The sequence below is a fragment of the Grammomys surdaster genome, unplaced genomic scaffold (assembly GCF_004785775.1).
Source record: "Grammomys surdaster isolate TR1022 unplaced genomic scaffold, NIH_TR_1.0 125276, whole genome shotgun sequence".
NCBI classification, from domain to species: Eukaryota; Metazoa; Chordata; class Mammalia; order Rodentia; family Muridae; genus Grammomys; species Grammomys surdaster.
The window spans coordinates 660,344-718,952 of NW_021620156.1; the positions used below are offsets into that span (position 1 = coordinate 660,344).

At 36.8% G+C, this 58,609-nt stretch overlaps 2 protein-coding genes and 2 pseudogenes across 2 annotated transcripts; 2 read left to right on the top strand and 2 right to left on the bottom strand.

Moving 5' to 3' along the window:
• Window positions 1-6,014: 6,014 nt before the first annotated feature.
• Window positions 6,015-7,012, bottom strand: LOC114637321 (annotated as a pseudogene).
• A 14,857-nt stretch (window positions 7,013-21,869) lies between these two features.
• On the top strand, window positions 21,870-27,002 carry LOC114637329 (annotated as a pseudogene).
• A 12,749-nt stretch (window positions 27,003-39,751) lies between these two features.
• LOC114637343 (vomeronasal type-1 receptor 2-like) lies at window positions 39,752-40,648 on the bottom strand. The gene has a single exon (XM_028785574.1). The coding sequence runs from the start codon at window positions 40,646-40,648 to the stop codon at window positions 39,752-39,754; it is 897 nt and encodes a 298-aa protein (XP_028641407.1).
• A 16,060-nt stretch (window positions 40,649-56,708) lies between these two features.
• On the top strand, window positions 56,709-57,744 carry LOC114637345 (vomeronasal type-1 receptor 4-like). Its single transcript, XM_028785576.1, has one exon. It carries the CDS (start codon window positions 56,809-56,811, stop codon window positions 57,742-57,744), a length of 936 nt encoding a protein of 311 aa, XP_028641409.1. The 5' UTR covers window positions 56,709-56,808.
• Window positions 57,745-58,609: the final 865 nt, after the last annotated feature.

Sequence of the window (58,609 nt, forward strand, 5' to 3'; positions counted from 1 at the left end):
GAAGAAGAAGAAGAAGAAGAAGAAGAAGAAGAAGAAGAAGAAGAAGAAGAAGAAGAAAGTGGATGTCAATAGACATGTGATAGTACACATAATGATATTAGGGCATGCTCAAAATAAACTGATTAAACTTCTTAAAAAAATCAATAAAATATTTTTAAGGAAATTCAGTGGGATGTTATGGATGCTACAACCAACAGAAAAGAAAAGTGTAATCCCTCTGCCAAAACTGTAAAAGTATCTGCATGTGGTGTTGCATGGGTAAATCCCAGAACCTACTTTGCTCATCCAACACATGGTCTTTTCTTATGAGCTCATGCAATAGCTTTTGAAACTCAGCTGTGTATATTATGCATTGTACTAAAATGGACTTGCTATGTTAAGTTGGCTTCACAATATCTGATTGGAACTCAACAATACTAATCTTACCTTTTTCAACCTTGAATAAGTAGGTGAACTGCTCCACCAGTAATAACCCAAAGCCATCATGTATCAGAGTCTCTGAAGCTTCAGGGTTTACTAAAACTCTCATCATGAGTATAAATCAGAGAATATATTACCCTATTATAAAGTCTTTAATGTATTTGATAGAGAAAATGGCATGTTTACTTTAAATAAAAAGGAAATACTTGTATTCAGAGTTATTTTGAGATATATGAGAAGACTTTATTATATCTCAATGCAACTCTTCAGACTCCTTCAACTCACTCTTATCTGCTCCTAATAGCTAATTACATCATTAGCTATCCATGAATTGCTGATTGGCATTACATGGATGAGGTCTTTAAAATGAGACAATGATAGAATCTGAAACTTAAGAATTTTGTGTAGTAGAATGTAAAGAAGTTGGGATTCCAAGGAGACATACAGGCTTCTTTGTAAGAGTCTCTCATATCAAATTCTGATGTTCCCAGCAACTTTCCTCCCTGTGAGTCTTCAGTGATCATGAAATCCTAGAAGATTCTCCAAGTACTTTGTCTTTTGAGACACTTACAAGAAACAGGAAATGAACTCTGGTGATTATGAACAGGAAAAACTCTCTGAAAAGTCATGGATCCCAAAGCAGGTGCTTTCATTTTAATATCATTTGAGATGAAATTTACAGTAAACTTACAGAATCAAATAAACTAGCTGTAAATGGTCTCAGAGAGATTGAAATGGCAAAAATCATTATGGATTGGACAGACCTAGGCCCTCTGCATACATGTAACAGTTGTGAAGTTGGGCCTTCATGTGAGACTCCTAATTGCAGAACGAACTGCCTCTGACTACATTGTCTGCCTTTACAACTCTTTCCCTTAACTGGGATGCCTTGTCTAGCCCCAATAGAACAAGCCACATCTGTTCTTAATAAAGCTTGATATGACAAGTCTGATTGACATCAATGAGATTCCTCCTTTTTACTGAGGAGAAAGGGAGGAAAGGGGATGAGAATGGGGAGGGGAGAGAGAAGAACTGGGAAGAGACAGGAGAGTGGAGTCTAAAATCAGGATGTAAAGTAAAAAAAAAAAATTAATAAGAACTTTCCTAAACACACAAAAAAGAATAAGTTCAAGATGCAGTTACAGATGCAATCATTTGTAAGTACAAACCAAAAGCACACTTACTTTTTATTTTTAAGATGAACTTTTAACTACAATTCATATTGAAGATAAAATGACTTTACAAATCACTTATAGTATAAAAGATACATGAATTTCTCATTTGAAATTTAAACATCAATACAAAAGTATTTATCCTAACATTGTGGGTATTTCTGTTCTTACATAGTAGACTGTTTATAACATAGTGAAAATATACTAAATATAAAGCTCTAGTGGCACTATAGAAATTATGCAATGAGCTAGACTCATTAAATTTCACAGACATAAACACAGACATATTTACTTTTCATACAGATAAAGAACTCAGGAATAGAGACACACACAGAAGTCTTTGCATGGCAGACTTTTACAGAATGGACTTATGGTTCATGAGTCATTTGAACAAAGTCAGGAAGAAAATTGGCACTCTAGATAAGGAATAAGCAGATTAAGGAGGCCCAGTATTCTTATGTGCTACAATATTTACTGATATTTTTCTGTTAACAGATATATAAAGTTAAAACCATAGGACATAATAGATCTTCATATGGTTAGTGATACACTATTTGTCTCTTATACAAAATATGGTAATTACATTGAAGTTAAAATTTTGGAATCTAAGACATTGTCTACAACGGACAGTACATAAAACTATATTTGAATCATACTATCTGTATGGTCTTTCTGTCAAAGTAAAAATTCATATGTAGGTTATAGGTTCTAAATTTAGACTTAACCAAAATTTAGTCTAAATTTAGACTTAAGCTCAAAATCTCTGCTGATACTCAAATGATGCTGTACTCTAAATCACATTAAAAGAAAGACAAAAATTAAAACAAACAAATTGAACGAAAAGTAAGAGTTTATATATATTATGCCCTCAGGAAATGCACAATATAGAACAGTGTTCCTATCTTTTATAAGTTACTACAGATATAGTTGCATGTTTCCATAACAGAAAATGCAAGAACAAGACAATAGGATACTATTAACAATGAAATGATATAGATTTGTAACAAAGCTTATTGAAATGTTCTTATTTCTATTTCCTTGGTAAAGAATGTCACAAAAGATCTGACTGTGAATCATTGACTGGATTGTAACATTCTATAATTGTTTTGCCTCAGACTCTGGATCGATTCCATGTTGTGAGGATTTATTTGAGGGTCTTTGATCCAATTATGTTGAACAATCCATCTGTTTCTATGACAGTACCATGCAGGAAAAACTCTATGGTGTCCAGAAAGGATTGCTAAATAAAGGAGAAAAATAGAAGAATCACACACACACACACACACACACAAACACACACACACACACACACACTGACAGGATGGCTGAAACAAACTTCACTAAGCTCCAGTGAGCAAAATCCAACCACTTTACATGCATACATACATACATACATACATACATGCATACAGATTTAATGGGTGGAGCAAAGTTCCAACATTTTCATACATACACTTGCATACATATGTACGTACATACATACATACATACTTACAGACAGACAGACAGACACTTTCACATTGAGTGGATGAAGCAAAGCTCAAAGTATGTTACATATATACATGTACACATATTTTGGGTGGATAGAGCAAACTCCAATGAGCAGACTCCAACAAATTTAATTTTTCTCCCATAGCTTATATATTCTAGCAAATCCTTTCAACTAGTATAAAAGTTCCAATGTGAGTACATTCTACTTTTTATAGAGTGAATGATTACCCAAAACAATATGTTTCCACATAACTTTACATAAAAATTATGTAGCATACATAAAGAAAACAAATCACTCACAAGAATCCACATGTATTTATAACTAACAAACTTGTTATAGATTAAAAAGAAAACCCACATATATTTATAATTAACTAAGTTGTTATAGATTAACAAAGTGAGAACAAGCAAGGTAATTTTCTCAGCCAGTTTTTGCTTTATTTGTTTTATTTTTTTTTTAATGGCAGGTAGCAATTTGTGGTTATAAATAAATAATTAATTATGATTTTTAAAAGTAATTATGTAAAATTTTAAAGAATCACAATTCAATGCTCTTACATAAAAACAATCAATCATTTTTACTTTAAATCTTCAGGGTGCACGTCTACTCATTAACAATTTTTTATGAAATCCTATCAAGAAGGTAAGGGAAAAAATGAGAACAAAAAATTAATCATGAACATAACTGTCCTCTGAGAAGCTCTACATAGCAGCTGACTAAAACAGATGCGAATAAACAGAACCAAACAATGGTCAGATTTCAGGACATCTTATGGAAGAGTTGAGGGAAGTACTAAAGGGCTTGAGGAGAAGGGTAGGAACTCCAAAAGATGATCAACAAAGACAACTAACATGCACATTTATGGGTGCTCAGGGATTCAACCACCAATCAAAAGAGCATACATGGGCTGGAGCTAGGTGTACCCACACTTGTACAAGGGATGTGCTCCTCGTCTTCATGTGCATCCCTCAATATCTAGAGCAGGTTCAGTCCTTAAGGATGCTTCCTATCTGTGCAATCTGTTCCCCAATAGGTCTGCCTTGACTGGCCTCAGTGGGAGATTATGTGCCCAAACCTGCAGAGACTTGATGACAATTGGTTGGAGGATACTCAAAGCAACCACCAACCTCTCAGAGGAGAAGGCTTTGACCTAACCCATTTATACCCTTAAAAAAAAAAGGAAAAAAAATTACTGAAGATTTCTGCCAACGAGCCATTTCTTGAATATGAAGAGTAGAAATCAATTGCATTTACCACTGCTTTGCTCCTATGGAAACAAGAGGAAACCTCAAAAACCTATTAGAGGTAACTTTTAATATAAGTGAACTTTTAACAATTTTTATCAATTCATTAAAAATTTCATACATTGTATCATAATCATAGTGAACATTGCTCCAAAATTCCTTTAGATACGCCATGTTCTTCAATTTCTTTCATTTTAAATCACATATAATTTACCTTGCATTTCTCAACAACTCTTAGGTGTGCTGCCTGCATTGAATGTGCTCAACTTAACAGGTAGTCACACTTATACAGTAAAGTACAGGCTTCAATCTTTCTAAACCTTTTTAAATAAGTGTACTTAAAATCTTTAACCTCCCTTGAAGCCCACCACCCAGCAGAGGTAGTGGAAAAGAAAATATAATATGGCGAAGGATGATGTAGGCCCATTTAGAAATAATTCTTTGAAGTGAATCTATTCTGCATTGCCAGGATATCGCCAGTTCAGTTCATATGAATCATCAGCAGTAGCTTGAACACCCTTGCAAACACCATGCACGAATCAGCAATGACAGATCTATACAAAATATAACACAAGGATCTGCAAATCAACCCATGTCTGCGGAAGTGACAAACAGCTGCCAAAACACCACCAGAAGTTCTTTGGTGCATTTCTATGAAGTCATGCCAAATGATAACCAGTAAAAAGTGGAGATGCGATCCAATAGCACACAGCATCATCAGCAAAGATCAGAGTCAGCAAGGTACACTGATGATCAGTAAAGAATGGCAAGGCATACCTATACCACACAGTGTCATCCACAGTCTATTGGGTTGTATTTATACTCTTCCAAACATCATGTGTTCTGCCACGCATCTGCTCTAGGAAAACAACACATGCACTTTTTAAAGGCTTGTTCCATGAATAGAGCATGTGTCTATTCTCACAAAAACTTCATCCCACTTGACTGCTTCAGCAACAACATCTTCTCGTAAGACAGTTTCCAGAAGAAAAAAAAAAAAGAATAACAAAGCACACTGAGTCTCCTAGGAAACCAGAAACTTCCACTTCAGTAAATTGAACCTCTCTCTTTACCACCACCTATGCAATACTACTAAGATTTCAAACATTGTGGGAAATTTAAGCCTAACTTCCTCTTCTCTCAATAATGGGATATTTTAGCATGCATGGGTCTTATGTATGCTTTCACATAATCATTGTGCAGACATATATAGAACTTCAAAATACTGGACTCATGAATCAATAAGAAATCAAGCAGTTACATTTATTCATATTTGCTGGCATTCATAGTGTTGGTATTTGTTATGTCCTCTACAGGAGGTAGAGAAAACCCAGTCATGACCATTTTGTACAAAAACAACAAAGAGCTCCTTGACAATGTGCCAACATGAGCAAGTGTGGGAATAATATAGCAAAAGAAACCAACCACATTATAATAAGATCAAAGGCTCAGTCAATGAAATGTAGTCTATACATAGCACAGTTTATTGAGCTAAAAACGTGTGGTTATCGAGACCATAAACTATAAGGGAGAATATGATAAAATAATAATTAAATGGATGTGATTTATTAATATATTTCACTGTTACACAGAAATTTGAATGACAAAAGTGACCAAAGATTAGATCTTCATCATTACAAAGCCACAACGTTCAGTTTTTTTTTTTTTAACAAGATTATGGCATGTTTATATTCTTTTGATCCAGGTAAAGCGAAATCTAGAAAGAGTAAAATCGTGACTCATCAAAAATGGGCTTAAAGTAGGAAAACATAAAGCTATGATAGCTGTGATATTCGTTGCCCACCAATTGGGATCACGTGAAAGAGCAACATAGCCATATAAAATGGAAGAAAATGTATACAACACTAAAAAGGTAAAAGCCACTGCCAGAATGGACTGAGTGGCTCTATTTTCAGCAGAGATTCTACGAGAAGCATGACTGTGAAGGAGGTGTTGAACCCTTTTCTTGTGTCTGTAAAGTATGATAATCATGAAGGTGCTGGAAACTACAATGAGTAGAGAAAATAAGACTTCTGGAAACACACAAAATGCTGCATACAATAAATCTATTATTATGTCACGGCCTTGAGAGTGGCAGAATTCATAATCCCTCTTTTGTGTCTTATTTTCTCTATTACTCCTGGTAGATGTATATAAAGGGAAGAGCATATTTAGTAACAAGAACATGATCCAGCAGAAGGAAATGGACAGGCCCACACACTTTCTAGGTTTGACTTTAAATTCTTTCCAGCAGGAGTTCCTGGGGCTGATGGTGACTGCCTGAAAGACACTCAAGAGACAGGTAGTGCAGATGGACATACACCTGGCAATTCTTTGAACATAAAAAATGAGTTTGCACCCAACATCATTGAATAACTGCCTTAACCCAAAAGTTCTCATTACCTTAGGTGGTCCTTCAGAGAGAAGGATCAAGGAGTTAGATGTGAACACATGTATAAGAATCATATCTATGATCTTTAATGTGTGTTCTCTGTAGTAAAGAATTGGATAGTAGAAAAGAAGGGAGAAGTTTCCCAGAATACCAAGTAGAATCTCAAGTGAGAGCACTATTCCTACTGCCATGTCCCTAAAGTACATTCTGTCATTCAGCATTTTTTTTGAATAATGGCAACAGTCATGACTCTGAGCCAAAACATGGACTGAAGTTAGCTCGGTTGAGCCATATGTGTTCAAGCATTACAGGAGCATGTTCAGAATCATGGCATACATCATAGCAACATTCTGTTTCAAAGCAACTATTTTATCATCATTAATAATTTTCCATGAAATTTTTGAAGTCTGAATGCACATGTTTCTGAACAGAATGCCCACTACATTCTGGAGAAATTTGAGCATTAATAAATATGGTACTCCATTCAGTGAGAAGCAATTGCTAATGAGTTTGGATGGAATGAATACTCACTTCTGCAATCCAGTCATATTGGAAGAAAATAGACTTTAGTCAACATTTTGAACATGAAAAAATTCTTATGGCCCTGATGTGACACTGAAGCTATAAAATCACATGTGCTATATAGCTCAGTGAATATATCATCTTAGGAAAATCTTTGTAATGAAGGATAGAATACTAAGCACAAATCAATTTTAAAAATTAGAACATGTACAGTGAGAAAGAGCTTTTATCAAATTTCACATAAACTCACACATGCTGCCATATGTGTGCTTGATACAGGCTGTGGGAGGGAGTCAGAGCAATATTTCCTTGTGTGGTGAACTCTTACCACATGACAATACAATGAAAATAGATTATTCTATGTACAGAACATTGTATATAAGAAACAAAACACAAAATGATGAGTAAACAAGGAAAGAATGTGTAGTGTTCTTATTAGATTCACTGTTCGATATCATTATACAGTAGCATAGCTGTAATGGAAAAACGTTGGTGATATCAGCTCTTATTAAGGATCAGGATAATGTAGGTATCTCAGGAACTGTTGGTAACTTTCCCATGAATTAAAATATTTATCAAGAATAGATATGAACACATCTGTCAAAAATCTCACTTTTGAGATGATTTCTTCAACGACAAAGTTTACAAAGTATAAACAAGCAGTCATTGCTAATAAGATATTTCCCCACTTGTCCATTGTAAGTGCACTGACTCAGATGATACACAGTGAGATTCTCTGTAAAAATATAAATGGAAGAGCAAACCATTAAAAAAAGTAAAATGCATCAAAAAATTCCCAGGAAAATAGGAGTTCTTATATTTTAAGTTAATTTATATAAAGCATAGGTCCACATTGATTAAATCTTCTAAAGGTTGAAATAGAATATGAACCTCTTTCCTCATAATCACACACAAACTCAAACACCTGAGGAAAAAATATTGATTTAATGAAAAGCAGTGTTAATAAATACAGTTGTCGATATCTTTTTTATATATTGTGAGGTGGAGTAGTTCAGGTAGTATCTCACTCTAAAAATTATTCAGATCTAGCATAGATGTTTCTAACATCATACTACTACCACATATGGATTTTTGTAATTCCCACCCACAGGCAATCTTTTATTTATTGATGGGAGTGCTGTAGAAAAACATGAGTTTCAGTTTTCATTACAGTGAAATATTTTTAATTTCCTATCACAGAATCAGAATGCAAATTGTTGGATGGGTTGCTTAAAAGTGATGCATAAGATGTTAGTCTTTTTAAAATGAACAGCATGGAGGCACAGAATGAGATCATGTAATGAATAAAAAACAAAAAACAAGACTTACAAATGTTACTGATTGGCATAATATGAATTCATTATGATGCTACTGAATTTTTGTTATACTTGGGTGTAACTTTGTGTGTTCCTTCAAATAATTAAGTCTTGCAAAGAACAATTGACAGAATGTAAAGTATCTTACAGAAAAGACTTACAAACAAAGCATTCATGGGAGCTCCATAAGTTCAACCCACCTGGAATACTTCTCTTGCTGAGGCAGCTGGAAACACTCCAAAAATTGTACCCAAAGTTGCATCTTCCATGGCAAATCTGTGAAGACAAAACTAGTAATCATAATTACTGATAGATATTTCAACCTAAGAACTGCTATGAAATTGGAAACACCTTAAAATCATTAATTTGAAAGTAGAATTCAAGCAATATTTAATAACAATAATAACCCAGAGTAAATAAAGAGAAAGATGAAATAATTAGTGAAGAGAATACCTATGAATTAATTTTTATCCTTAGTCCCTATGTCATTCTGCCATTATAATTCCTAAATATTTTAAAAGCCACAGGATAATTTTAAAGGAACACAAAGTGTGGTTATATTTACCAAATTAACTTAAACCAAGAATTCTCAATGTAGAGTACTTGTTAGCAGGTTATTTTGTTAAAAGTCTCCCTAAATATATTTGAAACCTTCAAAGAAATGTAACAATAATCACTCTATTGGTAATGTTATTCCATACCATCTGAAAAGTCTAAGAGAACACATGTAGATGTTTACTTAAATACAAAAGGTAGTTTGGGAAATCCAGGATCTATACTCTACTCCCTGAGGGCATGGCTCTTTGGGGACCAAAAACAACCCAGGACAACTAGATGAAATACCAAGGCCCCAATTCCCATCTTCCTGGCCCCCGTGAAATCCCAAAAGTCATGAAGTTTGCACTGTCCACTCTGCCTCCATCACCTGAAACACATCTCTACCAGCAATCCAGCATCACTCTACTTCTCAACTTTCTGTGCCACAACTCTGCTTGACTCCCTGAAGATCTGTTGCAAGCCAGGACAACCAGAGGCCTCTTGCCATTAGAAACTATCAGCACTACTTCTAGTTCAGGAGGACTGCTACAACCAGGGGCTACCAGGCCAGCCAACATCTGAGACAGCCATATGCCTAAACATAATCAAAATTAAAAATCATTGTCCTACTTCAGAAAATTCTAGATATGCTAACACACTTGAAGAGTGACACATGGACATTAAGTCTCATCTTATGAAGACAATACAGGCTTTTAAAGAAGAAATAAGTAAATCCCTTCAAGAAAAACAGGAAAATACAATGAAACAGGTGAAAGTCTTCAAAAAGGAAATAAACAAATATAAAAAGTATAGGAAACATATAATCAAATAGGTAAAAGATCTAAAGAAAGCTGTTCAATACATAAAGCTGGAAATATAAGATTAAAGAAAACACAAACTGAACCAGTTCAATGAGATGGAAAATCTAGAAAAAGGAAGAAGAATGACAGACACAAGTATCACTAACAGAAAACAAGAGATGGAATAGAGAATCTCAGGAATAGTAAATACAATGGAAGAAATTCATACATCAGTCAAAGAAAATGTGAAAGCTAAAATGTTGCTAACATAAAATGTTTAGGAAATTTAGGACACTATGAAAAGACCTAACAAAGAACAATAGGAATAGAAGCAGAAGACTCCCAACTCAAATACCGGAAAATATCTTCAACAAAATTATAGTAAAAAAAAAAATCACTAACCTAAAAAACGAAGTGTCTACAAATGTACAAGAAGCTAACAGAACACACTTGAAAAGCTTTAGAATAAAAAGAAGTAATCACAAGTAAGAAGAGTAGATGGCAGAAATAATCAAACTCAGAGACTGACTTATTGGTTATATGTTTGTAAAAGAATATAAATAGATCCATATTTATCATATTGAACAAAACTCAAGTCCACAGACCTGAACATTAAACCAGATATAGTAAATATAGTAGAAGAGAAAGTAGGAAATAACGTTGAACAAATTGGTACAGGAGACAACTTCTTGAGCAGAACACCAAAGACTCAGGCTCCAAAATAAACAATTGTTAACTGACTTTTTGGAACTGAAAATCTTCTGTGAAGTAAAGGACACTGTCAGTAATACAAAATGGAAGCATAGAGATTGATAAAATTTCTTCACCAATCCTACATTTGGACTCAGCACAAATATGCAAAATATACAATATACTCAGAAAGTTAGACAGCAAACTAAATAAGCCAGTTAAAAAATAGTCTACAGTGCTAAACAGAGAATTGTCAACAGAAGAATCTTGAATGGCCTAGAAGCATTTTAAAGAAATTTTAAATGTCCTTATTCAGCAAAGAAATGCAAAGAAAATTCTGAAGTTCCATCTTAAAGCCATTAAAAAAGCTGTGATAATTAATAAATGAAAGGAAAAAATCAAGTAACATCACATACTGGCTAAGAGTATCAACATGGAGAACAATCTTCCATTGCTGGTGGGAATGAAAACTTGTAAACCACTTTGGAAATCAATCTGGTGGTTTCTCCGAAAATTGAAAATAGTTCTACTTTGAGGCCAAGCTATACCACTTTTGGGCATATAACCAAAAGATGACCCACTACATAAAATAAAATAAATACATACATGCATCATATGTACTGACTTATGAGTAAATATAAGCCATAAAGTACAGGATTAACAAGTTACACTCCATGAGAAAAAAAAAAGATAAACAAGAACGAATGGCCAAGCTAAGATGTTTTAATCTCACTTATAAGATGGACCAAAACAGTCATGGGTGGCAGAAGGAGGGAGGGAAATGGATGAGAAGAGGATAGGAAGTTTCAGGATCAGGTGTGGGGAGTGGCAGGAGAGCTGGCCAGAGCACTGAGAAAAATTAATGGATGTTGCCAGCTGACATGTTAGAGGTGTGGGGGACATCTCAACATTTTGCCAGATACATGGAATAAGGGAGGCTCCAGAGACTTTATGGAAGTGATATTACATGAGACCCCTAGCAGTGGATACATGGAACTGGAAGTGATAAATTCCCATAGTCAGGAAGAACCCCCAATAGAGTGATAAGTATACCAACCCACCCACAAAATTTTCAACACAAAAATGTTCCTATGTACAAGAAATACAGGGACAAAGATCAAGGCAGTGACCAAATTTGTGACTCAACCAATGGGCAAGAAACAATTCCTGGCACTATTAATTGTAGTCCGGAGCTGAGAATAGCTGTCCTCTAAGACATCCCCCCCCCCCGCCAGCAGCTGACTGAAACAGTACACAACACAGAATCCAACATGGCACAAAACTCAGGGATCTTATTGGAGAGTGAGGGGGAGGACTGAGGGATGCAGAGGGCAAAAGAATTCCATAGGACCCTAAGGTTTTCTGAGAATGAAGCACCAACCAAATAATGAACACAAGATTGATCTATAGCCCTAGCACATTTGTAGCAAAATGTGTAGCTTGGTCTTCATGTGTGTTCCCCAGGAAGTAGAGTGGGATCTGTCCCTACATCTGTTGGCTGCCTGTGGATATTTTTCTCCTGACTGTGCTGCCTTGCCTGGCCTTAGTGGGAGAGGAGGTGCTTGCTATGCAGAAACTTGGTGTGACAGAATCTTGATGTAGGAGGATACTTATGGGGCTTCATCCTTTCAGAGGAGAAGAGGACGGAGGGAGGAGGTTGGTTCTGGGTGAGAGGATACCTGGAGGAGGAAGGCAGTGACTAGAATGTACTGTGAACAAATGAATTAATTAATGATTATAAAAGGTAGTTCGGTGCAGTTTGGTGACTTGAGAAATGAGAACATACACTGGCTAGTTGCACAGAAAATCACATAATTTTCTGCTGAATAATTATGTCAGCTACATTTTGAAATGCTGACCTGATATTCAGTATCTTTCTATACTATCCTAAAATGGTGTACATCATATAAAAATGAAGATTTCTTATACAGTGTCAATCAAAAGAACATATCTATACTTCATTTGAATTTGATAGGTTAAGATACATCCAATATTTTTACATCAAAATACTTTTATGATTTCATTATAAAATCAGGATGATGTCTCTAAAATGAAGATTAGGATAATATTGACATTTTTCTTTTTACAATGGATACATTATTTATTTAAAATTCAGATATTATCCCCTTTCACCATTCCTCCCACCCCAGAAACCCAGTATCCCATCCCTCCTCCTATTTTTTGCTTTTATACCATTTTAATTACATGCAAGTATTAATGTTAGTTCTAGGTTGAGGAACTAGCAATACAATAGATGCAAATAGTCAAGGAACAATCGAGACAATAAATACAAATAGTCAAAGAACAAGCAAGGCATTAAACAAAGTCCTGCGATCACTCCCATGAGCTGTTTTGTAAGGGCTTATCAGGATGACTTAAATATCCTGACCTACTTCCCTGTCCTAGCCCAAAGTCATTTTCATGCCTACTTCCTTCTTCTAATCTAAAATTTAGATTCCTGCCTGAAATTACTTCTTTGTTCTAGCCTAATGTCAGATTCCTGCTAAGCAGCCCATTTCCTTGTCCTTGGCCAATTTCAGATTCCTGCCAAGCAGCCACAAAACAATATTGATTTTTTGAACCTTTTCACAACTAATAATCAGGTATGAAACAAGAAAACTAATCTGTGAATTAACACTGTAGCATAGATTATTAATGAGATGAACAGGAAGCTTAATTGCTAAACTGTTGCATCACAGTTAAAAAATGTATATTCAATCTCTAGAACTCACATAAAATAAACAATTAGTGTGTTATCATGTGATCTTTCAAACTTACTTTTAAATTTAGTTTAATTATAAAATAATTATATAATTTTCCCCTTCTCCATTCTTTCTCCATAGCCTCTCATTTACTCTTCCTTGCTCAAAGTTATATCACGACCCTCTTTTTCAATAATTGATTTTATATAAATAAATATATACACACATATATTTAATATATATTTATATACAAATACATATAGTCATACATTCAGATATATATAGGCATATATGTGTGTCCATATTTCCTTATATGTAAATGCAATCTATATGGTGCTACCTGTACCATGTTATCAGCATTGACCAGTTGGTACAGAAAACCACATCAAATTGTAATGCAGATTTTGGAGCCAAGTCCTTACTAAGATAGCTACACATCAATGCTTGCACAAAAGGCTCACAAACCATGGAGAAAAGAAAGAGGTATGATTGTAAAATCCAGAGAAAACGATAATTTGCTTTGAGGCTGTTGCTCCTAGGAATATTAGAAGGTATACCATACAGCATTGCCAATAAGACTGTGCAAACATGAACAAAATAGGAATGACAATAGACATGCTCTTGTCATTCACTTTTGTCACAACACTAAATGGAGAGTCAGACACAAAAAATCACTTGAACAGCCCATATAGTGTAATTAGAGAAACAGGCAATTGGGAGATCATGTCCCAAAAATGAAACAAATGAATTTTGTCTAAAGAAGATCAACTGAGTTTGTCCTCTGAATAAATCATCACAGTCAATGGAGAATATATCTAAACTTACAGAAAAACTACCCATAAATACAGACACACAAACAGCACATATTATTATATTAGCAATTTCAAATTAAAGGGTTCTATTTATGAATCCACAGGTTTAGTCAAACTTTTTACTAATAAAGTCTGTAAAGGTCATTTAACTATAAGACATGTATAAACAGAATCTGGAAACATGAAAAATATATTAATTGTATAAATTTAAACAAAGTAAAGATATGTCCTGTGAACAGAGTGTAATGATCAACATTTGCCTGCCATAACCAAAACTATAGGTACAAACAACACCAACCATGAAAGCTTTAAAACCTAATCTTAATGATATAGTGACAGCCGAATCTCTGTTAACAAGGAGCAATGACATAATGAACATCATACTCATTCTAGATGGAAATTAGATGAACATTGTACAAAACTGCCCATGACAATGTCCTCTTCAAACTTCAAACAGGAAAACAGCCTCTGAATTTAGAACAGCACAGATTCCTAGATCCTTTCCCATTCATACATGTTAGTGTGCATACAAACAGGTTTCTACTATAGAAGCTGATTTAGGTTCTAGATTTTTGTCCTAGAATTTAATTATTATAATTTCATTTTAATTTTTACCTAACACTAGAAGCTTTTCTTCCAGAATCTATGACAGCTATAGTTAAAAATTCATGCAAGATTCATGTTAAATATGGAAACATGACTAAAATAATTACGATCATTTCTAAACAACTTTGAAGTCAGATTCAATATATCACTGGGATGTTTCACCAACAGTTGACATCAGACAAGTATTTATCACACACTATTAGGAACTTCATGGATTAGCACCAGGTCAGGAACATTCTCCACTTTAGCAAATCTGCTTATAATCCTGAAAATTTTCTTTTTCCTTAGCTGACACTTTTCTGCAAATTTTTCTACACCAGAAAACCTTTTCAATATTTTCACACTTTTTAGACCTCTCTTATTTCTCTGCTTACCAAATTCAGTACAAATTGCACACCTCACTCTTTTCTTCAGCAGAATCTGCAGCTCAGTGTCCAAATCATGCCATGGCTGTCAGCACTATAGGAGAGAAAGGGAGAGAAACTCAAAGATAAAGTTTCATATCTCTATCATGTCAGCTCCCTCAGAATAGTAAACTTCATCTCACTTAAACTGACAATGAAAGCACTTGCTTTGGAAGCGAGTAACTTTTCTGAGCTTTCTTATAGCTTTTAATTACCAAAGCTGAATTCTCTCTGGGTATTTGTGTGTGTGTGTGTGTGTGTGTGTGTGTGTGTGTGTGTGTGTCTCAAAAGAAACAAAGTCTTTGGAGGGTCTCTTGATATTCCAGTATCACTTAAAGATTCTACAGGGAGAAAGATCTGTGAATATCAGATTTGGATACGTGAGAGTCTTGTAAGCAAGTTAGTGTGGCTAATTGGACCCTAACCTTGTTTGGGTTCATCAGATCACACAGCTGTTTTATTTTAGAGCACTAATATGGATCAAAGAAGAGTCAGGGAGGAATTCAGAAATAGCTAATGAAGTATTAGTAAGAGGAAGACGTGACATCATAATCTACTGGAAACTAATGCCCTCTTTGTACAACATGTTGCAAGTTAACTAGAATTGTAGGTACTTAAACATGCTAGGAAACGTTACAAATACCACCCCAAAAGTTACAAAAAGTCTAAATACATTTTTATTCCTACAAAATGTACATATATTGCCAGGGTATGCCCAGCAGGGGACCCCCACCCACTTAGAGGAGAAACATAGGGGTATGGGAGAAAGGATTGTGGGAGGGGGTGAATGGGAGGGGTAAGTAAACAGGATTTAAATTTAATAAAAAAATAAAATAAATTTACATACACACAGGCACACAGACACACACACACACACACACACACATTATCAGTATTCACTAAATGACACATGGCCCATTGTTTCTTTCTTAATCTAAACATGGAATAAATACTTGAGAAAATTTTTCTTTTGGAGAAACAAGTTTGCTTATGAAGAAAATACTGAGTATTCATAATTCAGCAGTTAGTGAATAAATTTAAAATCTAAAAGTTTGTAGGATACAGCTTCTACACATTAAGCACCCTGATGTTGAAAAGTTGAAGCTAATAGAAAATGAGTGATGGAGGGTCTGAAAAACAATGAATTCTTTCATACTTTCAGCCCTGGGCACTCAAATCTCCCAGAGGTTTCACAATTCGCTAGAGTAACTTGCAAATAGAAAGCTTTATGTATAGTTCCAGCTTGTTACAGGAAAGTTATCTCTATTAACATAAGCCAAAGAACAAAGATGAAGCATAATTCTTAAAATTTGTTTTGTATTTTGTCAAAGATTGTTGGCCTGATAGAGTTTTCCTGCCAATGAACTAACTCTTAGAAAAGAATGTGTTCCACATTTTGTCTCCATATTCACTCCTATGCGTATTTTGTTACTCCTGAGAAGGACCTAAGCATCCATAGGTCTTCCTTCTTCTTGAGTTTCATGTGGTCTGTGAGTTGTATCTTGGGTATCTTGTGAGTTGTATCTTGTGAGCTTTTGGGCTAATATACACTTATCAGTGAGTGCATACCACGTATGTTCTTTAATGAACTGGTTACCTCACTCAGGATGATATTTTCTAGTTCCATCATTTGCATAAGAATTTCTTGAATTCATTGTTTTTAATAGCTGAGTAGTACTCCACTGTGTAAATGTACCACATTTTCTGTATCCATTCCTCTGTTGAAGGACATCTGGGTTTTTTCCAGCTTCTGGCTATTATAAATAAGGCTGCTATGAACGTAGTGGAGCATATATCCTTGTTACATGGTGGGGTATTTTCTGGGTATATGTCCAGGAGGGGTAGAGCTGGGTCCTCAGGTAATTCAATGTCCAATTTTCTAAGGAACAGCCAGACTGATTTCCAGACCGTCCTGCCAACAATGGAGGAGTGTTCTTTCTCCACATCCTTACCAGTATCTCCTATCACCTGAGTTTTTTATCTTAGCCATTCTGACTGATGAGAGGTGGAATCTCAGGATTGTTTTGATTTGCATTTCCATGATGACTAAAGATGTTGAACATTTCTATAGGTGCTTCTCAGCCATTCAAGCTTCCTCAGTTGAGAATTTTTTATTTTGCTCTGTACTCCATTTTTAATAGGGTTACTTGGTTGTCTGGAGTCTAATTTCTTGAACTCTTTGTATATATTGGATATTAGCTCTCTGTTGGATGTAGAATTGGTAAAGATCTTTTCCCAAACTGTTGGTTGCCATTTTGTCCTATTGACAGTGTCCTTTGCTTTATAGAAACTTTGTAATTTTATTAGGTTGTATTTGTCAATTCTTGCTCTTAGAGCATAAGCCATTGTTGTTCTGTTCAGAAACATTTCCACTGTGCTCAAATATTCGATACTCTTCCCTACCTTCTCTTGTGTTGGGCAGAAACTTAAAGAAGGGCCATCCAGAGACTGCTCTGCATGGGTATGCATCCCAAGTGCAGTCACCAAAGGCAGATGCTGATGTGGATGCCAGGAAGTTCATGATGACAGGAGTCTTATATAGCTGTCTCCTTAGAGGTATGCCAGAGCCTGACATTTACAGTGTCAGATGCTCACAGGTAACCACTGAACTCATCATAAGATTCCCAATGGAGAAGTTAGAGAGAAGACTGAAGGAGCTGAAGGGGTTTGTAGCCCTATGGGGAGAGCAACAATACCAACCAACCAAAGGGTCTAAACCATCAGCTGCTTAGGAGCACATAGGTAGGGACCCATGGCTCCATCTGTATATGTACTGGAGGATTGTCCAGTATAAGTGGGAGAGGAAGTCTTTGGTCTCATGAAGGCTGGATGTCCCAGTGTGGGGAAATTTGAGGGCAGGGTGGCTGTAGTGAGTGGGTGGGTGGGGGCACATCCTCATAGAACCAGGGGATGTGGGATGGGGGATGGGATAGGGAGCTGCTGGGAGGAGGAGAAAATGGGGAAAGGGGATAACATCTGAAATGTAAATAAAATATCCAATAAAAAATTGCTTCATGAAAATAAAAAGTTTAACAAGATAAAAAAAGAAAAGAACGTGTTTAGAAATACACAGCAGAGAAGTATATTGGTAGAATGAAGAACTCTTCAACACTTACAATTACAAGAACAGTAGTTATTAGTGGTGTCTGTCCCAGTGTCACTATCAGCACCACTACAGGAAAGAAAAAATGACACTCTCTTTTCCAACAACTATCATTTTCATTTGTCTTTGTTAAATTATAACAATTGATGTAATTAATTTGTGCATATGTCCAGTTATGTTTATAGTATACTATTTCCTGGATGTTATCAGCTACCTATGACTTATTATCTTTCCAGTCACACTTCAACGAACATCAATGAGCCTCAATTCATGTGTTTAATATGTATGTACCATATATGTCTCAGTAATCTGTAGTCCTGTATTTTCTATAATAATTATGACATTGTGGGGGTTCCTGTATTAATTACCATCTACCTAAAGAAACACATCAAAAAAAATTAAGAGATACTGTCAACTATGGGTTTTGTACTAAGTTAGTAGGAGTCTCTGTAGAAATAATATTTTCAATTAGCAAATTGTTAATAATAGGTTATCACTATGTCCTATGTGATATCTTGTCACATTATATGGTGGGATGTACTGATGAAAATGTATTTGAATATATTTTCCTTATGAGTAATAATTTTTCATATAATCTCAATAAAAATCCTTGCTTCAATCCCTATGCGGGGCAGTCTCTAGATGACTTTTCCTTCAGTCTCTCCTTCACTCTTTGTCCCTGCATTTCTTTAAACAGGAGCAAATAAGAGTTAATATATTTGAGACAGGTGGGTAGCCTCATTCCTCAACGGGGGCCATGCGTAACCTCTGGATATGGTCTCTACAGGTTCTCTCTCCCCTTGGTTGGATGTTTCAGCTATTGTCATTCCTGTTGGGTCCTGGAAGCCTCTTGTTTTTCTGGGCATCTGGAACTTTCTGGTGGCTACCTCCAGTTCCCCATCCCCCATTGATACACTCCTCTGTTCAATTTCTTCAACCTCTATACTTCTCTCCCATCTCTTCCCTCAACTGCACCAGTCCTCCTTTTTCCCTTCCATTCTCAGAGTGAAAAGCTAGACAAAACATTTTCTAAGCATATGGTCCCAAGAAAGAAGCCAGAGTTGCCATTCTAATATACAATAAAATAGACTTTCAAAAGTTATCAAACACCATTGGGAAGGATACTTCGTACTCAAAGGAAAAGTTCACCAAGAGAAAGTCTCAATTCTGAACATCAATGTACCAAAAACAAAGGTACCAATATTCATAAAAGAAACATTACTAAAGCTCAAAACACACACTGAACCTTAATCAGTAATAGAGGGAATCTTCAGAATGATATTACCACCAATGAACAGGTCATTGAACAGGTCATTGAAACATAAGACAGAGTGAAACTAACAAAAGTTACAAACCAAATGGATTTAATAGATGTCTACAGAACATTTCACCCCAAAACAAGAAAATACACCTTCTTTTCAGTACCTCATAGGTCCTTCTCCAAAACTGACCATGCAATCAAACATAAAACAATCTTTAGAGATACAAAAAGATAGAAATAACTCCATTCATGTTATCAGATCATCATGGACAAAAACTAGACTTCAATAAAAACAAAAAACAGAAGACCCATGTACTCATGGAAACTAAACAACTCTTTTCTCAATAATAACTTTGTCAGAGAAGAAATAAGGAAAGAAATAAAGGATGATATAGAATTAAATGAAAATGAAGACAAAACAACCCAAAATTTATGGAATACAGTGCAAGCAGTGTTAAGAGGAAAATTCAGAGGATTAAATACCTTCATAAAAAAATTGGACAAAAAAAAAAAAAAAAAAGCCGGGCGATGGTGGCACATGCCTTTAATCCCAGCACTTGGGAGATTTCTGAGTTTGAGGCCAGCCTGGTCTACAGAGTGAGTTCCAGGACAGCCAGGGCTACACAGAGAAATCCTGTCTTGAAACCCCCTCCCCCCAAAAAAAGAAATTGGAAAGATCCCATATAAACAAATTAACAGCACACATGAAAGCTCTAGAATAAAAAAAAGCAAACACCTTCAAGACAAGCAAATGGCAGGAAATAGTCAAACTCACAGCTGAAATCAAGCATGTAGAAACAAAGAGAACTGTACAAAGAATCAGCAAAACCAAGAGCTAGTCCTTTGAAAAAAAAATCAACAAGATACACAGACATTTAACCAAAGTATGTAAGGGACACAGAGACAGTATCCAAATTAACAAAATCAAAAATGAAAAAAGAAATATAACAATAGAAAATGAGGAAATAAAAAAACTCATCCAAACTTACTATAAAAGCCTGGAAAATCTACATGACAACAGTGTTTTCTACACAGATACCTTGTACCAAAATTAAATCAAGATCAGGAAAACTATCAAAACAGTCCAATAATCTCTAAAGAACTAGTGAAGAATTCTATCAGACCTTCAAAGAAGAGTTAATACAAATACTCCTCCAACTATTTCATGAACTAGAAATATATACAGTTCATTCTATGAGGCCACAGTTACTCTAATACCCAAACCACACAAAGACCCAAGAAAGAACTTCAGACCAATTTTGCATATGAATATTGGTGCAAAAATATTCAATGAAATTCTCAGTCTGAACCAAGAATATATTAAAACCGTTATAGAATGAAAATTATGAAGATCATTTTATAAAAGGTATATAGAATCTTCTTTAGGTTTTCTTTAAAAGGACATGGAAAATTTTTGTAAAGCAAGCCATGACTCAAGCTAGGAATGTGGAAAGGCCAGTCATTCTTACTGGAACTGGCCAACTGCAAAGAGGAAGAAAGAATGCAACTCAGTTAGGTGGAACCAAGAAGCTGGTGGCCACAATGATGGGGCAAGGCTGCAATAACAGGGCAGGACCACATTCTTGAGAAAGAATAGTATACAGAGTGTTTTCACATGATCCTGACTCACGCAGGTTGAGTTCCTCTGGAATTTTCCACTATTTTTATGTTATGTTTCCTTAGCAACCCCTTCATCCCCTCCTCATTCCCTGGTGTGTGGTTTTTCCTTTAAAAACCCTTCTCAGACCAGCTGTCGGGGTCAATTCAGCTCCTGCATTAGCAGATGAATTGACCAACAGCTAGCTGTTCATATCCTAATTAAACCTCTGCTATTGCTCCAGTTTTCAGTGTCTTGTCTTGCGAGAGTTATTGAGTGGTCATGTCATCCCGATACTTGAATGAGGGTCTCCCCTGAGCGGGGGTCTTCAGTTGGAGGCTCATCCCGGATTTGCGACCACCCTGGTCTCCAAGACCCTCACTGGGAGGTAAGGGTACCACAGCTCTTTGTCTTGTGTGTCTGTCCCTCTCGTTCTGGCATCTGATTCTGATTCTTGAGAAGTGCACTTGAGGTTTGGTTTGGGAGTTATTTCTGTCTCATGAGAGGCAGTAAACCATTTCCGTCTCGGCAGGAGGTGAATGGGTGACCAGCAGACATGCTAGGAGGGTCTCCGCTGCCACAACCTCGAAGATGTCCCAGGTGAAGAGGGATCCCAGGGATGCCTGGTGGGTGCCTGTCTGGAGGCTGGGGAGGATGCAGTGGTCCTCTTGCTGAAGGAGGTGTGAGAGACCTCCTGGCCATCTGTTTTCTGAAGTGATGCTGGCTTTCTCGGTTGAGACGGATCTTTGTTAGTCTTTTTATATGTCTGTTCTGTCTGTGTTTCGTGTTACTTCTAACAATGGAGCAGACTCAGTCTGTGGTAACTCCCCTAAGCCTGACTTTAGATCATTGGTCAGAGGTCAGAGACAGAGGCCATGAGTTATCAGTTAACATCAGGAAAGAATGGTGGCAGACCTTCTGCACCTCAGAATGGCCAAACTTTGATGTAGGATGGCCACCTGAGGGGACTTTTGACTCGACTATTATTTCTGCAGTGAAGGCTATTATTTTTCAGGAAGGACCAGGGTCACAACCCAATCAACAGCCATACATCATGGTCTGACAGAACCTGGTCCAGAGCCCCCCTCTTTGGGTAAGACTGTGGATAAAGAAGAAGTCAGGCTTCTGAGCCCTGGCTCTCTGTAGTTCAGGGCCTAAACTCCCCAAACTGAAACCAAAATCGGTCTCGGAAACTAAACCCTTGGCTCCGCCTAAGATCTATCCTGAGATCAAGGAGCCACCTGAGTGACCAAACCCGCTGCCACACCCCATCACCAACCACCACCACAGGCTCCCCCAGCACCAGCTCTGAGTCCAGAGCCACAGGGAGCAGGAGAAAGGGGACTGGAGACTGGCACTTAGAGTCGGAGAGGCTTTAGTCCTGAAGGACCAGATTCCACTGTTTCTATGCCTCTCCAAGCTGTAGGCCTGGCTCCCACCGGGCTGAATGAAGTTCAGTTCCTACAATACTGGCCTTTTCCCTCATCTGATTTATATAACTGGAAAGTTAACCACCCTCCTTTTTCAGAGAATCCCGCATCCCTGACTGGACTGGTGGAGTCCCTGATGTACTCACACCAGCCCACCTGGGATGATTGCCAACAGCTTCTCCAGACTCTCTCCACGACTGAAGAGAAAGAGACGATTCTTCTGTAGGCCCAGAAAAACATTCAGAATTCTGCGGGCCAACTTTTGCAGAATCCAACTCCAGCAGAGATTGATGAAGCCTTTCCCCTCAACCGACACCAATGGGACCATAACACAGCTACAGGTAGGGAGCGGCTGTCCATCTACTGTCGGGCTCTGGTGGAAGGTCTCCAGGGGGCAGCAAGGCGCCCCACCAATTTGGCCAAGGTAAGAGGGGTCATACAGGGACCAACGGAGCCCCCCTCGGTTTTTTTTGGAGCGCCTCATGGAGGCATAGCACAGGTACAGTCCCTTCGATCCCACCTCAGAGGGACAGAGGGCTTCTATTATTATGGCCTTTATTGGGCAAGCTGCTTCAGACATTAGGAGGAAACTGCAGTGTATTGAAGGATTACAGGACTATACAATCAGAGATGTGGTTAAGAAGGCTGAGAAAGTCTATCATAAGAGAGAGACTGAGGAAGAAAAGGTAGAGAGCGAGAAGAAAGAAAGAAGTAAAGAAGAAGATGACAGACAGAGAAGACAGGAAAATAATCTGACTAAGATTTTGGCTGCAGTTGTAGATGAGGGAAGACACCAGGGAACTAGAGGAGCTAGACAGACAGGGAACCTGGATGAATACCAGAGGCAGGAGCCAAGGAGACCTGGAAGAGCCAGCCAAACACTAGAAAAAGACCAATGTGCCTATTGCAAGGGGAAAGGCCATTGGGCCAGAGAGTGTCCTGCAAGAAAGGGACCTAAGATTCTGGCCCTGGATGATAAAGAAGATTAGGGGGGTCAGGGCTTGGCCCCCCTCCCCAAGCCTAGGGTAACCCTGAGAGTGGAAGGGACCCCCATGGACTTTCTTGTTGACATGGGAGCAGAATACTCAGTGCTCAAGAAACCCCTGGGGAGGTTGAAAGATAAGCGAACCATAGTTATTGGAGCAACTGGACAGAACTCATATCCCTGGACCACCTCGAGAACAGTGGACCTAGGAAAAGGACAGGTGTCTCATTCCTTCCTGGTGATACCTGAATGCCCAACCCCTTTGTTGGGCAGGGATCTCCTAACCAAATTAAAGGCACAAATAAGCTTTACCCCTTAGGGGCCGAAGTTGACCTGGGACACAACCAAATCCCCAGTGTTAACACTCTCCCTGGGAACAGAAGATGAATATAGACTGTTTTAATCTGGCACTCAGAAACACCCCCCATCAGAATTAGAGACAGGACCCTGGTCCCTGTTCACTGAGGCCTGGGCAGAGACTGGGGGAATGGGGATAGCCAAGAACATACCCCTGATAGTCACTGAGCTCAAGTCTGGAGCCACTACCCCAACCAGGGTCAAACAATATCCAATGAGCAAAGAAGCCAGAATGAGAATACGTCCCCATATTGAGAGACCACTACAACAAGAGATTCTAGTCCCCTGCAAATCCCCCTGGAATACAACTCTGTTGCCTGTAAAGAAACCAGGCACTGGTGACTATCAGCCCATTCAAGATCTCCGGGAAGTTAATAAACGGGTACTAGATATCCACCCCACAGTGCCCAATCCCTACAACCTACTCAGTTCTCTGCCCCCGGACAGAACCTGGTATTCAGCTTTAGACCTCAAAGATGCATTCTTTTGTTTGAGACTTCATCCCCAGAGTCAGTCTATGTTCTCCTTTGAGTGGAAAGACCCAGAGAACAGAAAAGCAGGACAACTGACCTGGATGAGACTGCCCCAGGGATTCAAGAACTCTCCCACTCTATTTGATGAGGCACTCCACCGAGACCTTGCCCCTTTTAGGGCTTATAATCCTCAAGTAACTCTGTTACAGTACGTAGATGACCTTTTACTGGCCACCGAGAGTGCCCAAGAATGTGAAAAAGGGACAGAACACCTCCTGATGGAATTGGGTAATTTGGGGTATCGGGAATCTATAAAGAAGGCCCAGCTGTGTAGGACTGAGGTGACTTACCTGGGCTACACTTTGAAAGGTGGACAACGCTGGCTAACAGAGGCCAGAAAACAGACAGTCATGCAAATTCAGACTCCACCTACCCCTTGTCAAGTGAGAGAATTTCTTGGGATGGCTGGGTTCTGCAGAATGTGGATCCCAGGGTTTGCCACCTTGGCAGCACCATTATACCCCCTGACTAAAGAGCAAGGAGAGTTTGCCTGGACAGGGGAACATCAGAAGGCCTTTGATGCTTTGAAAAAGGCTTTGCTTGAGGCCCCAGCCTTAGCCTTACCAGACTTAACTAAGCCTTTCACTCTCTATGTAGACGAGAGGAAGGAGGTCACTAGAGGAGTTTTGACTCAGACCTTGGGACCATGGAAGCGCCCAGTGGCATATCTCTCAAAGAAGCTAGACCCTGTGGCCAGCGGTTGGCCTGTCTGTCTGTGGGCTATAGCAGCTACGGCCCTACTAGTAAGGGATGCTGATAAACTGACACTGGGGCAGAAGCTATCAATAGTGGCCCCCCATTCCCTGGAAAGCATTGTCAGACAGCCTCCCAACTGCTGGATGACAAATGCCAGAATGACTCACTACCAGAACCTCCTCTTGACTGAGCGAATAACCTTTGCCCCACTGGCTGTCTTGAACCCCACCACCCTGCTGCCCGAGGCTGATAGCTCGGTGATCCACCAGTGTGAAGAAATACTGGCCGAAGACACGTCCAGCAGACCGGATCTGACTGATAAGCCCTGGCCAGGGGTAAAGACCTAGTTTACCGATGGGAGCAGTTTCATGGTTGAGGGTAAGCAAAAGGTGGTAGTGGCGGTGGTAGATGGAAAAAAGACTGTGTGGGCCTCGGCCCTACCAGAGGGAACTTCAGCACAAAAAGCTGAACTGGTAGCCCTGACCCAGGCCTTAAAGATGGCAGAAAGACAGGGGGTGAATATCTACACCTACAGCAGGTATGTGTTTGCTACTGCTCATGTACATGGTGCCATCTACCAATGGAGAGGGCTATTGACTTCGGCAGGAAAAGAAACTAAGAACAAAGAAGAGATTTTGATCCTCTTAGAGGCAATCCACCTTCTGAAGAAGGTGGCTATAGTTCATTGTCCCTGCCATCAAAAAGAAAAAGACTTTGTTACTAAGGGAAATCAGATGGCTGATCTTGAAGCAAAAAAGGCTGCCCAGGGACCCATAATTTTAGCCATCAAACTCAAATTAAAGGCCCCTGATCCCACTGAGGAACCAGGGACCAAGCCAGTCCTGTCGGAAGAAGAAAGCCTACACTACCTATCTGGGATTCATCAGTGGACCCACATGGGGCCCGAAAAGATGATGGAAATAGTGGCCTGGTCCCAATACAAGATTCCAAGGTTGAAAAAACTAGTGCACAAGCTGGTACGGGAGTGCAAAGCTTGTGCTTTTACTAATGGTGGCCACCATCATGAGGTAAAAGGAACCAGGCTGCGGGGAGACCGACCTGGTTCTTATTGGGAGGTTGATTTCACTGAAGTGAAACCTGCCAGATATGGTAACAAATATCTTTTAGTATTTATAGATACTTTCTCAGGATGGGTTGAGGCATTCCCCACAAGGAAAGAGACTGCTACTGTGTAAGAAGATCTTAGAAGAAATTCTACCCAGGTTTGGAGTACCAATGGTAATTGGGTCAGACAGTGGGATGGCCTTTGTTACCCAGGTGAGTCAAGGATTGGCCAAACAACTGGGGTTTAATTGGAAATTACGTTGCTCATACTGACCCCAGAGTTCAGGACAGGTAGAGAGAATGAACAGAACTATAAAAGAGACTTAACAAAATTGACCATAGAGACCAGCGGGAGTGATTGGACAGCTTTGCTCCCTCTTGCCCTGTTCCAGGTTCAAAACACACCTGGAGTCCTGGGACTTAACCCCTTTGAGATCCTATATGGTTCCCCACCTCCCATCTATGAGACCTTTGAGAGTGCAGCACATCCTGATGATGGTTATATTCCCCCTTTGCCTATCCTAGCCTGACTAAAGGCCTTAGAGACTGTGAAAAAAGAGATCTGGAGAACCTTAAAGAACTCCTACGCTCCTAAAGAAGACCCGGTACCACATCAATTAGAGTTTGGAGACACTGTCCTGGTGAGGAGGCATCAGACAGGCAACCTTGAGCCACGGTGGAAGGGCCCATATTTGGTCTACCTTTACCCCACAGCAGTAAAGGTAGACAGCATCGCCGTGTGGATCCACGCTTCACATGTGAAACAAGCACCCCCGAACTTTCAGCAAGATGGATGGACTTTGGAGCGGACTGATAGTCCTCTTAAGCTGAGCCCACACCATAGGCCCTCACCAGATGGGGAATAATCCCTACATTCCCCAAAAGCTGACTTGGCAGGTTACATCATTGACTGGAGAGGTAGTATGGTCCACTTCTAAGGTGGCCCCACCATATACCTGGTGGCTCACCCTCACTCCCGATTTCTGTCAATTATCTGCTGGGTTAGATACCTGGGATATCCCTGATTTAGATCCCCAGAAATTGCCCCTGAATGCTGGATGGAGATTTTCCCCTGGAGGAAAATTTGGATGCGGAGACCCAGAATGCAGATGTGAGTTGAGAAAACGGGGATTTTGTGTCTGCCCACTAGATGGTAGGGATTGAGCAACAGCTCGACGTTGTGGAGACATAGGGAACCTGTGTTGCTCCACTTGTGTTTGTGAAACTAAAGGGGATGCTTACTGGAACCCCAGCTCCTCATGGGACTGGATTGTAGTGCGTAAAAATTACACCTCTCCAGCAAAATGCTCTAAGAGAAGTGAGGGAATTTGCAGTTCAAACTCTACCTGCATATCTCTAAACATAACCATCACTGGACAGGGGTGAATGGGGGATACAACACAGTGGTTAAGAGGGAGAACATGGGGTCTTCGGTGTTATTTGCCAGACAGACTAGGAAAGTCCAGTTTGGGTGTAGCCTTCACCATTCAATTAAAGATAGAGAGTCCACCTGCTCAACCTATAGGCCCTAACAAAGTGTTATCTGAACAGAAACCCCTTGCAGTTGTCCTGGTGACACCTTTAAGACCCCCAGAAGATAGCCATCATACTGAACACCCTCCGGGTTCCCCTTTGACCACGACTCCTCCTTTCCTGAGCACTGGACAGAGGTTATTAAATTTAATCCAAGGAGCCTTTACTGTGTTAAATGGATCCCAACCCAACATGACTAAGTCCTGCTGGCTCTGCCTCTCTTCAGGACCCCCTTATTATGAAGATACTTAGTGCCTGGAATTGATAAATGGTGGGCTTGTGGTACTGGATTAACTCCGTGCATCTCCACCTCTGTTTTTCATGAGACAAAAGACTATTGTGTGCTTGTTCAGCTAGTCCCCTGAGTCTATTATCACCCTGCAGATACTCTTGACCGTGAGTTTGAACCCTAGACGCTTCCGCAGAGAGCCTATTTCCTTGACTTTAGCTGTCATACTAGGACTTGGAGTGGCCACAGGCGTAGGAACAGGTACTGCTGTATTAACAGATTTACGAGCCCTAGAACAATCAGTTTCAAAGCTGGAAGAATCATTAACTTTCCTCTCAGACGTTGTTCTGCAGAATAGGAGAGGACTAGACTTGTTGTTTCTTAGAGAAGGAGGGTTGTGCACTGTGCTGAAAGAAGAATGCTGTTTTTATGTAGACCATTCAGGAATAATTAGAGATTCCAAGAGTAAACTCAGAGAGAGACTAGATGAGAGACAGAAAGATAGAGAAGCACAACAGAACTGGTTTGAGAGTTGGTTTGATAGGTACCCCTAGATGACAATTCTGGTGTCCCCACTTGTGGGACCCCTTGTGATTTTGCTTTTGCTTCTGACCATAGGACCTTGTATTTTAAATAGATTAGTAACCTTTGTTAGAGAAAGAGTGAGTGCTGTTCAGATCTTACTGTTACGCCAACAATATCAAACTGTAAGACAAGAAAATGGAAATTATGATGATACTGAGGTTTAAGACTTATAATCAAATTTACATTAGAAGAAGTGTGGTTAAGTTTTTATGATTAAAACCCATCATTAGAAGAAGTGGGGAATGTAGAATGAAAATTATGAAGATCATTTTATAAAAGGTATATAGAATCTTCTTTAGGTTTTCTTTAAAAGGGCATGGGAAAGTTTTATAAAGCAAGCCATGAAGCAAGCTAAGAATGTGGAAAGGCCAGTCACACTTACTGGAACTGGCCAACAGCAAAGAGGAAGAAAGAATGCAACTCAGTTAGGTGGAACCAAGAAGCTGGTGACCACAATGATGGGGCAAGGCTGCAATAACAGGGCAGGACCACATTCTTGAGAAAGAATAGTATACAGAGTGTTTTCACATGATCCTGACTCACACAAGTTGAGTTCCTCCAGAACTTTCCGCTATTTTTATGTTATGTTTCCTTAGCAACCCCTTCATCCCCTCCTCATTCCCTGGTTTGTGGTTTTATCTTTAAAAACCATTCTCAGACCGGCTGTCGGGGTCAATTCAGCTCCTGCGTTAGCAGACGAATTGACCAACATCTGGCTGTTCATATCCCGATTAAACCTCTGCTGTTGCTCCAGTTTTCGGTGTCTTGCGAGAGTTATTGAGTGGTCATATCATCCCAAGACTTGAGTGAGGGTCTCCCCTGAGTGGGGGTCTTCACCATCATTCATCATGATCAAGTAGGCTTCATCCTAGCAAGTCAAGGATGGTCGGTCCAACGTGCAAAACTCCATCCAAAAACCTGACACACTATATAAAGAAACTCAAGGAAAAAAGGCACATAATCATCTTATTAGATGCTTAAAAAGCCTTTGACAAAATGCAGCATTACTTCATATTAAAAGTCTTGGAGACATTGGTAAATCATGTCATGACCAAGCCTGCCTCAGTCAGTCAACAGGTTTTCCAGCACAGGAGTGAAGATTAAAAGAAAAGAGATGATTAGACAATATTGCAGCATGACCCCAGCCAGTTCTGAGGTTGAAGGCAGGTTTATTTCCCCCCACTTTTCTTTTAAACCATTTTAATTACATGCAAGTATTTAGGTCAGTTCTAGGTTGAGGAAGCAGCAATATAATAGATACAAACAGTCAAGGAACAAACAAAGCAATAGACAAAGTCCCATGATCACTCCTTGATCACTCTCATGATCACTGTTTCTAAGGGCTCATCAGGATAACAAAAATATCTGAGCCTACTTCCCAGACCTAACCCACAGTCATATTCATGCCTGAAGTCTACTTCTTTGTTCTAGCCTAAAACTTGGATTCCTGACTGAAATTACTTCTCTGATTTAGCCTAAAATTAGATTCCTGCCTGAATTTACTTCCTTGTCATGGACCAATGTCAGATTCCTGCCTAAAGCCCATTTCCTTGTCCTTGGCCAATGTCGGATTCCTGCCAAGCAGCCCCAAAAGCTCTCCACAATGGCACATACCTAAACATAATAAAAGCAATATACAGCAAGCCAATAGCCAACATCAAACTAAACAGAGAGCAATTGCAAACAATCCCACTAAAATATGGGACTAGACAAAGCTTCCCACTCACTCCCTATCTTCAAAATAGTATTCAAAGTTCTAGCCAGAGCAACGAGACAACAAAAGGAGATCACAAAAATACAAATTGGATAGGAAGAACTCAAGATATCACTATTTGTTGATGATATGATAATATATATAACAGACTCTAAAAATTTTATCAGATAATTCCTACAGCTGATAAACAAGTTTACCAAATTGGCTGGATATAAAATTAACTGGAACGAATCTGTATTCTTCCTCTACTGGAAGGATAAATGGTCTGAGAAAGAAATTAGGGAAATTTTACCTCAGACTCTGGATTCCTGAAATTGATTCCTGTTGCCGGCCAGTGGCCACAGTCAACCGGGTTCACCTGAAAGAGAGGCTGAGAATGGAAGAAGGGACAGGAGGGCGGGTGAGGGGAATCCATCCTTAATTGCAGGCCTAAGGTGTCTCAAGGCAAGCTCAGCAGGGAGTCTATTCTTCTCAGCTAGTGTACCAAGCTCCCAAGGAGGAGCCAACTGTGTTGGCAATGCCTCCAGAATCCTATTGTTTGGTCTATTGTGGTAAACAAGGTCTCTCAGGCCTGCTCAAGGCTGGGGAAACAGCACAGATTCCTTTTTTGTGAGGATTTCTTTGAGGGTCTTTGATTCAATTACATTGAACTACCCATCTCTTTCTATTACAATACCATTCAGTTTTTAGACCTATAGTTTTGAAATACAGCTTGAAGTCAGGGATGGTGATACCTCCAGAAGCTCTTTTATTGTTTAGGTGTAATTTTACTATCCTGGGTTTTTTTTTCTTTTTCCATATGAAGTTGAGAATTATTCCTTCAAGTCACTCAAGAAGAGTGTTGAAATTTTGATGGGAATTGCAATAAATCTGTAGACTGCTTTTAGTAAAGTTGGTATTTTTATTTTATTAGTCCTAATGATCCATGAGCATGGAAGATCTTTCCATTGTCAAATATCTTCATCAATTTTTTCTTCAAAGACCCAAAGTCCTTTTTAGACAGGATTTTCATTTGCTTGTTTAGAGTTACACCAAGATATTTTATATTAATGTTAACGTCTGTAAAAGGTATGTCTCCAAAACTTCTTTCTCAGTCCACTTATCATATGTATAAAGGAGGGCTTCTGATTTCTTTGAGTTAATTTTGTATCCAGCTACATTGCTAAAATCAGCTGTAGCAATATTGTGTGTTCTTCCTTTTGAATTTGTATTCCCTTCATCTCCTTTTCTTTTCTTATTACTCTAGCCAAAATCCCTGATCTCTCCAAGACTATTAACATAAAACAGTGTGAGATTTTGTCAAAGGCTTTTGCAGCATTTAATGAGATGATCATTTGATTTTCTTCTTTATGTTTGCTTATATGGTGGATTGTATTGATACATTTTTGTATATTGAACTACTCCTGCATCCCTGTGATGCAGTCCATTTAATCATGGTAAATGATTTTTTGTTGTTTTATTGGATACAATTTGCAAGTGTTTTATTGATTATTTTTGTGTCAAACTTTCAAGAGGGAGATTTTTCTGAAATTCTCTTTCTCTTTTGAGTCTGTGTGCTTTAGATATCAGGATACTTGTGGCTTCATAAAATGAGTTTACTTATGTTTATTCAGTTTCAACTTTGTAAAAAAATTTGAGGAATATTGGTATTATCTCTTCTTTGAATGTCTGATAGAATGCTGCAGTTAAACCATATGGCCTAGGCTTTTATAGTTGGGAGACTTTAATGACTGCTGCTATTATTTTAGGTGATATAGGATTCTTTAGATATCTTACTTGATCTTGATAAAGCTTTAGCAATTTGTTTCTGTCTAGAAAATTTTCCATTTCATTTATATTTTTCAGTTTTGTGGAGAATAGACTTTGGAAATATGACATAATGATTCTTTGAACTTCCTCTGTGTCTGTTATCTTCATTTTCATTTTTTAATTAATCAAATAATTTATAATTTTATATCCCAAACATTGACCCCTCCCTGTTCCCCATTGCAGAGTTCTTCCTGCCAGGCCCCCATGTCCCCTATCCTTATCTGTCTGGGGATCTCCCACATAATGTCTCCATAGGATTAGGCACATCCTCTCTAACTGAGGCCAGACAAGGAATCCCTCTACTATATAAGTATTAGGGGCCTCAAACCAGCCAATGTATGCTCTTTAATTATTGGCTTGGTCTTTTGGAGTTCTGAGGGATCCAGGTTAGTTGAAACTTTTGGGCTTCCTATGGTGTTACCTTCCACTTCACTTCTTTCAATCCTTGTCCTAACTCTTTCATAGGGATCCCTGACCTCTATCCAATGCTTGGCTGTGATTATTTGCATCTGTCTCAGTAGCTGCTGGTAAAAGTTCTTGGTTGACAGCCATACTAGGCTCCTATCTGCAAGCACAATGTAATATCAGTAGTAGTGTCGGGGATTAGTGCCCTCCCATGGCACATGTGCTTTGTTCCTTTTCATTTCTAATTTTGTTACTCAGGAAACTGTCTCTCTGTCTTTTAGTTAGGTTAACTAAGGGTGTGACTCCCTTGTTGACTTTTTCAAACAACTGCCTCTTGGTTTTGTTGATTCTTTGTATCATTATATTGGTTTCTGGTTGATTTCAGGCCTGAGTGTGATTACTATCTGTCATCTACTCCTCTTGGGTGTGTTTGTTTCTTTACTTTGTATGAGCATTCTCCAATTTCTTTATAAAGGCACTTAGTGTAATGAAATTTCCTCTTAGCATTTCTCTCAATTTGGGTATGTTGGTATGTTGTGCCATCATTTTCACTAGATTATGAAAAATTCAAAGAATTTTTAGAAATTAAAAATTCAAAGTCTTGAATTCTTTTCTGCATTTCGTTCCTGACCAAGAATTATCAATGAGTAAGGAGATGTTCAGTTTCCATGAGTATGTAGGCCTTCCATTGTTACTGTTGTGGTTGAACACTGGGTATAAACCATGGTGATCAGATAGGATGCAAAATGTTGCTTCAGTCTTCGAGTATCTGTTGAGACTGGATTTATGACCAATTATATTGTCAATTTTGGAGAAAATTACATGAGGTGCTGAGAAAACGGTATATATTTTGTATTTATATAATGTTCTATAGATATTAGTTTGTTTTATTTGAGATATAACCTCTGTTAGTTTCATTTTTTTTTTTAGTTCTCTCTCAATGACATGTCCATTGGTGAGAGTGTGGTTACTAATGTATGTAGTTGGATATGTAATTTATGCTGAAGTAATGCTTCTTTTATAAATGTAGGTACCTTTATATTTAGTTCATGAATGTTCAAAATTGAGATGATCTATTGGTTGATTTTTCCTTTGTTGAGTATGAAGTGACCTTCACAATCTTTTTTGATTACTTTGGTTGAAAGCCTATTTTAGTAGATATTAGAGAGGCTCCTCTAGCTTGTCTCTTGGTTCATTTTACTTGAAAAATCGTTTTCCCACCTGTACTCTGAGGTAATGTCTTTCTTTGTTGGTGAGATATGTTTCTTGAGTACAGCATAATGAAGGATTTTGTTTCCCCATTCATTTTGTTAGCCTATGTCCTTTTACTGGGAAATTGAGTCAATTGCTATTGAGAGATATTAATCACCAATGACTGTCAGTTCATACTATTTTAATATTGGTGGTAGTAATGTGTTTGTGTATGTTTATCTTCTGGTGGCTTTAATTATGTGGTACTAAGTATTTCTTGTGTTTTCTTGAGTGTAGTAAGCTCACTGGGTTGGAGTTTTCCTTCTAGTATCCTAGAACATCTTTAACTTTTCTTTTTTATTTCTCTCCTGACCGAGTGATCAATGAGTAGAAAGATGATCAGTTTTCATGAGTATGTAAGCCTTCTATTGTTATTGTTTTTGTTGAACTCTGGGAGTATGTAGGGCTTTGTTAGTGGAGAGATGTTGTTTAAGACTTTATTATGGAACATCTTGATTTCCCCGTCTAGAATGATTGAATATTTTGCTTGATATTGTACTATAGACTGGCATCTGTGATCTTTTAGGGTTTGCAAGACATCTGCCCCAGCTCTTCTGACCTTTGTAGTGTCTGTTAAGAAGTTGGATGTAATTCTGGTTCATCTACATGTATACATTACTTGAACTTTTTCCTTTGCAGCTTTTAATATTCTTTATTCTGAAATTTTATTGGTTCGATTTATATTGTGGTGGGAGAATTTTCCATCCCAATCTGTTTGATGCTCTGTAAGCTTCTTGTACATGTACAGGCATTTCTTTCTTTAGATTAGGGAAATTTTATTCATTTATTTTGTTGAATTTATTTTCTGAGTCTTTGAGCTGCAAATCTTCCCTTTAGTCTCTTATTATTATTCTTAGATTTGGTTGTTTCATAGTGTCTCAAATTTCCTAGATGTTTGTGACATGAACCTTTTAGATTTTTGCATTTTCTTTGATTCATGTATCAATTTATTCTTTCATATTTTCTATAGCTTAGATTCTCTCTTTCATCTACTGCATTATGTTCATAATGCTTGTGTCTGTAGTTCCTGTTCTCTTTCCTGTGTTTACCATCTCTGGGATTACCACCTCAGTTGCTGTTTTCATTATTGCTTCTATTTTCACTTTCAGAAACCCCACAAATATTAATTTTAGCAGTGCTCATATATTCCTCCAATTTTTTTAGAAAGAGATGAATCTCTGAATTCAGTTTCTACATCTTCTGTGTATTTATTATACACATGGTATGAGTGTGGTCTATTGTCAAAGACCACTTTTGACATCCAGGGTAAACTGAGATGGGCCATATAATGGAAGACTAGCTGGAGTGATCAAGGATGCTCTCAGGTGGAGGGACTGAAAAATATTTCTTTGTGGGGCTACAAGAGACCAGTGAAAAAACTTTTTGGGGCCAGTAAAATCCAGGAAAAACTCTTTGTTGGCCAACAAAGACTGGTTAAAAAAAAAGAAGGAGAAAAATGGAAGAATCATGAACACACACACACACACACACACACACACACACACACACACATACACAGAGAAGATGGATGAAACAAACTTCAACAAGTTCCAATGAGCAAAGTCCAACCACTTTACATGTGTACATACATACATACATACATACATATTTTATGGGTGGAACATAGTTCCAATATTTTCATACATACACATACACACATACATCCTTACTTATAGACAGACATATATGTTCACATTGAGTGGATGAAGCATACCTCCAAGTACATTACATAAATACATGTATACATATTTTTGGTGGATAGGACAAACTCTAATAAGTAGACTCCAACAACTTTAATTTTTCCCCCTTAGCTTATATATTCTAACAAATCCTTTCAACCACTATAAAAGTTCCAATATGAGTACATTCCATTTTTTAAGAGTGAATGATTATCAAAAAACCATATGTTCCCCCATATCTTTATGTAAAAAAATATAAAAGATATGTAGCACAGGTAAAGAAAACAGATTATTCAGAAGAACTCACATATATTTATAACTAACAAACTTGTTATAGATTAACAAGAAAACAAATTATTCACAAAACTCACATATATTTATAACTCACAAAGTTGTTATAAATTAACAAAATGAGAGCAAGCAAGGTAATTTTCTCAGTCAGTTTTTTGTTTTATTTGTTTTGTTTTTTTACTGGCAAGTAGCAATTTCTGGTTACAAATAAAGAATTAATTACTGATTTGTTAAAAGTAATTATATAAAACCTTAAAGAATCACAAATCTATGCTTTTATATAAAAACAATCAATCATTTCTGCTTTAAATCTTCAGGATGCACATCTACTCATTAACATTATTTTATGAAATCCTATCAGGAAGATAAGGGTAAATATGGGTATAAGAAATTAATCACCAACATAACTGTCCTCTGAGAAGCTCCACATAGCAGCTAACTAAAACAGATGCATATAAACAGAGTCAAACATAGGACAGATTTCAGGAAATCTTATGGAAGGTTTGAAGGAAATATTAAAGGCCTTGAGGTAGGTAAAAACTCCACAAAATGGTAAACAAAGACAATTAACTTGGACATTTATGGGTGCTCAGGGATTCAACTACCAACCAAAAGAACATACATGGTGCCCCTATGCTTGGACAACAGATGTGCTCCTCAGTCTTCATTTGGGTCCCCCAATATCTGGAGCAGGTTCTGTCCTTAAGGATGCTTCCTGTCTGTGGAATTTGTTCACTAACAAGTCTGCCTTGTTTGGCCTCAGTGGGAGATAATGTGCCGAAACCTGCAGAGACTTGATGACAAGAGGTTGGAGGATACAGAAAATAGCCACCAACCTCTCAGAGGAGAAGGGGAAAGAGGTAGGGGAGGGACGCTGTGAGTGGGGGACAGGTAGAAAGAAGTGATTAGAATATAAAAAAATTTAAAAATAAACAAAATAATTAAACCTCACAAGCCCAGCCTCAGTAAGAATCAAATCAGTCAATACTAGTTAGACAACAATTTTTCTTGTTCCATTAAATAAACAAAATATTTAAACCTAACAAGTCCAGTCTCAGTAGGAATCACATCAGTCAATGCTATTAAGACAACCATTTTTCTTGTTCCATCACCTTGGCTCAACATTTAAGGATATGTTTTTCTGAACTTCAAATTTCTCCCTCATATTTTCTACATTGAAGCCACTAGAAAAATCATCTAAACCTTATTTCACTCACAACTTATTTTTCCAAGTGCTTTCTAAGGGTGTTGGTCATTGCAGACAATCTACACCTTTAGGTTCTGGTAAAGGATGCTGGTTGAATCATTATTCTGCATCAGCAGTAGTGCTTGAGAATGTGAGAGCCAGTGATACTGCTCAGTGAGTGACTGAAGTCCTTTTAGAGTTTACATTAAATTCTTAGATTAAGATGGATATGAAGGCAATAAGCAGAACAAAATGCCACAACAGCATGAAGTCCTTAGAACACATAGTCCTTGTGTACCTACCTTTCTGAGCCCATTCATCCTAGTTGTACTAACCAGTGGACTGCATCTTATGAGTCCTAAAGTTGTTTGCTGTTCCTATCAAACAGGTCTGAATACATTGTCTCCATATTTACTGTGCATTCTGCATTTACTATATCTACAGACTTCAATAATGTCTTCCTTATACAGTGTTCCTTTGTCAATTTAGCTGTGACCTAACGCATTTTTTTCCTTTTGTGAAATAGGTTTGTTTTTAAGATTTATTTATGTATGTATGAGAATAATGTTGCTGTCTTAAGACACACCAGAAGAGGGCATCAGATCCCATTACAGATGGATGTGAGCCACCATGTGGTTTCTGCCAATTTACTCAGGACCACTGGAAGAGCAGTCAGTGCTCTTAAACATTGAGCCATCTCTCTAGCCCATTTTTTACATTTTTAAATATTGGTTATTTCATCTATTTACATTTTAAATGTTATCCCACTTCCACTAACCTCCTACCCTATCCCCTCCCCCCTGCTTTTACCCCCCTCCCCTACCTCCCTAACCACTCCTGCCTCACAGTCCTAACATTCCCCTATGCTGTGGCATAAAGCCTCCATAAGATCAAGGGACTCCTTCCCACTGATGACAGATAAGGCAGTCCTCTGGTACATGAGCATCTGGATCCTGGAACTTCCATGTATACTTTTTGATTGGTAGGTAGTTTAGTCCTTGGGAGCTCTGGTATATCTGGTTGGTTGATATTTCTGTTCTTCCTAAGGGGTTTTAAACCCCTTTAGCTTCTTCAGTCCTTCCTCTGACTCTTATATTGGGGTACCCATACTCAGTCTAGTGGTTGGCTGTGAGCATCTGCATCTATATTGGTAAGACTCTAACCCATTTTTCCCTCAAGAAAAATTACTTAAGATTTCTGTCAACAAGCCATTTCTTGAATATGAAGAGTAGAATTCCCATTGCATTGAGCACTGCTTTGCTCCTATGGATACAAGATGAAATCTCAAACACCTGTGAGAGTTTACTTTTAAGATAAGTGAATTTTTAACAATTTTTTAACAATTCATTAAAGTTTCATACAATGTATCATAATCATAGTCAACCTTGCTCCCAAATTCCTTTAGATAGTCCCTGTTCTTCAATTTTCTTTATTTTAAATCACATGAACTTTACTTTGCATTGTTCAACAACTCTTAGGTGTACTGCCTGCATTGAATGTGCTCAGCTTAACAGGTAGTCACACTTATACAGTAAAGTATAAGCTTCTATCTTTTTAAACCTTTTTAAATAAGTGTACTTAAATGCTTTAACCTCCCTTAAAGCCCACCACACAGCACAGTTAGTGGTAAGGAAAAGCTAATATACAAAGTATGATGTGGGCCTATTTACAAATAGTTCTTTGAAGTGAATCCAGTCGGCATTGCCAGGATATCAGCAGTTCAGTTCAAATAAATCATCATCAGTAGCTTGAATACCCTTGCATACACCATGCATGAATCAGAAATGACAGATCTATACAGAATAAAACACAAGGATCTGCAAATCAACCCATGTCTGTGGAAGTGACAAGGAGTTGCCAAAACACCACCAAAAGTTCTTAGATGCATTTAACTCTATGAAGTCATGCAAAATTGTGACCAGTAAAAAGTGGGAATTCAATCCAGTACCACACAGCATCATCAGCAAAGATCAGAGTCAGCAAGGTACACCAATGATCAGTAAAGAATGGCAAGTCATACCTATACCACACAGTGTCATCCACTGTTTGTTGGATTATATTTATACCCTTGCTAAACATCATATGTTTTGCCAAGCATCTGCTCTAGGAAAACACCACATGCACTTTGTAAAGTCTTGTTCCATAAAAAGAGCATGTGTCTATTCTCACAAAAACTTCATCCAACATGACTGCTTCAGCAAGAACATCCTTTCATAAGACAGTTTCCAGAAAAAAAAAAACCACACTGAGTCTCCTAAGAAACCTGATATATACAGTTCAGTAAAATGAACCCCTCTCTTTACCAGCACCTATGCAATGCTACTAAGATTTCAAATATTGTTGGAAATTTAAACCTATCTTTTCTTCTCTCAGTGATGGGATATTGTCTGATTTCAGCATGCTTGAGTCTTATGCATGCTGTCACACAATCATTGTGCAGACATATATAGAACTTCAAAATACTAGACTCCTGAAACAAGAAGAAATCAAGCAGTTACATTTACCCATATGTGCTAGCATCCATAGGGTTGGTCTTTGTTATATCGTCTACAGGAGGTAGAGAGAACTTAGTCATGAACATTTTTAACAACAACAACAACAAGTTCCTTGACATAAGAAAGTGTGGAAATAATAAATATAGCAAAAGAAACCAACCACATAATAATAAGATCACAGGCTCAGTCAATGAAATGAAATCTATATGTACCACAATTTATTGACCAAAGAACCTGTGGTTATCCAGACTATAAACTATAAAGGAGAATATGATAAAAATGATAATGAAATCAATGTGATCTCTTCATATGCTATTTCACTATTACATGGATATTTGAATGACAAAAGTGACCCAAGATTAGATCATCATCATTAAAAACCCACAATGTTCAGGGTTTAATTTTTTACAAGATTATCATATGTTTATTTTTTTTAATCTAAGTAAAGCAAAATCTAGAAAGAGTAAAATCATGACTCATCAAAAATGGGCTTAAAGTAGGAAAACATAAAGATATGATAGTTGTGATATTCATTACCCACCAATTGGGATCATGTGAAAGAGCAATATAGCCATGTAAAATGGAAGAAAGTGTATACAACACTAGAAAGGTAAAAACCAGGACCAGAATGGTCTGTGTAGCTCTGTTTTCAGCAGAGATACTAAAAGAAGCATGATTGTGAAAGATGTGTTGAACCCTTTTCTTGTGTCTGTAAAGTATGACAATCATGAAGGTGCTGGAAACTACAATGAGTAGAGAAAATAAGACTTCCGGAAACACACAAAATGCTGCATACAATAAATCTACTATTCTGTCACGGCCTTCAGAGAGGCAGAATTCAGAATCACTCTTTTGTGTCTTATTTTCTCTATTACTCTTGGTAGATGTATATAAAGGGAAAATCATATTTAGTAACATGAACATGATCCAGCAAAGGGAAATGGACAGGCCCATAAACATTGTAGTTTTGACTTCAAATTCCCTCCAGCAGGAGTTCCTGGGGCTGATGGTGACTGCCTGAAAGACACTCAAGAGACAGGTGGTACAGATGGACATACACCTGGCAATTCTCTGAACATATAAAATAAGTTTGCATTCAACATCATTGAATAACTGCTTTGACCCAAAAGCTCCCATTACCTCAGGGGGTCCTTTGGAGAGAAGGATCAAGGAGTTAGATGTGAACACATGTATAAGAATCATATCTATGGTCTTTAATGTGTGTTCTCTGTAGTAAAGGTTTAGATAGTAGAAAAGAAGGGAGAAGTTTCCCAGAATACCAAGTAGAATCTCAAGTGAGAGCACTATTCCTACTGCCGTGTCCCTAAAGTCCATTCTTTCATTCAGCATTTTTTTCTTTGAATAATGGCAGCAATCATGTCTCTGAGCCAAAGCATGGACTGAAGTTAGCTAGGTTGAGCCATATGTGTTCAAGCATTACAAGAGCATGTTCAAAGTCATGGTGTACATCATAGCAACGTTTTGCTTCAAAGCAACTGTTTTATCATCATTAGTAATTTTTCATGTAATTTTTGAAGTCTGAATACACATGTTTCTTCACAGAATGTCCACTACATTCTGGAGAATTTTTTTCCATTTTTTTAATTTTATTTTTTTAAATCTAGTCATAATTTTTACTTATTCACACGGGGGTTATAAACACAAGAAGTCAGGATTTGGAGAAGGGGAATGTGGTACTCCATTCAGTGAGAAACAATTGCTAGTGTGTTCAGATGGAATGAAAACTCATTTCTGCAATCCAGTTATATTGGAAGAAAATTGACTTTAGTCAACATTTTGAACATGCAAAAATTCTTATGGCCCTGATGTGACACTGAATCTATAAAGTTGTATGTAACATATACTGTAGTGAATATATAATCTTAGAAAAATGTCTGTAATGAAGGATAGAATACAAAGTAAAAATCGATTTTAGAAATTAGAACATGTATAGTGAGAAAGAACTTTTATCAAATTTCACAAAAACTCATACATGATGCAATATGTATGCTTGAGTCAGATTGTGGGAGGGAGTCACAGCAAAATTGCTTTGTGTGGTGAACACTTATCAAATGACAATACAATGAAAAAGATTATTCTATATACAGGACATTGTATATAAGAAACAAAACACAAAATGATATTCAAATGATGAGTAAACAGGGAAAGAATGTCTACTGTTCTTATTAGATTCACTGTTTGTCATCACTATACAGTAGCATAGATGCAATGGAAAAACATTAGAGATATCAGCTCTTATTAAGGATGAGAATAATGTAGGTATCTCAGAAACTGTTGATAGCTTTCCCGTAAATGAAAATATTTATCAAGAATAGGTATGGACACATCTGTCAAAAATCTTACTTTTGTGATGATTTTCTTCAAAGACAAAATTCACAAGGTATAAACAAGCAGTCATTGCTAATGAGAGATATACCCACTTGTTCATTTCTACTGCACTGACTCAGATGATACACAGTGAGATTCTTAGTAACAATACAAATGGAATAGCAAACCATTCGCAAAACTAAAATGCATCGAAAACATCCCAGGAAAATTTAAGTTTTTACATTATAATTTAATTTATATAAAACAGAGCCCATGATAATTGAATCTCCTAAAGAATGAAATAGAAAATGAACCTATGTCCTCATAATCACACACAAATGCATAACACGTAAGAAAAAACTATTGATTTAATGACAAACAATGTTAATAAATACAGTTGTCAACATCTTATTTATATATTGGGATGTAGAGTAGTACAGGTAATATCTCACACTAAGAATTATCCAGATCAAGCCTAGCTGTTTCTAACCTCATACTACTACCACATATGAATTCCTATAATTCCTACCCACAGGCAATCTTTTATTTATTGATGGGAGTGCTGTAGAAAAACATGAGTTCCATTTTTAATTATAGTGAACTTTTTAAAATTTCCTATCACTGAATCAGAATGCAAATCGTTTGATGGGTTGCTTAAAAGTGATGCACAAGAAGTAGTTAGTCTTTTTAAAGTGAACAGTATGGAGGCACCAAATGAAATCATGCAGCTAATAAAAACAAATAACAAGACTTACAAATATTAATGATCTGCATAATATGAATTTATTATGATGCTCCTGAATTTTTGTTACACTTGGGTAAGAAACTTTGTGTGTTCCTTCAAATAATTAAGTCTTGCAAAGAACAATTGACAGAATGTAAAGTGTCTTACAGAAAGGACTTGCAAACAAAGCATCCATGGGAGCTCCTTAAATTCAACCCACCTGGAATAATTCTCTTGCTGAGGCAGCTGGAAATACTCAGGGAATTGTATCCAAAGTTTTATCTTCGTTAGCAAATCTGTGAAAATAGAAAGACTAATTGTGCTGGACAGTGGTGACACATGCCTTTAACCCCAGCACTTGGGAGGCAAAGGCAGGTGGATTTCTGAGTTTGAGGCCAGCCTTGTCTACAGAGTAAGTTCCAGGTCAACCAGGACTACACAGAGAAATCCTGTCTTGAAAAACCAAAAAAAAAAAAAAAGGAGTAATTTTAATTACTGAAAGATACTTCAATCTAAAAACTGCTATGAGATTGGAAACACCTTAAAATCAATAATTTGTAAGTAGAATTCAAGCAATATTGAATAATAATAATAATAATAATGACCCTCATTCAATAAAGAGAAAGACTAAATGATTAGTGAAGACAATATATATGATTTAATTTTTATTCTGAATTCTTAAGTCATTCTGCCATTATGTAATGACTGGCTTTTTTTAAAAGCCAAAGAATAATTTTAAAGGAACACAAAGTGTGGTTATATTTACATTAACTTAAACAAAGAGTTCACAATGTAGAGTACTTGCTAGCAGGTTATTTTGTTAAAAGTCTCCCTAAATTTAATTGAAAACTTCAAAGAGAAGTATCAATAATCGATGTATAGGTAAGGTTATTCTATACCATCTGAAAAATCTAAGAGAACACATGCAAATGTTCATTTAAATACAAAACATAGTCTGGGGAATCCAGGATCTGTACTCTACTCCACTGGGGCGTGGGTCTTTGGGGACCTGAAACAACCCAGGACAACCAGATAAAATACCAAGGCCTTAATTTCCAGCTTCGTGGCTCCATGAAAGCCTAGACATTATGAAGTCTGCCCTGTCCACTCTGCCTCCATCATCTCATACACATCTCTACCAGCAATCCAGTATCACTCTACTTCTCAACTTTCTGTCCCACAGCTCTGCTTGACTCCCTGGAGATGCCTGCAAGCCAGGACAACTGGAGGCCTGCTTCCTTTAGGCACTATCAGCATTAATTTTAGTCCCAGAGGACTGCTATAACAAGGGACTACCAGGTCAGCCAACATCTGAGAAAACCACATGGGTAAACGTAAGCAAAATTAAAAATCATTGTCCTACTTCAGCAAGTTCTGGATATACTAACACACCTGATGAGAGACACATGGACATTAAGTCTCATCTTATGAAGATGATACATGCTTTTAAACAGGAAATAAATAAATCCCTTCTAGAAGTACAAGAAAATACAACGAAACAGGTGAAAGTCTTTAAAAAGGAAATAAACAAATATAAAAAATTACAGGAAACATATAATCAAATGGTGACAGATATAAAGAAAGCTGTTCAATACATAAAGATGGAAATAGAAGTTTAAAGGTAATACAAACTGAGCCAGTCCTGTGAGATGGAAAACCTAGAAAGGGGAACAAAAATGAGAGACATAATATCACTAACAGAAAACAAAAGATGGAATAGAGAATCTCAAGGATAGAAAATACACTGGAAGAAATTTATACATTAGTCAAAGAAAATATGAAAGTTAAACTGTTGCTAACATTAAATGTGCAGAAAATTTAGAACACTATGAAAATACCTAAACAAAGAACAATAGGAATAGAAGAAGAAGACTCCCAACTCAAAAACAAGAAAATATCTTCAACAAAAATCATAGAGAAAAAATTTTACTAACCTAAAGAAAGAGGTGTCTATAAATGTACAAGAAGCTAATAGAACACACCTGAAAAGCTTCAGATTAAAAAGAAGCAATCACACCCAAGATTAGATGGCAAAAATAATCAAACTCAGAGCTTGACTTATTGGTTGTATGTTTGTAAAAGAATATAAATAGATCTGTAATTATCATCTTGCACAAAATACAAGTTCGCAGACCTGAACATAAAACCAGATACAGTAAATATAGTAGAAGAGAAAGTGGGAAATAATGTTGAACACATTAGTACAGGAGACAAATTTCCGAGAACACCAAAGGCTCAGGTTTCAAAATAAACAATTGTTAAATGAGACTTCTTGAAAATGAACATCTTATGTACAGTAAAGGACGCTGTCAGAAGTACAAAATGGTAGCGTAGAGATTCAGAAAATTTCTTTAACAATCCTAGATTGGACTCAGTGCAAATATGCTGAATTTATAATCTACTCAAAAAGTTAGACAACAACAAACCAAATAAGCCAATTAAAAAATGGCATACAATGATAAACAGAGAATTGTCAACAGATGAATCTTGAATGGCTGAGAAGCATTTAAAAAAATGTTAAATGTCATTAGTCAGCAAGGAAATGCTAAGAAAACCCTGAAGTTCTATCTTAAACCCATTATAAATGCTGAGATAATTAATAATAAAATAATAATAATAATAGTAATAATAATAATAATACTCAAGCAACAGAACATGCTGGCTAGGAATTGCAGCATGGCAAACACTCTTCCATTGCTGGTGGGAGTGATAACTTATAAACCACTTTGGAAAGCAATCCAGTGGTTTCTCAGAAAATTGAAAATAGTTCTACCTTGAGGCCAAGCTATAGCACCTTTGGGCATATAACCAAAAGATGACCCACTACAATAAAATAAAATAAATACATATATGCATTGTATGTACTGACTTAGAAGTATATGTAAGCCATAAAGTACAGGATTAACAAGCATCACTCCATGAGAACAAAAGATAATCAAGAAGAAAGGGCCAAGAAAAATGTTTCAAGCTCACTTAGAAGAGGGAGTAAAACAATCATGGGTGGCAGAAAGAGGGAGGGAAATGGGTGAGAAAAGGATAGGAAGTTCCAGGATCAGGTGTTGGGAGAAGCAGGAGAACTGGCCAGAGCACTGAGAAAATGCATGGAAAAAGATGGCTGATGAGTGGCAATGTGGAGGACATCTCAATGATGTGCCAGATGCACAGAATGAGAGAGGACCCAGAGAATCTATAGAAGTGATATTAGGTGAGACCACTAACAGTGGATATATGGAACTGGAAGTGGCCAATTCCCATAGCCAGGAAGAACTCCGAATAGAGTGATAAGAACACCAACGCACCCACAAAATTTTAGACACAAAACTGTTCCTATCTACAAGAAATTCAGGGACAAAGATCCAGGGGAGAACCAGACAGTGACCAAATTTGAGACTCAACCGATGTGCAAGAAACAATCCCTGACACTATGAATTGTAGTCAGGAGCTGAGAATAACTGTCCTCTAAGACATTTCCCCCAGCAGCTGACTGAAACAGATACAGTACACAACACACAACCCAACATGGTACATAACTCATGGATCTCCTTGGAGAGTGAAGGGGAGGAGTGAGGGATGCAAAGAGCAAAAGAATTCCACAAGACCCTGGAGGCTTTCAGAGAATGAAGCACCAACCAAATAGCAAACACAGATTTGACCTATAGCCTTAGCACACATGTAGCAAAATGTGCAGCTCGGTCTTCATGTGTGACCACAAGCAAGTGGAGTGTGGTCTGTCTCAAAATCTGTTGCCTGTCTGTGGATCTTTTTTTGCTAACTGAACTGCCTTGCCTGGCCTCAGTGGGAGAAGAGGTGCTTGCCCTGCAGAAACTTGATGTGACAGAAACTTGATGTAGGGGGACACTTAAGGGGCTTCTTCCTCTCAGAGGGGAAGGAGGGAGGGAGGAGGTTGGTTCTGGGTGAGGGGAAACCTGGAGGAGGGGAGCATTGATTGGAATATACAGTGAACAAATGAATTAATAAATAAGTATAAAAGGTAATTCGGTGCAGTTTGGTGACTTGAGACATGAAAACATATACTGGGTACTTGCAAAGAAAATCAAATAATTTTATGCTGAATAACTATTTTAGCTACATTTTGAAATATTGACTTCACATTCACTATAATTCCATACTATCCTAAAATGGTGTGCATCATGTAAAAATAAAGATTTCTTATACAATGTCAATCAACAAAACATACCTATGCCTCATTTGAATTTGATAGGTTAAGATAAACCCAATATTTTTTACATCAAAATACTTTTATGATTTCATGATAAAATCAGGATGATGTATCTATAATAAAGAATAGTATAATATTGACTTTTTTCTTTTTTATTGGATATTTTATTTATTTACAGTTCAGATGTTATCCCTTTTCCCTACTTCCCTTCATTAGAAACCTCCTATCCCATCTCCCCTCCTCCTTTTCGGTTTTATAACAATTTAATTACATGGAAGTATTAAGGTCAGATCTAGGTGGAGGAACTAGCAATAAAATAGATGCAAATAGTCAAGAAACAAGCAAGGCTTTAAACAAAGTCCTGTATCACTTCCATGATCACTGTTTCTAAGGGCTTATCAGGATGACTTAAATATCTCAGGCTACTTACCTGTCCTAGGCCAAAGTCAGTTTCATACCTGAAGCCTACTTCTTTCTTCCAACCTAAAATTTAGATTCCTGCCTGAAATTACTTCTTTTTTCTAGCCTAATCTCAGATTCCTGCCTAAAGCCCATTTCTTTGACCTTGGCCAATTTCAGATTCCTATCAAGCAGCCTCCAAACAATACTGATTTTATGAACCTTGTTCACAACAAATAATCAGGTATGAAACAAGAAAACTAATCTGTGAATTAACACTGTGGCATAGATCATTATTGAGATGAACAGGAGCTTAATTGCTAAAGTGTTGTATCACAGTTGAAAAATCTATATTCGATCTCTAGAACTCACATAAAATAAGTAACTAGTGTGTTATCATGTGATCTTTCAAACTTACTTTTAAATTTAGTTTAATTATAAAATAATTATATAATTTTCCTCTTCATTCTTTCTCCACAGCCTCTCATTTACTCTTCCTTACTCAATGTTACATCATGACCCTCTTTTTCAGTAATTGATTTTACATAAATAAATATATGCACACATACATTTAATATATATTTATATACAAATATATGTAGTCACACAGTCAGATATATATAGGCATATATGTGTGGGTGCATATTTCCTAATATGTAAATGTAATATATATAGTGCTACCTGTACCATGTTATCAGCATTGACTAATTAGTGCAGAAATCCACATCAAATTGTAATGCAGATTTTGGAGCCCAGTTCTTACTAAAATGGCTACACATCAATGTTTGCACATAAGGCTCACTGACCACAGAGAAAAGAAAGAGGTATGATTATAAGCACAAGTGTAAATGATAATTTCCTATGAGGCTGTTGCTTTTAGGAATGTTAGAAGGTATATTATGGGAATTTGGTTAAACTTAAAAATTAACTGCCCAAGGATACATCCTGGGAGAGACACATTCCTTAGCCAGAGGACACTTTCCAGATTAACACTCAGAGGAGGAAGGGAGAAGCTGATTAACATTCATCAGACCACAGTGGAAGGAACCCACCTGCAGGTGAGAAAGGCCCAGAGCATGTAGACACATTCCACAGAACAGACAATGCTTGCCACTTACAGACAAGGGAGGTCCTTGCCACCTCATTCCCGAAAGACCACATTGTTCTGCCAATAATATTGTGCCTAGTCACTGTTTCTCTAGTCCACCCCTTAAACTATATAAAAACTGCTCTTAGCTTCAACTTGGGGTTCTTCTTGCAGACCTGTGAGAGAACCCCAGTGCACTGGTTATTATTATCATTAAACCTCATGTTTTTGCAGCGAATCCTCTGTCTGTGTGTGTTTCTGTGAGAGCATGTCCCCTGGTTTGGATCTTAGAGTCCAACAATACCATACAGCATTGCCAATATGACTGTGTAAACATGAACAGAATAGGAATGACAATAGATATGCTATTGTCATTCACTTTTGTCACAACACTAAATGGAGAGTCAGACACAAAAAATTACTTGTGATTACTGAAAAGCCCACATAGGATAATTAAAGTAACAGGTAATTGGGAGATCATGCCCCAAAAAACAAAACAGATGAATTTTGTCGGAAGAAGACCAACTGAATAAGCCTCTGAATAAGCCATCACAGTCAAAGGAGAATATATCTAAACTTACAGAAAATCTACCCATAAATACAGACACACAAACAAAACATATTATTATATTAGCAATTTCAAATTAAAGGGTTCTATTTATAAATCTATAGGTTTAGTCAAACTTTTTACTAATAAAGTTTGCAAGGGTCATTTAACTACAAGACATAAACAGAATCTGAAACCATGAAAAAATATATTAACTGTATAGATTTAAACAAAGTAAAAATGTGTGCTGTGAACAGAGTGTAATGATCAACCTTTACCTGCAATGACCAAAACTATAGGTACAAACAACGCCAACCATGAAAGCTTGAAAACCTAATCTTAATGATATAGGGACAGACGAATGTCACTTAACAAGTGGCAATGACATAATGAACATCATGTTCATTCTAGATGAAAATTAGATGAACATTGTACAAAACTGCCCATGACAATGTCCTCTTCAAACTTCAAACAGGAAAACAGCCTCTGAATTTAGAACAGCACTGATTCCTAGATCCTTTCCCATTCATACATGTTAGTGTGCATACAAACAGGTTTCTACTATAGAAGCTGATTTAGGTTCTAGATTTTTGTTCAAGAATTTAATTATTATAATTTCATTTTAATTTTTCTTAAGCACTAGAAGCTTTTCTACCAGAGTCTATGATATCCATAGTTAAAAATTCATGCAAGATTCAGGTTAAATATAGAAACATGACTGAAATAATTACTATCATTTCTGAACAACTTTGAAGTCAGACTCAATATACCACTGGGATGATTCACCAATAGTCAACATCAGACAAGATTTTATCACACACTATTAGAAACTTCATGGATTAGCACCAGGTCAGAGACATTTTCCCCTTTAGCAAATCTTCTTATAATCCTAAAAATTTTCTGTTTCCTTAGCTGACACTTTTCTGCACCAGAAAATCTTTTCCATATTTCCACACTTCGTAGACCTCTCTTATTTTTCTGCTTACCAAATTCCGTGCCAATTGCACACCTCACTCTTTTCTTCAGCAGAACCTTCAGCTCAGTGTCCAAATCATGCCATGACTGTCAGCAGTGTAGGTGAGAAAGGGAGAGAAACTCAGAGATAAAGGCTCATAGCTCTCTCGTGTCAGCTCCCTCGGAATAGTAAACTTCATCTCACTTGAACTGACAATGACAACACTTACTTTGGAAGCCAGTAACTTTTCTGAGACTTTCTTATAGCTTCTAATTATGAAACCTGAATTACGTGTGTGTGAGTGTCTCAAAAGAGACAAAGCCTTTGGAGAGTCTCTTTGGATTCCATTGTCACTTAAGGATTCCACAGAGAGAAAGCTCTGTGAACATCAGGTTTGGATGTGTTAAAAGACTTGTAAGTAAGCTGGTGTGTCTAATTGGACCCTAACCTTGTTTGGGTTCATCAGATCCCACACCTGTTGTATTTTAGAGCACTAATATGGATCAAAGAAGAGTCAGGAAGGAATTCAGAAATAGCTAATGAAGTATTAGTAAAATATTCTGTCATACTCTACTGGAAACTATTGCCTACTTCATACAACATATTGAAAGTTAACTAGAATTGCAGATACTTAAACATGCTAGGAAAAGTTACAAATATCACCCCAAAAGTTACAAAATGTCTAAAAACATTTCTATTCCTCTAAACTTTACATATATTGCCAGGGGATACCCAGCAGGGGACCCCTACCCACTCAAAGGAGAAACATAGGAATATGAGAGGAAGGATTGTGGGAGGGGGTGACTGGGAGGGGGAAGTAAGCAGAATTTAAAGTCAATAAATAACAAATAAAATAAAACAAATTTACACACACACATGCACACAGACACACATACACACACACATAATCAGTATTCACTAAATGTCACATGACCCATTGTTTCTTTCTTAATCTAAACATGGAATAAATACTTGAGAAAACTTTTCTTTTGAAGAAAGAAGTTTCCTTATGAAGAAAACAATGAATATTCATAGTTCAGCAATTAGTGAATAAATTTAAAATCTAAAAGTTTGTTGGATACAGCCTCTACACATTAAGCACCCTGATGTTGAAAGGTTGAAGCTAATAGATAATCAGTGATGTAGGATCTGAAAAACAATGACTTCTTCATTCTTTCAGCCCTGGGTTCTCAGATCTCGCAGAGATTTCACAATTTACTAGAGTAACTTGCAAATAGAAAATGTTATGTATAGTTCCAGCTCATTATAGGAAAGTTATCTTAATTAACATGAGCCAAAGAACAAAGATGATGAGGCATAATTCTGAAAAATTATTATGTATATTGTCAAAGATTGTTGTCCTAGTAAAATTGTCCTGTCAATAAATTATCTCTTAGAAAAGAATGTGTTGCACACTTTGTCTCCATATTCACTCCCATGATTATTTTGTTACTCCTGAGAAGGACCAAATCATCCATACTTTGGTCTTCCGTCTTCTTGAGCTTCATGTGGTCTGTGAGTAGTATCTTGGGTATTGTAAGCTTTTGGGCTAATATCCACTTATCAGTGAGTGCATATAATGTGTATTCTTTAGTATTGGGTTGCCTCATTCAGGATGATATTTTCTAGTTCTATTCATTTGTCTTAGAATTTTATGAATTTATTGTTTTTAATAGTTGAGTAATATTCCATTGTGTAAATGTACCACATTTTCTGTATCCATTTCTCTGTTGAAGGACATCTGGGTTCTTTCCAGCTTCTGGGTATTACAAACGAGTCTGCTTTGAACATAGTGGAGAATTTGTCCTTGTTATATGTTGCAGCATCAAACCAACAAAACCAATTGCTGGCCCTTTGTAAAAAAATCAACAACAAAAATAGACTTTTAGCCAAAGTATGTAAGGGACACAGAGACAGTATGCAAATTAACATAATCAAAAATTAAAAAAAGAAAGATAACAACAGAAAATGAGGAAATTTTTTAAAAATCATCCCAACCTACTATAAATGCCTGGAAAATCTACATGACAACAGTGTTTTCTACAAAGATACCAGATATCAAAATTAAATCAAGATCAGGATAACTATCTAAGCAGTCAAATAATCCCAAAGGAAATAGTGCAGAATTCTATCAGACCTTTAAAGAAGAGTTAGTATCAATACTCCACCAAATATTCCATGAACTAGAAACAGAAGTAACAATACCTAACTCATTCTATGAAGCCACAGTTACTCTAATACCCAAAAAACACAAAGACACAAGGAGAACTTCAGACCAATTTTGCATATGAATATTGATGCAAAAATATTCAATGAAATTTTCACTATCTGAACCAAGAATACATCAAAACCGTTGTTCATCATGATCAAGTAGGCTTCATCCTAGCAATTCAGGGATGATCCAATATGCAAAATTCCATTAACCTAATTCCAACAACATGATACACTATGTAAAGAAACTCAAGGAAAAAAATGCCACATAATCATCTCATTGGATGCTGAAAAAGGCTTAGACAAAATACAGCATTACTTGATACTAAAAGTCTTGGTGACATTGGTAAATCATGAAGTGACCAAGCCCGCTCAGTCAGTCAACAGGTTACCCAGCACAGAAATAAGGATTAAAAGAAAAGAGATGATTAGACAATATTGCAGCATGACCCCAGCCAGTTCTGAGGTTGGAGGCAGATTTATTCCCCCCTCCCTCCCACCCTCCCACCCCCCTCCGCTTTTCTTTTAAACCATTTTAATTACATACAAGTATTTAGGTCAGTTCTAGGTTGAGAACAAGCATTACAATAGATACAAATAGTCAAGGAACAAACAAGGCAATAGACAAAGTCTCATGATCAGTGTTTCAAAGGGCTCATCAGGATGACAAAAACATCTGAGCCTACTTCCCTGTCCTAGTACAAAGTCATATTCATGCCTGAAGCCTACTTCTTTGTTCTAGCCTAAGTCTTGGATTCCAGACTGAAATTACATCTCTGTTTTAGCCTAAAATTAGATTCCTGCCTGAACTTACTTTCTTGTCATGGACCAATGTCAGATTCCTGCCTAAAGCCCATTTCCTTGTCTTTGGACAATGTCAGATTCCTGCCAAGTGGCCCCAAAAGCTCTCCACAAAGGCACATCCCTAAACATAATAAAAGCAATATACAGCAAACCAACAGCCAACATCAAACTAAATAGAGAACAATTTGAAGCAATCCCACTAAAATCTGGGACAAGACAAAGCTTCCTACTCACTCCCAATCTTCAATATAGCATTCAAAGTTCTAGCCAGAGCAACTAGACAACAAAAGGAGATCACAAAAATACAAATTGAAAAGAAAGAAGTCAAGATATTACTATTTGTTGATGATGTGATAGTATACATAACAGACTCTAAAATTTTTATCAGATAATTCCTACAGCTGATAAACAACTTTAGCAAATTGGCTGGATATAATGTTAACTGGAAAAAACCTGTAGTCTTCCTCTACTGGAAGAAAAAATGATCTGAGAAGGAAATTAGAGAAATGACACCCTTCATAATAGCCATAAAAAACATAACATACTTTGGTATGACTGTAACCAAGCTAGAAAAGATCTGTATGACAAAATTTCAAGTCTCTGGGGAAAGAAATAAAGAAGATCTCAGAAGATGTAAAGATCTCCCATGCTCATGGATCAGCAGGGTTAACATAGTGAAAATGTCATCTTACCAAAAGCAATCTGCATTTTCAAACATGTTGTCTTCTGAGACACCCACAAGAGAAAATAAATGAGCTTTGGTGATTATCAACAGGAAAAATAGAAAAGTTATTGACTCCCAAAGCAAAGGCTGTCATTGTCAGTGCAGGTGAGATGAAATTTATCGTTCTGAGGGAGTTAAGTTAATGGAGTTATGAACCTTTATCTCATGGTTTCTGTTACTCTTTCAATTACATTGCTGAAGGTCATGCCAGGATCTGGACACTAAGAGGTAGCTTCTGCCAAGGAGAGTGAAGTGTGCAATTTGTACCGACCTGGTAAGTAGAAAAAATGAGGAAGGTCTGGTAAGTGCTTATGTCTGAAGAAGGGATTCTAGGGTGAAAATACCCACAGACAAATTTTGGATAAGGAACAGGGAACATTCTAGGTTATATGCAGATTTGCTAAACAGAAAAGTATCCCTGAACTGTTGCTAATCCATGATATGTGATAACATCATGTCTGGTACAATTTGTGAATCATTCAGGTGATATATTGTATCTGATGGTAAATTGCTTAGTGATCATAAAAATTATATAATTTATATATTATATGAATCATATTTTCATATTTTTATGAATCATATATAAAATTTAAAGTATGATAATCATAGATGCTGGGAGAAAAGCTTCATGTTTTAAAAAACAATTAGAATAAACTGATAATAACCTAATTCTTGAACAAAACTCTAGAATTTGTAACAGCTTCTATAGTTAAAACTCTGTTTATAGGGAGAATTCACACGTATGACAATGACGTTCTAAATGTCAAGGCTATTTTCCTCTTTGAAGTTGGTGACACATACTGACGGGAAAATGACGTAATGGTAATTTTTTACAGTCTTCATCTAGAATGAATATTATGTTTATTGTGTCATGGCCCCTTGTTTGGTGATACTCGGTTGTTCCTACATTAAGATTATGTTTCCAAATTTTCATAGATGTGGTTTGGTGATGGCAGGCAAAGGGTTAACTATAGAACTATGTCCACAACACATACTCTTTATATTGTTTAAATTTATACAATGAATATATTTTTCAGGTTTTCACATTCTGTTTGTGTAATTTATCTTTAAATGACCTTCACAGACTTTATTACTAAAATGTTTAAATAAACAGGTTGATAAATTGCTAGTTTGACAATGTAGAAATGAACTTAATAATGCATTAAAAGGTTATAAAATCAAAAAGGAGGAGGAGGATCCGATAGAGGATAATGAAATAAATGTAAATGAATAAAATATCCAATAAAAAACAAATAGAATCCTTTCATTTCAAATTACTAATATATTAATAGCTTTTTGTGTATCTGTTTTTATGTGTAAGGTTCTCTGTAAGTTTAGATGCAGTCTCCAACAACTGCTAGTTCATTCAGAAGACCATCTTAGTTGGCCTTCCTTAGACAAAATACACTTGTTTTGTTTTTGAGAAACAGTTTCCCAATGGCCTGTTACTCTAATTATACTATGTATGCTGTTTAGTGATCACAAGTAAATTCTTGTGTTTGAATCTCCAGTGTTTTGAATAAAAATGAATTACAGTATCATGTCCACTGTCATTACTATTCTGTTCATTTTTACACAGTCATATTGGCAATGATTTATGAGTATACCTTCTGATGCTCCAAGGAAACACAACCTCAACTCAAATTATCATTTTCTCTGGCTCTTACAAACGTACTTTTTCTTTTCTAAATGGTCTGTGAGCCTTTTGTGCAAGCACTGACTTGTTGATATCTCAGTAAGAACTGGACTCTGAAATCTACATTCAATTTGATGTGGTTTTCTGTACCAACTGATCAATGCTGATCACATAGTACAGGTAGCATTAAACAGATTGTATTTATGTAATAATAAATATATACACATATATATGTCTAAATTATGTCAATATGTTCATATAAATATATTTATATATAAATGTATGTTGCATATACATATGTTTATTTATATGATATTGTTATATATCACATCACTTATGGAAAAAATGGGTCTTGGTATACCTATGAGCAAAGAGTAGTAAGAGAGAGGCTTTGGAATAAGGAAAAGGAATGAAAAATGGTATAATTATGTTATAATAAAAAAACTACATTATAAATAAATTTTAAAGATTACATGACAGCACACTATTTATTTTATGTGACTTCTAGAGATTAAATATATATTTACCAACTATGATGTAAGCACCTTAACAGCTAAAGATTCTGATCATCACAATAATGATCTAAACCCTAGATCAATTTCATATAATAGATTTTTATGAAAATAATATTATTCTAATCTTCATTTCATCTGTAAATCATGAAATTATTTTGATATAACAAGTATTTGATCAATCTTAACCTCTCAAATTTAAATGAGACAGATATTTTCTGTTGATCAGACTGTATAAATAAACTTTATTTTATGTGATCCAAGTAGTTTAGGATACAATGGAAATAAACTGAGTATCATTTGAATATTTTAAAATGTATCTGAACACAAGATTATATGACTTGTGGGCAATCAACCAGTTCATGTTCCCATTTCTCAAGTCACCAAACTGACTCAAGCTACCTTTCGAATTCAGGCAATCACAAAATTTTCTCTCAGACTTTATAGAGTGAAAAGATTTTAGCTATACAATGATTATTGTTACGCCTCATTGTAGTTTTCAATTAATTTGAAATCTACAAATTTGAAAACCTTTTCAATTAAATTTGAAAGATATATTAAGTATGTACTCTTCATTGAGATTTCTTAATCTAAGTTGATGTGGAAAATGTAACCACACTTTCTGTTTCTGTAAGAAAAGAAATCTGTGTTTGTTTGTTTGTTTGTTTTAATACAATGACATGTACCTGTAAATTGCATATTTTCACTGTATTGTTATTTGGTAATTGTTCACCTCTTAGGATAGTTTTGCTAGAGTTCTCTTCAACAGTCTGACTCCAAATGAGCAAGCATGAATGTATCATTATGTATGAGAGTTTGTAAAATTTAATCAGAACTCTTTCACAGTGTAACATGTTCTAATTTTTAATGTGAACTTATGGCTACAGTCCTCTACCACTTATGATAAGCAGTTTCTCATGGAGTATATATGCATTCTGTAGAATAAGTAGAACTTTATGGCTTCAGTGCAATATTTGGACTGTATGGATTTCTTTCATGTTGAAAATGATTAGTAAAATGTACTTCCTTCTAATATGACTTGGAAGCAGTACAGTGTTGATTTTGGGGGTGAGCATTCATTCCACTAGAATACACTAACCATTGCTTCTCACAAGGTGGAGTACCATTATTCTTAATACTTACATTTCTATGTGATGTAGTGGAACATATGTTGATAAATATGACAACTATTAGATTTCAATTTTTTCCATAAAAATTATTAATAATGATAAAATATTTTATTTGGAACAGATTATTGTTCTGTGTGTTGTACAGAATGGCCTTGAAAATAGAAACTCTAGTGATTCTTAAACACACACATTCCAACTTAGAAAACTTCAATACTTGACTTGACACAGAGGTGTGATTATTGCCATAACTTAAAAAAAATGCAGAATGACACAATGAATTTTGGAAACATGGCAATAGGAATTGTACTCTCACTTCAGAGTGCACTTGGTATTCTGGGAAACTTCTCTCTTCTTTTCTACTATTTAATCCTTTATAACAAAGAAGGCACATTAAAGGTCGTAGATATAATACTTATACATGTGTTCACATCCAACTCCTTGATTATTTTCTCCCAAGGACTTCCAAAGATATTTGCAGTTTTTGGATGGAACAAGTTATTCAATGATGTTGGGTGTAAACTAATTATGTATGTTCGAAGAGTTTCCAGGACTATGTCAATCAGTGTGACCTGTCTCTTGAGTGTCTTTCAGGCAATCACCATCAACACCAGGAATTCCTGCTGGAAGGGATTTAAAGTGCAAATTGAAAAGTTTCTGAGCCTGTTCATTTCTCTCTGCTGGATCCTGTTCATCCTAGTAAATATGCTTTTACCCGTATATACATCAACCAATAGAAATAGCAAAAATGAAACACAAAAAAGAGATATTGAACTCTGCCACTCTGTAGGCCGTGACAAAATAGTAGATTTAATGTATATAGCATTTTGTGTGTTTCCTGAAGTCCTGTTTTCTTTGCTCATAGTATGTTCCAGTACCACTATGATTGTCATACTTTATGCGCACAAGAAGAGGGTTCAACACATCCTCCACAATCATGCTTCCACCAAAACATCTGCTGAAAACAGAGCCACACAGATCATTCTGATCTTGGTTTTCACCTTTCTAACATTTTATACTCTCTCTTCTATTTTACAAGGCTATCTTGCACTTTCACATGATCCCAGTTGGTGGATAATGAATATCACAGCCATCACTTCTATATGTTTTCCTACTATCGGCCCATTTGTGATTAGTCATGATTTCACTGTTTCCAGATACTGCTTTAAGTGTATAAGAAATATAAAACTTCCATAATCTTGTAATAAATCTGAAATAGTATTTTTAAATGATGAATATCTAATCTTGTTAACTTGTGCTATTTAAAATATCAGTGTAATGATGAAATAATATAGGAGAGGATCATATCCACTTAATAAACATTTTGCAGTAGAATAATACTATGTTCTCTTATAACTTATGACCTGGACAACCCCGGATTATTAGGCAAATTAACTGCACAGTATAAACTACATTTCATTTAGTAGGCCCACTATTTTCTTATAATGTGGTTATTCACTGTTGTTTTGTTTTTCACACCATTGCTTAAATGAGGCTCCTTGTCAAGACAATTTTTTGTCATTGTTGTCCTCAAGGTTTATAATTGGGTTCTTTGCTTCCTCTAGAAGAGGGTATTATGACTACCAGTACAATGAAAACTAATAAAAAGTAATAAATGGAACTCCTTGCATTCCTCATGTTCTATGACTCTAGTATTTTCTAGTTATATATGTCTACATAGTTATTTTGTGACATCATGCACAAGACTTGTGCAAGTTGAAGCCAGACTATATTCCAACACAAGTGGATACAGAAGATAGGCATAAATTTCCATCACTACTTGAACTTCTTATAGCATTGGAAAGCTGGTAATAAAGAAAGAGATTTCTCTTTCGGAAATGGTGTGACTATTTATTAGGTGGAAAACATTCAGTGGTGGGAAGTACAGACAGGAGTACATGGGCAAGAGGAAATAAACTTTATGCAATTTAAAGTAAAATAATTTGAAGATCAGGGCAGATCTCAGTGAATGTTAGAAAAAGGTTGACTTTTAACAAGGTAATAAACACACACATTCTCTCTCTCTCTCTCTCTCTCTCTCTCTCTCTCTCTCTCTCTCTCT

Coding starts and splice junctions, on each gene's coding strand:
- LOC114637343 (XM_028785574.1), bottom strand. CDS start 40,648: ATGGACTTTAGGGACACGGCAGTAGGAATAGTGCTCTCACTTGAGATT.
- LOC114637345 (XM_028785576.1), top strand. CDS start 56,809: ATGCAGAATGACACAATGAATTTTGGAAACATGGCAATAGGAATTGTA.